The sequence below is a fragment of the Choloepus didactylus genome, chromosome 6, assembly GCF_015220235.1.
Source record: "Choloepus didactylus isolate mChoDid1 chromosome 6, mChoDid1.pri, whole genome shotgun sequence".
Lineage (NCBI taxonomy): Eukaryota > Metazoa > Chordata > Mammalia > Pilosa > Megalonychidae > Choloepus > Choloepus didactylus.
Genome location: NC_051312.1, coordinates 36,809,190 through 36,881,278, shown reverse-complemented (window position 1 = coordinate 36,881,278; position 72,089 = coordinate 36,809,190).

The window sequence follows — 72,089 nt, the reverse complement described above, 5'->3', positions numbered from 1 at the left end:
TGCAACCATTCATACTTAAGGGAGGCAGTATAGTACAGTAAAAAGAGCATTGACTTTAGAGGCTGTTAGAAACCTGAGTTCAAATCTAGCTTCACTATTTGAAGATGTTACTCCTCTGAGCCAGTTTCCCAGTATATAAACAAAGTATCCATTTTGCAGTGTTATGATGAAAATAAGAGAATGCAAAGCTCAAAGCAAAATAGTTGATACATAATAGACAATTAATGGTAGCTACAGTTATAATTATTGTATAAAGATATTGAAAACAATCAAATATTTATTTCACTCTTACCGTGTACTGAGTTCTATGCTGAACACTATGGTATATACAGAAAGCTAAGGCATTGTGCCAGACTGAATGTATTATGTCCTCCAAAACGCCATTATCTTTGATGTAATCTTGTGTGGGCAGACCTATCAGTGTTAATTAGAATTTAATTCTTTGAGTGTTTCCATGGAGATGTGCCCCACCCAACTGTGGGTGATGACTCTGACTGGATAATTTCCATGGAGGTGTTGGCCCACCCATTCAGGGTGGGTCTGAATTAAATTATCAGACAGAAGGAGCAAGCTGCAACAGCCAATAGGGACACTTTGAAGAACGCACTGAAACTGAGAGAGGAGCTTCAGTTTACCCAGACATTTTGGAGACGGCCTTGGAAAGCCGACTTTTGCTCCAGAGAAGCTAAGAGAGGACAAACGCCCCAAGAGCAGCTGAGAGTGACATTTTGGAGAGAAGCTGAAGCCTAGAGAGGAATGTCCTGGGAGAAAGCCATTTTGAAACCAGAACTCTGGAGCAGACGCCAGCCATGTGCCTTCCCAGCTAACAGTTGTTTTCCTGACGCTATTGGCCATCCTCCAGTGAAGGTACCCAATTGTTGATGCATTACTTTGGACACTTTATGGCCTTAAGACTGTAACTGTGTAACCAAATAAACCCCATTTATAAAAGCCAAAAAAAAAAAAAAAAAAAAAAAAAAACACTACACTAAGTCCTTTCTTTCAGAGCAAAGCTCTTGGCTTCTGGTTCTGTGGGCTGAAATGACCACACTAGGATTTGGGTCCTGCCAAGGCAAGGATTCTAGTGTGGAAGCTTCTGCGCTTCATCAGCACTCTGATACTGTTTCTTTCTGCCAAGAGCAACTGAACTCGGACCATCCTGAGGAGATGAAGGGATCTGATATTAACTCCTTCCAGAAAAAAACACATAGTCTGGGGTGCTACATTCCTGAACTGTTGATGCTACTGGCTCCTTACTCCTGTGGCATGGGAGGAGGAGCTGTTTAGCATGTGTGTGAAGGACCACACAATTATATGTGGCATAGTGGAGTAAGGCATTTTTAAGATTTAATATTTTTCAGGGGCAAAGTCCCAAAACAGAGTTCCCACACACCACCATCCCCTCATTGTTAACACCTTGCATTAGTGTGGTACATATGTTACAACTGATGAAAGAACATTATTATAATTGTACTACTAACTATTGTTCATGCTTTACATTAGGGTCTACTGTTTATGTTGTGCAGGCCTGTTTTTTTTTTTTTAAATCTAGTAGCACATACTAAGATTTAAATTTGAGTTAAAAATATTATAAAAGGTCTATAGGGGAAATCCTACAATCTGTTCAAATAAGCCATCTGAATTGATAATATCTTTAATTCTTTAAATTTTTAAAGTAAATTGGTAATTTATAAATACATTCTAGAAAAAAGGGATTAAAGCAATACATTTAACATCATCTGAAAATCTCAGTCTCCTCCCCCAAGATGTCTTGTTGTATATTTTTAGGATATTCTATCTATAATGTATTGTTCCCCAAAAAGATAATCATTCTTCCCAACACTGTTTATACTATTTATTAGTATAGTTATCTTTTGGCATTAGGGAATTCAAGCTTAACTATCTCCCTCTGTATTTGAACTACTTTCTTCTGCTTTGTTCCCAGCACATATTAAAATGATTATATTTTTCCTTACAACCCTTTGTAGTTACAGGCCAGAAACACGGAGAAATTGTAAATTATTTATAGTGCAGCTATCTAAAGGAGAATACATTCAAGCTACAGAATGTTAGATTTAGTGTGTCTTAGAGGCAATTTTGTGAAAATTCAGCTCCTGCAATTTGGGCTTTATTGAGGAAACCAGGCCCTGGTGGCAACAAGAATAGACCCCATTCTTTGATTTCCAGTCCCCTGTGCTTTCTTCCAAGCCGAGTGGTTGATGGTGTTAGCTAGTACTGTTATGGTTTCTGGCCACTTGTAGAAATTTGTGTATCTTAACTCCAGAGGAACAAGAAATAAAGTTGGGATGGATTCATGGAAAAACATGAAAAGATACAAATACCTTTTCTTAAATGATTGACACTTCTGTCAATCTCACTTCTGTGATTTTCAAAGGAACCCTGGAATCTAAATATTTTAATATCCCAAAATCCATTTGTCATGTATCTTTGAGTAGAATATAACACAGTGGTTTAGAGCATAGACTCTGGGTTTGAATCCTGACCCTTAGGGACTGTGTGGAATTGGATAATTTACATACTCTCTCTCTGCCTCTATCTTCTCTTATCTAAAATAGTGATACTTCCTCCTTAAGGTGAATATGAAGGTTGAATGAGTTAATCTCTGTGAAACCTTTAGAATACTTCCTGTATAAAACATACAAAGCTCTATAGATCAGTATCAGCTATTTACCTTTTCTATATACTATTTGGTATATAGTATGCAAAGAAAATTGCTTATGGACACACAGAATAGATGCGACAGAATTGAATCTAACTTAATATACTTGATAATAATAAAAAATTGGCAGAACAAACTTGATTTTACTGCAAATAAGTAAAATCATTCATTTCTATAGCCTTGTTATTCCTACAACAAAAGAATGAACTACAGAGAGGAAAGAAAAATCTTCTATATTTATTTTTATTGAAACAAAATTTACATCCAGTGAAATGTTAATATCTTAATTGTATATACAAAGTATCTTAAATGTGTATATAACAAATGTATATGTGAGTAACTCCCACTCCTATCAAGGAAAAGAATGTTTCCAACTCAGAAAATTCCTTGTATTCTCTTCCATTTAACCTCTACCTCCCATAGGCAAGCACCATTCTGATTTCTGTCACCATAATTTAGTTTTACCTGTTCTTGAACTTCATAAAAAGGAATAATATGTATGTACTCCTTTGCTTCTGATTTTCATTCAGTTATGTTTTTTAGATTAACTCTTATTGTAGGGTATATCAGTTTACTTTTTATTGCTGAGTAGTATTCTATTGTATAAGTATATGACAATTTGTTTACCAGTTCTCTTCTTGATGACTATTTGGGTTGTTACCAGTTTTTGCTATTATGAATAAAGCTGCTGTAAATATTCTTGGATAGGTATTTTTGTAATATACTTAGGAATGGAAATGCTGGGTATTGGTAGCTGCGCATTTATAAGAAACTGTCACTGTTTTCCAGTGTGTTTGTACAACTATATATTTCCACCAACAATGCATGCACATTCCAGTTATTCCACAGCCTGGTCAACATTCTGTGCTGTCAGTCTTACCAATTTTAGCTATTAAGTAGGTATGAAATGGTATCTCGTGGTTTTCATTTGCATATCCCCAGTGACTAATGATGTTAAACATCTTTGACGCATTATTAGTATTTGCATATTTTCATTAGTGAAGTTACTGTTCAGATCTTTTGCCTATATATTTTTTTAAATCAGGACATCTCTCTCGTTGAGTTGTAGGAGTCATATGTGTGTTTTGGTACAGGAGCTGTCTCCCCCTACTCTCCTGGTTGCCAGGCTAATAACTAGAGATAAATCCCAGCATAACCTGGATAGAGACATGCTGGGCTTGTAAGGGAGAGGTGACCACAAACTGAAAGAGCTAAAAGAATTAGCTAGCGTGTCCTGGCAGGTGCCAGGAGAGTGCCCTGGGATTAGATTTTGAGGGTGCTTAAGGAAAATGGAATATGAGACTGGTTAAAGAAGAATTTATTAAGTTGGGGAACACTCTCAGGACATTTACTTCAACACACAGGCAAGGACCTCAGTGAATGGGGCAAACTCAGTGCTAGGGTGGCATTTAGAAGCCTCAAAACAGTGATTGCTAATGCTTAGTGAAGTGAAGATGCTTAAGTCACCCCCAAAGAAGAGGAAGAAAGAAAGAGAATGAGGAAGTAGTCACGCTGGAATGGATGTATAATATGAGGCCAGAAGACCTAGCAGAGGATTGTGATCCATGGGAAGGCCTTGAGAACCCACCATTCACAAGATCATCAGGAATATGCTTGTGGGGCACCAGCATCACTAGTTCAGTGGTGGCTCACCCATGCGGGCCAGGACTGACGTAGGAGAGGCAGTCAGAGCTGAGCTCACTATTTATCCATGAAGATGACTGCGGGGGAGGGGGGGTGCTGGACCCACAGGGAATTGTAGATATTGTTAGCAGAGCATGATTCCCTAGGGGCAAAAAAGATGGCCAGCCAACAATAGTGCTGCTTAATATCTACAACTAAAAAAAGTAAGACTGGAGGAACAGAAAGCCAAGCGGTCATAGCAATAAAAAGTCACAATCCTTTGCTCAGTCTAAGATCCAAGGGGATTTTCATATATGGAACCCTTGGTTGATGAAGTGGCCCAGTCCTTATGAGGAAGGATCTGGAATACCATGGCAAGTATATACTATGATGATTCCTACAGTTCTTCTCAAAAGAGACCTATGGCCATTACTTAAGTGATTACAACTTGGGAAAGGGGAATATCCTCAGATTTCAAAGGGCTGGGCCCAGGTATAAGTTGGCAGTGATACCTGAAGATTGAAAGCTTATCATAGCATTCTTAGTTGTAGAGGCAGCTTACAGGGAGCAGGTAATAGATGGAGTCCTGCTAAAGTCTGGTTTACTATGGGTCCTCTGTGTCCATGAACAAACCTTATGATCATTTTATCAGTAACCAAGTATATACTGGAATTGATATATTTGGCATTTGGAGCAACCCCCATATAGACCTATTGGATAAGAGCTATCAGAGTAGGGGAGGTCAAGTGGAAACCTCTGAAACTTCCCCCCAGCCAAGGTCATTAATAAAACAAAACAATATTGTGTCCTGGGAGGTTGGTAAAGATTTGTGCCACCTTTAAAGACTCAAAGGCTTCAGCTGTGGTGCTCCCTATGCTTTCCATTTAATTCACCAGTCTGGCTTCTGCAGAAAGCAAATAAATCCTGGAGGATGACTGTTCTGTAGATAAGGATATTCACGCCAGGCATGATATCATTGTTAGAGAAGATTAATAAAGCCTCAGGTACATGGTATATAGCCATTGATTTGGTGAATTCATTCTTTTGCACTCACATTAGAAGAGATGATTAGAAACAGTTCACATTTATGTGAGATAGCCAAAAATATTAACAATTTTAACTCAGATTTACGTTAACTTTCCTGCCTTCTATCATAATACAGTCTGAAGAGAGCTGGACTGCCTGGTTGTCCCCCAGAACATCATGCTGATCCATTGCTTATCAAAGAGGATGAGCAAAAGATGGCTAGTATGCTGGATGCCCATGTGCTACAGATGGTGGGTGATGAATACTATGAAGATTCAGGACCTGCCATTTCAATGAAGTTTTTAGGGTTTCAGTAGTAAGGGACATGCTGGAATATGTCCTTCAATGTGAAAGAAAAATTGCTGCATCTTGCATTCCGTACCATAAAGGAGCACTTGTTAAGTTTCTTTGAGTTCTGAGTGCAATACATTCCATACCCAGGAATGCCTTACACTGGGTGATGTGGAAGATTGCAAGTTTTGAAGGGGGCCCAGAGCAGGAAAGAATTCTGTAGATTTAGGATGCTGTGCAAGTGGCTCTGCCACCTGCAGTTATATGATCCAGCAAACCCCATTGTGATGGTTAGGTTCATGTGTCAACTTGGCCAGGTGATAGGGTCAAGGTGTCCAATCAAGCAAGCACTAGCCCAACCATTACTGCAAGGACATTTGTGTCTGGTTAATAAACCAGAAGGCTGGTTTATTAAATCATCAATCGACTGCATCTGTGGCTGATCACACCAGCGAAGGGTGTGTCTTCTACAATAAGAGAATTCAATCAGTTGAAGACTTTAAAGGGAGAAGAGAGAACCTTCACTTCTTCAGCTAGCTAGCATCTCCTGCGGAGTTCATCAAACGCTTTCATCGGAGTTGCCAGTTCACAGCCTACCCTACAGAATTTGGACTCATACATCCTGCCCTATGAAATTGGGACTCGTGCATCCCTGCAGTTGTGTGAGACACTTTTATAAAATGTCATATTTACAGATATCTCCTGTTGGTTCTGTTTCCCTAGAGAACCCTGACTAATACACCCATGCATTTGGAGGTGAAGTACACAGAAGTCCTACTAATCTGCTGAAGAGTAGTCATTAGATTACATTTTGTAATATTCCCTACCAAAAAATAATCACCACCTCTCCCATAAGGGGATTTAAAAATAAGGCCTGATAAATCAGTTAGTCTTATGAGAGCCTCTTTTCTACACTCAGAAAACAGAAAACTCTGCTGTAATTCTTGAACATGTGAACCTCACTGTGTGCATTTGCTATGTTCCTGGAAAGTAATACTCCTACCCATCAGCTGTTCAGCACTTGTTAACCAACCAAAAAAAAAAAAAAAAGGGAAAACAAAATGTAGCCCTTAGGGCCAAGAAGCATCACATGAAAAACAATTTCAGCACAAAAACATTTGGGGAAAAATACTGCCACATTGTTGATTTCTCTCTGTAACTCCCTAAGATGACCATGAAAATAGAAGCTCTCCCTGGCTGTTGCTCTCTCTTACACTTGCTTGCTCACTCTCTGTGTTTCTTCCCATACTTTAAAAATCATTTCCAATGATGTATCTCTGCTTTAGTATGTTTCTACAGAAGCCCTGGTCACATTTACCACTTTGGGGGCCCATTAAAGAGTGCACACCATCACCCATATAGATTATTTTATAAATGTGTGTATGCTTAAGCAACAGTTGAAGAAGAAAGCATTTACTGAGCGATACTGAACTACAACATGATGTAGATTTTTCCAGTAGAGAACACAGGACACGTGACTGGATCAGTGGGCTTGGTGGAGTCCATTCTGAGTTAAGGTTTTATATTTTCATTTGGGAAAATGGTTATAAATTGTTCTAGGGTCATACTACGGAAAATATTACAACAGTTGCTTGACAAGTTGAAGATGATTGCATGTAAATTAAACTCTGTTAATTAAGCAATATTTTAAATATGCTATGGACATTATTTTAAAGGAATTTCTTGGAAATATGCATATGAATAAGTCCCCCCCCCCCAAATTTATTCTAGGGTATTCTTTGGTGTTGCATGTAATTTCTATTTCAATGGCCATGTTCACTGGTGTTCCTGAGTACAGTGAGGGAAAGATAGAGGAGAAAGGGGACATCTTGAGAAACAGGTCTGTGTGTCTGGGGGTTAGATTTAAGAGGGTTCATGAGTTGCCTCCATTAATGGCATTTACTAATGGTGTTTAGAAGTCACTTTGTTAGGAACATTTTATTACTAGTACTTAGTGCTATTTTTTGCAGAAACAGAGACCAGCTCCCCTCTTTCTTGGTGCCCTCAAAGAAAAGGACACTGACTCTTTTGTTTGTAATGAGTTTACCGGTAAATATACAGGCATACTTCGGAGATATTGTGGGTTCAGAGATAAAGCAAGCCACATGAATTTTTTGGTTTCTCAGTACATATAAAAGTTATGTTTACACTACATTGTAGACTAAATGTGTAATAGCATTATTTCTAAAAAAACAGTGTACATTCCTTAATTAAAATGTGACACAGAGACATGAAGTTAGCACATGCTTTTGGAAAACTATCACGAATAGACTTGCTCAATATAAGGTGGCCGCAAACTTTCACATTCAATTTGTAAAAATCACAGTATCTGTGAAGTGCAATAAAGCAAAATGCAATAAAATAAGGTATGTCTGTACATTTAATTTGAGTCAACACAAATTTATGTTTCCCCTACTACAGACCAGCTATTCCATAGTGGAATTAGGATTCTGCCGTGCATAAGAGAGACATAATAGGTATCACCACAGGAAAGGAAGAGGAAACATAAAGAACACCTAGGATAATTTACGAAGATCTATTTAAAATACATGAAGGTCTGAGTCACTAGAGAAACAAAGATGAATAAGACATGGCACATGTTCTCAAAGGGTTCACAGTCCAGGAAAGGAGGCAGATATATAGACAGAGGATTCCTGAACAACACACTGTGTTGTTTTATGTGCTTAAATGCCTCATTGAAGTCCACAGCTTCAATTAACTAAGTTACCCAGCCAAGGACTCTTACTGTTGTAGAATGGAAATGACAATTTACGATCTGAAATTTCCTTGGTGTCATTTTCCAGCAGTTCTTGCCCGGCCTAAAATGCATTTTCTCTTCCTGAAATGACCTGCCTCATGTCACAGTGGGCAGAAAAGCTTTTGTTGAGAGGAGCCAGGTAGCTGATCAGACTTTTTTTTTTTTTTTGATAGTGTCATTATTATGCCAACCCAAAGATAGGAAATAATAGATTCATTTCTTCTAATGGGGAGACAGTGTACAGCTTAAAGGTGGTTTATTAGCTTCCAGCTTATGATACACAAGAGCTATTTGGATAAACATATAACTCACCTCACCAGTCCACAGCCAGCCACATAAACCTCAGCAGCAGTTTTCCCCACCTTTTTGACTAAATAGGAAGTTATTGTACAGTTAAAGCCCTGTTATATGTGATGTTAATAAATGTGCCACACTGACTGTCCGCTCTTTTAAGTAACTCGGCTAACCTGGACACATTATGTGAGATTTATATTACAGCATATAAAGTCTGAAGGGAATGCAGGGAAATGGCTTCATAGGTTGAATTAGGCTGGCTATGTCTCTCCATTTCAGACATGGCAGGAGGGGAGCTGCTCAGAGGCACTTATAAAGGACTTGATAGGGCAAAAATAACAAAAAAAGAAAGATTTTGAGAAAAATCTCAGCACTTTTGCCAATGTGGCTGATTCTGAATTCAGCTTTAGTTATAAAAATCCCTTCTTGTCTTGATGAAGACAGAAAAATTATATTTTGAAACTTAACATAGTATGCCTTTTGCAAAATCCCTATAACCTATTTTGAAATTCTATTTAGTGAGCTGGAACACTTAAGAGTTATTTAATAAATATCTATTAAATGAATAACAACTAAATTGTAAAGTCCCCGAGGTCAGGGGCCTTGTGTGTGCTTCCTTCTCTATCTCTTGTGTCCAGAAGGATACTTAACACATAGAAACTATGTAATAATTATTTATTTCAGGATTGGATGATACAAATAACGGACTTATTATTCACCATACACCAGTACTATATGGATTCCAATTGAGCCCTATATCTAATCCTGAAAAGTAACAAATTCAATATTTTAATACCATTTCACAAGGTAAAAATAAGCGAGTTGATCTGGGTGAATCTAGCTGATAAATCATTAAAACAGGAAGAAACAGAAACACTTGAGATTCGGCAATGTGATAAACAAGATGGCGGCAGGCATATTTGAGAGTGAGATGGCTATGTGGATTTGCCTGAATTCAGCTTTAGTAGAAAAGCCAAGGACTCCAACTTCCAGCCTGGAGCCACATCACGAAAACAGTAGTTAGTGGTGTTGGCCCATGACTACATTTCTTAACCGCTCTCCCTGGAGCTTCTGTTCTTTAAAATTCTGCTTCTCTCTACCATAAGCAGCAATGACTTCCTATTTTCCAAAAGCATGCCCTAAGTCCCAGTCTGTACCTCTGATGCTTCTACTTTCACCATATGCTGATCTCTCAACATCAGCCACAGTCCCTATATATGCCTAGTTTGTTATTTAAAGTTAAAAAAAATATATATATATAATGTTAGGGAAAAAGGATCCATATGTACAGGATATTTAAAATTTAAGAAAATCCAGTTAAATATGGTTATTCAAGTTATCACTGCCTTTCACAGCTTGAAATACACAACCAATGCTAACTCAGATTTAAAATTATTCCTGACTTGAACAGATTTGTTCTATTAGTTTCCATACAATTAATCCTTATAGTTTGTGAATACTTGGAACAAAGTCTATTTCTCTGGCTTGCTACAACCTCAGTACATACCTCTATACACTTCTCATGTCTTTGATACTCTTCTCTTCCACTTCACATGTCCCTTTATTCCTACTCTTCTACAATATTTCTTTCCCTGAAATAGACTAACAAGGAAAAGACTAAGCTAAGTGTCTCCTTCATTTTTGATACACACTAGCATCTTGTATGAGTTAGTAACAAACTACCCCAAAACTTGCTGGCATAAAACTATAATCACTTCATTTTAAGCTTCTCATTCTGTGCATTGGCAATTTAGGCTGGGCTCGTCTGGGACAACTTATCTCTGCTTCATGTATCAACTGGGCTTGATCAAAGCTCTGAGGTCCTCCACTGGTAAATATGCCTGGAATAGCTGGAGCCTTTCTCTACAAAGTGTCTTATTATCTCTCGGGATAGCTCAAGCTTGTTCACATAATGACAGGAGGATATTCTTCATGAGAGACAGTGATTGCACAACTTCCCTCTACCACACTTTTTGGTTAAAGGAAGTCACCAGGACAGCCCAGATTCAAGGAATGGAAAAAACAGATTCCACCTCTTGATGTGAGGAGCTGCAAAGAATTAATAGCCAATTTTTTGCAAATTATTATACATTTTATTTTTCAAAAACATTCCACCACTTTAAGCACAAGTAAAAATAGTAAAAATTGTACCAAATAATTCCTACAATTTATTAAGTGCTGGTACCAGGCACTAAACAATTTACATAATACATCATATTTAATTCTTACCCAATGAAGTAAATAAAGGGATGGCAAATTATGGCCTGTGAACCAAATCTAGTCTGCTACGTAATTTTCTACAGCCTACAAGTTAAGAATGGCTTTTACATTTTTAAATGGTTTGGAAAACATCAAAATAAGAATAATATTTTATGACACATGAAAATTATATAAAATTCAAATTTCAGTATCCATAAATAAGTTTAATTGGAACAGAGCTACATTTGTTTATGTGTTATCTATGGCTGTTGAAATTACAAAAACAGAGTTGAGTAATCAAAACAGAAACAATATGGCCCCCAAAGCCTAAGATATTTATTATCTGACCCTTTACAGAAAAAGTTTGTTGACCCCCCTGAAATAGATACTATTGTTTTCACCCTGATATTAATTAGGAAATCAAGGCTTTAAAAACCTATGTAACTTGTTTAAGGGTACCCAGTTAGACACTAGAGCCAGATTTTGAACTTAGATTTGTATGAACCCCAAATTCACACCTTCCTCCTAGCAAATGATAATAACTGCCCCTTTTGAGGACATACCTGTGTCCTAATGCCTAATCATTATAATAACCCAGCAAAGGGGTGTTATTATCCCCATTTTACAGATAAAGAAACAAAAAAGCAGAGTTATGGAATTTGACAAATTCTATGACTAGTGGTGGCAGAGCTAAGATGCAAAATTAAGTATCCCTGACTTCAAAGCCTGAGCTCCTAGAAGAAATTATGTTTGCAATGGAGAGATCTGGTAGACACCACCTGGACCAAGGTATCAAACTCAATATCACCTGATGTTAAACACAGAGGAGATAATGTCCCATGGGGTAAAATGAAATACTCCAGTAAAAACTGTTTAACCATACACAGTTCATAAGGAAACAGTTAGATGCATACAAATTGAAAGACATTCTCTTAAGTAACCAGCTTGACTTGTCAAACAATGTCATAATCATGAAAGATAATAAAATCTAAGGAATTGTCCCTGGTTGAATGAAACTAAAGAGGTATGACAAACAAATGCCATGTGTGACCCTTGACTGGATCCTGGATCAGTGGAAAAACAGCTATGAAAGACAATATTTGGACAATTGGAGATGTTTGAATATGGATTACATATTAGGTTATAGTATTACATCACTGCTAAATTTCCTGAACATGATCATTATATTGTGGATAGGTAGGTGACTGTCCTTGTTTGAATATAGACGCTGAAGCACATAGGGACAAAGTGTCATGATTCTGTAACTTACTCTTAAATGGCGCAAGATAAAAAAATACATAAAAATATATTCATGTGATGTGGGTGGGTGGTAAGAGGGAAGGAAGAAGGAAAGAAAGGAGGGAGAAAGGAAGGAATAAATGAAGAAAGGAAGGAGGAGGGATGGAGGGAGGGAAGAAGAAAGGGAGGAGGGAGGGAGGGTAAGAGGGAGGAGGAAAAGGATAACAATTGGTGACTCTAGATTAAGAGCATATGGGTACTGTTCTCATAAGTTCTTACAAATTTTCTGGGTCCACAGCTATGTTCTTACTGCTATACCATTTGTGCTTTGAAACAGAAAACTCTAGTCCACTCTTCTTGCCCTTTACGCAGGCCCACCTCTGCTCCCAATTCAAACACAGGCTTCATGTACTTCTAAAACGGAGGACATGTACCTCTGGACATATGATAACCAGACAACTGTAAAAGGACTTCAGTTCCTGCCTTACAGGAAACTTTGAGGAGGTTAAAATTTCCTTCCAACTTGTCCGACTGTGATATTTTAGAGCCCTTAAGTACACCCACCCCTCTTTCTACGAGCAATTTCCCAAAGGCATCTGTGTTTGGAACACACACAGATGGGCTGCTATAACTGCCCATTAGTCTTCAAACCTGAAATGCCCCCCAAAATGAGTTACAGTGAAAAACACATACTTCCTCAAATGAAAAATAGCAAAATACATCAGGAGTTCAAAAGGCAGGAGTTGAACAAGATGATCCCATTTCATGCTACATTAATACGTCACTCTAATTTTATATAGGAATGAGCCTTCATGCTTCCATCCAGAATTCTGAAATGTGAAGTATCCAAGCAAGTAAATCTATTTCATAAAGGTGGGGGAAAGTTTAGGGGATCATGACTGCAGTTAGGAACTTACAAGAGTTTTTAGGCCAATAAATGGCAAATGAGAGGAAAACAGAAAGAGAGCCAGCAAGCCTACAGTTCTAGTCTAAGCAGATTTACGTCCACAAATGGCTTTTGTTCTCTTAGAGACAACACACGAGTGTGAATTAGACCACTGATGCTTCTATCTTGACTCTGCTACTTAGCAACGATGGGGCCTTAGCCAGGTGACTTAACCTGTCTGTACTCGAGTTCCCCCACCATAAAATGGTAATAACAACAGTACTTAACTCCTGGAGTTATCCTGAGAATTAGATTGAGGTAATATATGGAAAGTGCTTAGAACAGCACCTAGTACTTAGAAATAAACTTTGAGCTGTCGTTCTTCGAAAAATCTCAGCTCACATGTGAGGAGACTGCAAGTCACTCCAGGTGATAATGTTGAAATTAGCCTACCGCCATCAAGTTGGCTCACCAACAGTTCTTAAAACAGAATAGCTTCCTGGCTTTTATTTCTACCCTCCTTCAAGAGGTTAATCCATCTCTGATCAACTTCTTTCACACTAAACCCCACAAAAAGAAATACAGTTATCCCTTCCACATTGTGGGGTTAGGGACGTGGTGCCCCCGTGATCTGGAAAATCCGTGTAAAAGTTTTTGGCACTCCCTTCTTACCGGAGAAAAAGTCTTCAGTCAGTTTCTTCAGGGTTTCAGGAAACTCCCCAGCTGGCTCTTGTTGGGCAGATGCTGCCTCTCCCATTACTTTTACATTGCGTAGGCTAAACCTTTAAAAAAAAAAAAATGGTCAAACCAGTCTTTGCTGGCCTGAAAATCCATTGGGATAGACCCTTCCCCTGCATTTTTCCTTAGGAATCATATAAGCACTTAGCCCATTCTCGTATGATGACAGAGTCTACTGGAATGCCTTTTTTATAACAATCCTGCACCCAAAAGAACGTTGCACTTTCTACAGGAGAAAGATGTGAATCTCCTGGTTTATGCAAATGTTTTTCAATTGTTGGATGAAGCACTGGCATCAGGGATTGCCTTCTTTTTCCTTGATATGTGTTACAGTCAACTCATTGACGCCGTGATGGCAGCTGACCGCAGCAGCTGTTGTCCGGCTTCTGCAAAACTCCCAAAAAATTCCCATTTAATTTCTTATGGTGACCCGCAATATATCGAAACTGTGATGGGGAAAGTCATGATGTGGAAGGGGTAACTGTATCTTGTAATCCAAATTCCATGCAATTTATCAGTCTTAACATCAAACACAAGCCACACTTTCTTTTGATGACCATCTTTTTGCAATGCCAGCTTCTTTGGTCTGATTGTTGAAAATTAATTTCCCCTTAGAGTGTCACCTTCCTTTTTTTTTGGAGACCTTCAAAGGTATGAGACATGAGCCCACACCCCAGGTTGTGAGGTTCACCCATACCAGCATATCTTTCTTCTCTGCCTCCCTCTAACCCATGCTGCTGCCTAAGGAGCCATTTGGGAAGCCTTGGTTCCCTGGAGCCCAAATCCATCATGTGAATTCTCATGTATGTGCTAAGGGTGGTGCCCCTATATGCTTTCAAAGACAGTTTCTTTGGTGATGATCTGTTTCTCTTGTTTGTTTCCTTGCTTTTTGCCTCTTATAATGGCATCCCATTGTCCTCTGCGGGAACAAGGTATAGTGAAATAAAATAACATAGGGGCTTTTTCACACCATCATGATGTCGCAGCACCTTAGATCCCTCAGGGAACACTCCTGACACCTACATATACCAGGAAACAGCTTCTCCCTCTCCTCCCTGCATCCCCCTAAAGTCAAAATACAAACTCCCTAATCTCCACTCTTGCTTGCCCAGCTGCTGCAGACCACCCCTATAACACTATAAAGGCATAGTCCCCAGGTCCACTGTGTACCTGTTGCTGCCCACACACTAACATTGTGTGCCACACCAAAATCTAAAAGGGGCTTTTTCACAACCTTGGACCCCAAAAACCCATGTTCCCCATAAAGTCTCAGGACCTTAGACATGGGTTCACCCACTGTTAGGTTTTCAGAAACATGGCTCTCTCTGCCAAAGAATGAATAAAGAATTCAACTTAAGTATCACAGCTGGAAAGATTTGGTTAACCATGATGCAGTCTCATGTTTAAATGTGTATCAGTGTTTAAATCACCTAGTCTCACAAAGGTATTATTTCTACTGTTATGCCCTAGAAAACTTGGGATATAACTTTAAATTATCATTATCATCATTGGCAACACCACCATGGGCCAACAGTCCTGATATTCTTCCATTTGATAAATTTAATGAAACAGTGAAGCATATTGATGTTTCTTTCCCATAATCAATTTTTCTAGCTATTGAATTTCACCCTTTTCCTATCTTCCCATTTCTTCCAATTGTCAAGGTCATTTTCAATTTCAATCCTGTTTCCAAGTCATTAGCCAACAGATCCTACTTGCTGTCAGAGGGATATTTAATAAGCACACACATTTCACTCTCCAAGCCATTAATGAAATTTCTCAGGACCACAGTAGAACCTCTCAGTGTCCTCTCTCCCTTCCTTCAAGTAACAATGACCCATTGACAAATACTCTCAATTTGAGCCAGCTGTGTACTTAACAGTAAAATGAGCTAAACCTTATTTTCTCAGTTTCTTGATGAATATGACATATGGGACTGAATTTTAAAAGCTTCTGGAGGCATAATGAAGAGTTGAAACATATCAATTTGCCCTTATCTGCCAAAATAAAGAAGTAATGCATGTAATCTTTTAAGTCTTTCCTATTATTTCTAAGGTCCTTGAATCTCTAAGAACTTAATGAGTCACAAATCTTAACATAATGGAGGCCATATGAGTTTGAGATCATACACACCTGGAGCTAAATCCTACCTCTGCCTCACTGTGGGACTTTGACAAAAAAACAAAAAAAAAAAAACTCAATTTTTTTTTCTGAAACTCTATGTCCTCATCCATAAAATGGAGAGAATTCTACTTAGCTTTTAGCGTTGTTTCAAGGACTAGCACCATGCCTTTATATAAATCCAATAAAGAGCTCCACTTCTTCCTTTTTTTGTCTCATTTGAAAGGTTGTGTCTACATTATAGAATCTCACTGCAGTCAAGTGGTAACTTCAGGTACCTGCATAATAAGTTTGGGTGAGAAAAAAACTATCTATACCAATGGATTTCAAACATTTAGGCCCTACTTGATTTCTTACACCTATGGGGTAGGAGGTGGGAGCAGTGCAGCACAATGATTCAAGCATGGCCTTGTCAATCAGTCAAATCAAAGCTGGTTGCCTGCACCATTTACTAATTATGGGCGTGGGAAAATGTTCTCAAAATTGCAAAGCCTGTTTTCCCTTCTGAAAGGATAGATGCAACAGTACCTGGTTCATATTGTTATTTTAAGAATTACATAAGATTTGGAGCACTTAGCAGAATCCTCAGCTCACAGGAGCACTCAACGAATGAATTCTGCGTCATGATCATGTACTCTTATGTATCTTCCAGAATTCTTTCACTCCCCAGTTTCTCTTCACAGTACGCTCCATGTGAATATGGACCAGGCATGTTCTACTCAATTTTGTAGGTCCTGCTCCTAAAACAGTGCCTGCTGTATAGTAAATACACAATTAAAATTCATTAAATTTTGGATGGATGCATGCTTGGATGAACACATCTTTAAGTTCACACCAATAAAGTTTGAATAAGATTTAGGTCAGTTTTCATTGCTCCCACCTTCTTCATTGACATGGCCACCAGTTCTGCCTCCTCAATTAAGGCTTTCCCATTTTCTAAAGTCCAAGAACCTCCTTTGTGGATACCTCTCTTCAACAGTGTGATATGTTTTCTGAGAAAGTGTGAATTATTACACCAAAAAAGGTTTATTATTCAAAATAAATATAAACAATTTTAAAACAATTTCATGATGCTCTGATAGAGCCATGTTTTTCAAGCTTTCATTCAATTTCTTCAAATGGGAGAAAAGAATGATTGAGTACCCCTGGGAGATCCTGGAGCAAATGACTTTAAAGTATCATTGTTATATTTTATCCCAAGAAAGTAATCATATGCATAAAGACCACAAGGATACTCATCAAGTTATTTTTCTTAATAGTTAAAAATGGAAATTATCTAAATGGGTGCAAAAAATAGTAGCTAAATAAATTAGAGTTTATCTCCATTAACAAAGTCTTTATAGCCATTAAAAACTATCTAAAAATAGTAAATGACATGAAATTATTTTTTAAATATACTGTTAAATGGAAAAAGCTGGATACAAATTCAAGTTAATTACCACTACAATGACAGTAAATTGAGGTTTAGAATAATACCCATAGAGGCAAAGAGAATAGGAGAGACTATAAAATTGTGGAAGATGGAAAGCAAATGAATATATAATAACTCTCTTGGAACCCAAATAAAACTAAAATTGAAGCTGGCCCTGGGGAAGCCCCAGGAGTAGATGGTGCATACTGCAAAACCCCCAGAAGTGCCCAAGAATTAGACACATCATCTAACTCTGAAAAAGGAGGCGTATATATTTCAGGAAATAAGATTGAATAGCTTACAAAAATACATTTAAAGCAAGATCCCTCTCACAGTCCACTGAAAAGGTAATATTCAAGCTAGGGATTTTCTCTCTACAGAGGCTGGTTCAAAAACATTTTGGACTGGAGGACATCCGACAAAAATGAGGTTAGAGTACCATAGTGAAAACAAATGAATTAAATGAAATTCGAAATACAGATTCATTAGATTCCTACCCGCTTGGCCCACTTAGCTCCAAGGGGGAGGGGTTTTTACATCCCAACTAGGAGACTAGAGAATCCCTCTCTTGGAAATTGGACCAGGACAAGAGAATGAACTGCAGATACTAACAAGTAGAGACTGCCAAAGAAACAGAGCAGTCAGACCACTCTGCAGTGACAGTGAGCCATAAGTCAGCCTTGCCTAAGCACACAGATTTTTCCACAGATGTTCTCAAATAGCCCACCAAGGATCACTGGGCATTTAAAAAGAGGATCTAACATGAAAGGCAAAGGGATTAAAAAATAATAGAAAAAAATGTAGATTTGGAAGAAAGATGGTATAAGAAGAAGAAAATGCAATACTGATTTTAAAGATCCCTTATTAATATTTTAAGCATTGAAACAAGGCAAAGATAGCTCAAGAAAAGAAAACTATAGAACAATAGGTCTTATGAATATGAACTCAAAAGTCCTCAACAAAATACTAGCAAACTGAATCCAGTAACAAAAAAGAATTGTACACCATGACCAAGTGTCCCATACAAAGGTTTGAGAGTCAGATTGACACAAAACTTTTCAACAGAAACTCTGGAAGCTAGAAGATAATTGAGCAAAATCTTCAAAATTTTGAGTGAACTGGATTCTCAACCCATCTAGTAAGTGTGAGAATAAAATAAAGACATATTTAGAAAAGGAAAGATATCAAAAATGTGTTCCCTATTCAGCCTTTCTCAAGAGGTTACCGGAGTATATGCTTCATCAAAGTGAGGTATAAAAAGCAAGAAAGAGAATACATGGTATCTAGGAAGCAGATGATCCAATATATGTAGGAAGGAATCCTCCAGATGGTTATAAAGGAAGATTACAGGGCCACAATTATGTAATAGTTCCAGGGAACAATGAGTCAAATTTGGAGGAGAAAAATAGAAGTCTCCGGGGGGCAATCTATAGAAAACAGGATTGTCTGATAAATTGTCTTGTGTATTTGAAAATATTGAGAGATTTACCCTTTTAATGGTGAATTTGAGCAGGAATTAAATATAGATATCCTCAAACTAAACATATTAACAGCAATATAATAACTAACTCCTGGAAAAACAAATGTTTGTACCAAAAAAGAAAGAAATGTAGTCATGTGTAATACATGGCTTAGCAATAATAACATTTACATAGTTGTAACAAGGTAAGCACTGAATTTTTTTCTAACCATAAATTATATAACAGAGATGGAAGAAGGGAGGGTACATGGAGGATAGAGAAAGAGGACTCCTCATCTTTAATAGTAGGAAGTCAACAGATAATATCTGAAAAAGAAAAAAACCACAAATATAAATAGTGATATTTTACAATATGGAAACAAAACAGCCATATGAATTGGAAATGGTTGTCTTTGCTGAGTGCATAGCAGAGAAGGTGAGAGATGAGACTTATACTATCTCTTGATTTTTTAATCTATGGGTAACTTTGAAAACAGAAAAATTAAACAGAAGTATACCAAATAGCTTTGACTCCTAGTCATGTATTTTTAAAAGATATGAAAGCATATGCACAGAAACAAAAACAATAACTAGAATATACAAGAAAATGCTAAGACTAGTTATCTCTACGTAGTAGAATTTATTTTTTGATCTTTTTCAATTTTATTTTCTTTTAGAATGAAAAATATATATTCATCTTCCTGAACTATGAGATTATGAATGAAATAAGAGTCAGTGAACAGTTATCCTAATCAAAATAAAAATAAGCCATCAAAAATTCAAAACTTGATAAATTTTTATTTCTGATTATTTGGTCTGGGCTGGTTAGAATCCCCTTATGGTTTCTTCAAAATAATTTTGCTCACCAAATTTTGAATTTAAACAATATCTCAGAGAGAATGTTAAACCACCTGAAGTAAATGTGTTTTAATCATTTAATAGCCCTCTTTACAAACAACTTTTATGATCTTAGTAAAAGTTTGAGCATTGTTAGGTTTATCTGGCAGCACTTTATATCAGATTTTTTTAAAACTACATATTTAAGCTGCTGTTTTAGTTTTCTAGACTGTTTAAAGCAAATACCATGAAATGATTTGGCTAAACAATGGAAATGTATTCATTCATGGTTTTGAGGCCAAGAAAAGGTCTAAATCAAGGCATCATCAAGGAGATGCTTTCTTCCTGAAGACCAGCAGCCAGTGCTCCTTAGCACCTGTATCATATGGCAAGGCACATGGCGGCAAATGTTAGTCTCTCCCTTCTCTTCCAGGTTTTGTTGATTTCAGCTTCTTGCTTCTGTGGTTTTCTCTTTCATATCTGAATTCATTCTGTTTATAAAGGACTCTAATAGTAGGATTAGGACCCATCCTGAATGAGGTGGGTCACACCTTAACTGAAATAACCTCATCAAAAGGTCCTACTTCCAATGGGTTCACACCCACAGGAATGGATTAAATTTAAGACCACATTTTTCTGGGGCACATACAGCATCAAACCACCACAGCAGTAAATCTCATTTCTTAAAGATGCTCTATAAAATTCACACTTTTCCCTAAACCTCATTTGTTTTCTAGCACTTGGTTTGCATTAAAATAATTATATTAGGCCAGTCTAATTTAGTGATTCTCAATCTGGGGGTGGTAAGGGAGGTAGCACCCTACTTCCACTCCAACCCTCTCCCCAACACCCAACCAAGGAATTAAACAGGAACCCAAAGAGATATTTTTAATAAATCATAGACAGCTCTGTCCCACAAAACTCTGATGGCCATTCAACCACTTCCTAATAGAGAATCACTGCACATCCTTATGAGAATGTATTGGACATGTGAGGGGTAAATCAGAAAATAGAGTAAGGACTACATCTCCACACACATCTAACCAAACTGAGCAACTCTATCAAATATGTGTTTTGGAAAGCTCTGGGGAGACTCAACCCCCAAAGCCTTTTTCCATTTAATAATTTCTTTAATTCTTTATGGGAAACAGTGCCTGTACCCATCTACAGGAATGGACACATGGCCCAGATGGGGCCAATTATATTACTCCATTCCTCTGGTCCAGGGGGCAGGGATGAGACTTAACCAATCAGAATGCTTCCCTGGGAGTTTCAACGTGAAGCTACTATTAAATTGCTTTTTCTACTTTGGTCATGAAACTATAAGTATATGAGAGAAAGCTTCCAGAGGCCATCAACTCCACTGTAAGGATAAGCCAGGATAAGAAAATAAAGCTGGAACACAGAGAGAACTGGAGAGAAAGGAAGAAAAGAGAGAGACAGAAAATCCTGAAGGAATTTAAGTGCCTGAATCCCAGGCACTCCTGTGAATTCCCATTTTGCCTGAAACTAATTTTGAGTTGACTTGAGTTGGATGTCTGCTACTTCCAAACAAGAGAGTCTTATTCCACCTTAAACTGTAAACTCCAAGAGGGTAAAAAGATAGGCTTGATAGACATTAGATATAGAATATACACCTGAATGGCAGTTATGATGGTAGCAATGATAAGGTTGGTGACAATCATTGCAAACCTCTGCTGGACACAACATCCCAGGCACTGCATTAGTACCATCATAGTACCCATGACTTATTATAATACATATAATATATGTTATATATTGTAATAAACATATTATATATATTCTATAATACATTCTATTATTTTTGTTCTGGTTTGCTAATGCTGCTGGAATGCAAAATACCAGAGATGGATTGGCTTCTATAAAGGGGGTTTATTTGGCTACACAGTTACAGTCTTAAGGCCATAAAGTGTCCAAAGTAAAGCATCAACAATAGGTACCTTCACTGAAGGATGGCCATTGGTGTCCAGAAAACCTCTGTCAGCTGGGAAGGCACATGGCTGGCATCTGCTTGCTCCCAGGTTGTATTTCAAAATGGCGTTCTCCAAAATATCTGCATCAGCTTCCAATGGCCATCTTCAAAATGTCTGTCTCAGCTCCAGCCATTCTCTCAGCTCCTGTGCATTCTTCAAAGTGTCCCTCTTAGCTGTAGCAAGCTCACTCCTTCTGTCTGAGCTTATATAGTGCTCTAGTGAACTAATCAAGGCCCATGCTGAATGGGCATGGCCACACCTCCATGGAAATACTAAACCAATAGGTTCTGACCTAATCCACACAAATACAAGATTGCATCAAGGAATATGGCTTTTTCTGGGGACATAACATATACAAACCAGCACACTTTTATAATTGAGGAAACTGAGGCACCTAGATGTGAGGTAATTTATCCCAGATTGCATAGCTAAAAAGTTGCACAGCCAGGATTTGAACCCACCAGTCTGACTCCAGAGCCCATGCTTTAAACCACCACAGCTTTCTTCATGATGATGAGCCAGTTAACTGAGCTATTAATCACATACCTTCTAAACTAATGCACAGAGACTAAAATTACTCTCAACTGGGAGTACATTGAGAACGTTTAACCTTCTGAACATTCCAACTGCTTTGACATTTAGATCCTACTTCACTGCCAGGATTTATATATGAATTTCTTGTAAAATACCCCAGAGAAACAGTTCCATCTGTAAGTAAGTGGAACATGATAAATGATGAGTCTAATGGGAAGTGCCTCATACAGAGGCTGAAGATCCTGAACTATTTCTTCTTGGCTTGTAGTTTGACCTAGGGCCAATCAATTCCACCCTTGACCTCTCTGAGCTTTGTTTATTTCTCATTTGATAAAGGGTAATTTTCAATGTCCCCTCACAATAGGAAGAGGGCATTTTTAAAGCAAATGAGGCAATGCATAAAATTCTCCATGTTTCTTATAAGCTATTAACTAGACGAATTTAAAGGAGGCATTTCATCTCACGGCAATAAAATTAACTAAAATCTATTGAGTGCTTACCATGTGCTAGCTTTGCAAAGTGTATGCATCAGCTCATTTAAGCCTCACAACAACCTTATATGGCAGGTACCACTATTACTCCTATTTAACAGATGAGAAAGCTAGGCTTGAGCAGTTAAATAACCTGTGGATGTTCACATAGTAATTACAAATATTTGGATTTCAACCAAGTCAATCTGATTCCAGAGCCCATCCCTAGCTTTCTTCAACTTGTCAAATCTTCTTTAACCAATCCCATTCTTTAATGGCCATAACTGCAGTGTCTCTGAAACTTTGTGGTACCGTTGGTCTGAAAAACAAAACCAACCTGAGGGGCATTATGTTATTTTGATTCTGCAAATAAGCTTTTTTTTTCCTCATAAAATTAATTCATGGTCCTTATAAAATATCTAGAAAAATAAAATGTAAACAAGAAAAATTTTTACTCATGGTCTCAGGAATCAAAGACAACTATCATCAATATTTCAATGAATCCTGCCTACCTTTTTTTTAAGCATTGTTGAAGCTGTGATTTTATATTACATTATAGATTCTAACATATTCAATCATATGATGTTTTAGAGCAGAGGTTGGCAAACTACTGCCTGCTGACAAATCTGGACCACTGCCTATTTTGTAGATAAAATTTTCTTAAACCATATCTTCACCCATTCTTTCCCCTATTGTCTATGGTTCTGTTCACACTGCAATGGCAGAGTTGAGTAGTTGACACAGAGACTGTATAATAAGCAAAGACTAAAATATTTACTATCTATTCCTTTACAGAAAATGTTTTTCAACCCTGCCCTAGACAAATGGTCACTGAACATATTGACTGTGAGGTGGGGAATCTGTGGGGATTCTACCTCCATCCAATTCTCTGGATGTCTAAATCTTAACAATCTTTCAAGGCCCAATACAATGACCACTGTATCAGGGAAGCTTCTCCTTACATTCCCAATCAGGAGTCAGCTCTTCCTCTTCTAAACCTCAAAATCTTGATCCACTTCTTTATTACCTTCTTCAATTTCTACTATTTTTAACATAATTGTATTTATATAAAGGGTGTTTTCTCACCTGTGGGCTGCCTTTATTCACCCACTTCATTGAGCTCAGTGTATAACACTTGAACATAAAATGTAGTATATATTTGTTGAAAAAAGTACAAAGATGTGGTCCTCACCCTCCAAGAATATGCAGCCTAGTCAGGAGAAACAGCACCAACCACATTAAACAATTAGGGAAGTTTTCAAGAGAATTGTTAAGAGAAGGATGTTGTGGGTTGGATTTCCAGAAGTCTTCTTGGAAGAATGGGAAATGAATTGGGCCTTACAAGGTAATTTTGCCCTGGGTAGAGAAAGAATAAGTTGAAGGCAGCAATAAAGACAGGAGAATGGATAGCTCACAGCTTGAACTTGACCAAGGAGAGTGAGCTCAGGCAGGATGGGAAACACAGTCCAGGGAGCCTATGTTGAGAATAATGTAGGACCTTGAAAGTCAGCACTACAGTTACTAAAAAGGAACCTGAATAGAGCCCCCAAAACACAATTGACCAACCAGCATATGCCTTCGTTGACAGCCTGTTTAGAATTCTGCTGTGGAACATCATCAGTTTGCTTTTGCAATATGTTGTGTCTTAATGAGAATCACTTGTAAAATACTTGAATGCAGCTGGCCCCAGCTCAGGAAGGTGAATGCAAACACACTCACCCTGTGGTCTCCCATAGGACTTTGTACATAATTTTCTTCATAGTACAATTCATACACTGTTATAATTTTCTCTGTTCACACTTTGATATTCCCCACTAGGCATGAACTTCTCTAGGGTATTTTAATCATGGATTGTGTAGTTTGTAAGGAAAAAGAGCCCACTCAAGTTAGCTCAAGGAAAGAGAAACTTATTTTAAGGTTGCAGTAGCACCCAACAGACCACAACAGGGGAAAATACAACCAGCCTCACCAGAAGTGGGAAGTCTTCAGTCTCTCCTCCTGCAGCCTTCTGCCTATTCATAGCTGCTAAGTTCTCCATCTTTGCTCCTTCCTCTCCACCTCCTGAAGCTCAGCTTCCTCTCCAAGAGAAACCATATTTTGTGGATTCCAGAATGCACATTTTCCTAAATTAAACATCTCTAGGCATCTGAAATTGCTTAACTTCTAGTGACATGCAATTCATTTAGACTTGAGAATGGCACAGACTTGAGAATGGGTGTTAACATATTAGAGGAAAATCTTGGAGACTAGAGTGGAGAGTTTTTTTAAAGAAATGCTCTATCACCAAAGCTCTTAATAGCACAGATGATGAAGAATTTAGCTCTGAACATGACATTTTAAGAATACCTTAACCAGTTTATTTTGCCTGTATTTTCCTCTATGAAAAGTAGTAAAATCAAAAGATTAATAAATGAGAAAAATGATATATGAAAAATATGATTAAATTAGTCTAAAAGAAACATAAAATAAAATTTCTAAATGATAAGAAACCATTATGCTATAGTATAAGTGGCAGATTTTATCTTTCTGAGTAATAAAGTTACAATTGATGATGACTTTTATTTAATGAAGTACCTTACTTGCTACTACCCTATGACTCCAGGTTCAGAAGGCTTTGGGTTGCCAGGGCTTCAAGCTACAACTCTAAGGGACATTGAAGTGTAGGCCCAATTCTGTCGGATCAGGTCAATCTCTGTGTCTTGCTTTCGAGTTCCCTTGGGAGAGCATGCTTGTCCCAGCTTTGCTTGTCCCAGATGTCTACCCCAACGGAATCAGCTGTAGGGAGGGGGAGTGGGCAAGCAACATGTTATGTGGGGTGACTACTATACATAATTAAGACCATGGCTCTTTTTGGTGTCCATTTCCACAGAGCAATTTAATGTAGAACTCAGTCAGTACTTGTTGAATGAATTTTACTGAAATAAATAACTGTAGCTTGATGAGGAGCACATGGGCATTTAAAAGTAAAAGAGTAAATGCAACAAGTAAATGGTGGCTTTTGAGGAGTAGAGAAGGCTGCTTCTAGCTTAAGATACATTATTTTCACAACTAAAGGCAGAGAGGTTTGTGGAATCATATATACCTCAGCCAGAAAAGAATTTCAACATTTGGAGAAAAAACATCACTTCAGAATTTCCTGATATATGCACTTATACAGTAACTATCTGGGGTTTTCACTACTGGGAATGAATTAAAATCTCCCGTAGGGCTTGTTAAAACTTGATGCAGACAACCAATTCCCCTACTGAATTAATCCCTAGAGATGGGACCAGAAAAACTGTATTTTTAAAACTCCCTAGATATTTCTGATATGCACTTCTGGCTAATAGCCAATGAGCTAAAATGTAAACGTATGAATATAATTTATGCTGGTAAGGCAGGAAACAAACTTTGAGCCATTGAACAAAGAGACTGAGGCCTCAGGGCAAGTGGCTCATTTGTTCTGATGCTAGAAGTTGACCAGACCAACAAAACCCATCATAGATTAGAAGAGGAAAATTTAAGGAAGAGGACAAGGTCAAACTGTAGACGGGATATCCAAAGAAGAGGAAAGAAGAGATCTGAACCAGAATCAAATGGGCTATACCACTTTGCCCTAAGTGATGGAAAGGTAACCCGAAATCCAGACTTTTCTTTACATGGTAAATTGCTAGATATCTTTTTTTTGCAAATTATCTTTTAACATACAACCTATAGCTTTTTTTTTATAGGCCATTTTTGTTCTCAACTAATTCTTTGGTTTTATTTTATGGAGTTCTTCATTTAAATATCCCCTATGCCAGATATTACTTATTGATGCTCCATACCATCCCCACACCTCTAGCCTCTTCCCCTGTACCATAGGGGCTGAAAGTTAGAAATTTCATTACCCAGAATCCCTTGCCAGCAGAGTTCCAGTAAGAGAGCCTCATGTCAAATTCCAAGGGAGAAGAAAAGGTGGAGAAAGTACTCTCTGACAGTAGACGTAAGCAGTCATGTGGAGGTCTGTCCATGGGATTTTGCCAGAGACTTCCAGGAGCCTTCCTAAGGATCACCGGCTCAGGTGCTACAGGCGGCTCTGATAACTGACAGCAGCTTACCTGCAATTTTTGCACTTTAAGATTCCTGAAAGTCTGGAGTGGCCACACTGACCTTTGCTCCCCCATCCCTTTCAATGGTAATGTAAACCACTAATCCTCTTTATTCCTATTCAAAATACTTAAGGTGGCTTCTGTTTTCCTGAGTGAACCCAGACTGACACACCCTTTTTGTTTTTTTTAAATGCAGTTTCACTGAGATATATTCACATATCATACAGTCATACATGGGGTACAATCAACTGTTCACAGTACCATCATATAGTTATGCATTCATCACCCCAATCTACTTTTGAACATTTTCCTTACACCAGAAAGAAGAATAAAAAATAAAAGCAAAAAGAACACCCAAATCATACCCTCCTTCCCACCGTATTTTTCATTTAGTTTTTGTCCCCATTTTTCTACTCATCCTTCCATACACTAGATAAAGGGAATGCAATCCACAAGGTTTTCACAATCACACCGTCACCCATTGTAAGCTACATTGTTATACAATCATCTTCAATAGTCAAGGCTACGGGTTGGGTTTTGATAGTTTCAGGTATTTACTTCTAGCTATTCCAGTACATTAAACCCTGAAAAAAGTTATCTATATAGTGCGTAACAGTGCCCACCAGAGTGACCTGGGCTCCATTTGAAATCTCTCAGCCAGTGAAACTTTATTTCGTTTCATTTTGCATTTTCCTTTCAGTAAAGAAGACGTTCTCAATCCCACAACGCCAGGTCCACATTCATCCCCGGGAGTCATATCCTGTGTTGCCAGGGGATTTACACCTCTGGGAGTCAGGTCCCATGTAGGGGGGAGGGCAGTGAGTTCACCTGCCGAGTTGGCTTAGTTAGAGAGAGAGGGCCACATCTGAGCAACAAAGAGGTCCTCAGGGGGAGACTCTTAGGCACAATTATAAGCAGGTTTAGCCTCTCCTTGCAGTAACAGGCTTCATAGGGGCAAGCCCCAAGACAGAGGGCTCGGCATATCAAGCCGTCAGTCCCTGATGTTTGTGAGAACATCAGCATCAGTCCAGGTGAGGAAGTCCAACACTTCCCTGTTTTCCCCCAGCTCCTCAGGGGGACCCTGCAAATATATTTTTATTCTCTGCCCAAATTACTTTGGAATGTGACACACCCTTTTAAATAGTGGTTCTCAAACTTTAGAGTGCATAAAAATAACTTGAAGAGCTGGCTAAAAATTAAGATTTCGTTTTTCTGGAGTCAGCCCAGAAAGCTGCATTTTTATCAATTATTTCAGGTGATTTTTGATGCAGGTGGCTTGGGTCCACACTGAGAAATGCCTCTTTAACATATAAGTGAGACCACCTGAGCCCTTTGAACCCGTCCATTCTTGGTGGAGAAGATTCTGATGCCCAGATCAATCGCCCCAGGGGAGTAGTGACTTTTATGACCCAGGGGCCAAAATAAAGTTTATTCCTATTCGAAAGTGTCCTTGTCATTTTTTTCAAATTGCTCACTCACAGAAAACATGTTATCTCTGAATAATTGCTTATCTGTAAGGTGCACTAGAGTTTAAAGAGGAGAGTGCAGGGTTGGACCTGGGATTAAATCCTGGCTCTGCCATTTACTGGTGTATGATATTAAATAGATCACTTTACCCTTGCATATGTGTCAATACTACTTCATAGAATTGATCATTGTGCACCAACAAGGTTAATGTCTGCCTTCTCTTAAATCCTGTATCAGTCACGGTTCTCCAGAGAAACAGGACAAATAGGAGATTTAGATTAAAAGATTTCTTTCAAGAAATTGGCTCCTGTGATTGTGGGGGCTGGCAAGTCCAAAACACTACAGGGTAGGCTGGCAGACTGGAGACTCAGGCAGGAGTTGATGCTATAGTCTTAAGGAAGAATTTCTTCTTCCTTGGGAAACTCGTGTTTGCTTTTAAGGTCTTCATCCCACCCACATTATGGAGTATAATTTCCTTTACTAAAAGCCCACTGATTCTAGATACTAACCAGATCTACAAAATACCTTCACAGCAGCTCCTAGTGTAAATAAATAACTGAGTACCATAGCCAGGCCAAGTTGATACATAAAACTAACCATCACACATCCTAAAGTCCATAAAGATGGGAACCATGTCTGATACATTTATTGTTTTGTCTGCATTCAATCTTTGTTCAACAAATAATGATCAAGCACTTAATATGTGTCAGGCTGTAAACCAGGTCTCTGTGAAGATACAAGGGCTTAACCCTACGTTTAAAATAGTCAAAGTTCAAATCATTTTGGTTATCACCATCATCACCAGATAAAATAGTGGCTTGCTTCTGAGAGCCCGGTAGAACTGGTAGGTGCATTGGGCAGTCATAAAGGGCATTTTAGTAGGTTAGAACAACACTTCATATACTAAGAGCAGCAACTGATTATAGCAAAGGAATAGAAGCACGACAGGAATGAAGCAGTTAAATCTTATTTTGGAGCCTACCTCAGTCTGGGACTGCTGGATAAAACCTGGAGAGGGAGCAAAACTGGCAGAAAATGATCTCATCACCCCTGGGAAAATCTTCATTCAAGAGTAGGGAGCTTTACATTTTTTTTTTAATTTTCATTGGGATTGTTCAGATACCATACAATTATCCAAAGATCCAAAGTCAGTTGCCCCTGGTACCCTCATACAGCTGTGCATCCATCACCACACTTAATTTTTGTTCAATTTTTAGAACCTTTTCATTACTCCAGACAAGAAATAAAGTGAAAGATGGAAAAAAGAAAAAAGAAAGAAAGAAAGAAAAGGAAACTCGAATCCTCCCATATCCCTAACCAACTCCCCTCAATTGTTGACTCGTAATGTTGGTATAGCACATTTGTTACTGTTTATGAAAGAATGTTGAAATACTACTAACTGTAGTATATAGTTTGCGATAGGTATATATTTCTTTCCTATAAGGCCCTCTATTATTAACTTCTAGTTGTATTGTCATACATTTGTTTTGGTTCATGGAAGAGTTTTCTAATATTTGTACAGTTAATCATGGACATTGCCCACCATAGGATTCAGTTTTATACAGTCCCATCTTTTGACCTCCAACTTTCCTTCTGGTGACATATATGACTCTGAGCTTCCCCTTTCCACCTCATTCACACACCATTCAGCGCTGTTAGTTATTCTCACATCTTGCTACCAACACCCCTGTTTATTTCCAAACATTTAAGTTCATCCTAGTTGAACATTCTACTCATACTAAGCAACCACTCCCCATTCTTAAGCCTCATCCTATATCTTAGTACCTTATATTTCATGTCTATGAGTTTACATATTATAATTAGTTCTTATCAGTGAGACCCTGCAATATTTGTCCTTATGTTTCTGGCTTATTTCACTCAGTATATTGCCCTCGAGGTTTTATCATCAACCAATTTTTTTTTTTAAGATGGTTTTGTTCACACACCATTCATTCCATCCTAAGTAAACAATCGATGGTTCTCTGTATGGTCATATATTTATGTGTTCACCACCTTCACCACTATCTATATAAGGGCATCTACATTTCTTCCACAAGGCAGGAGGGAGAGTCAAAGAAGGTAAAGAGGCAAAAGAAAGAGGGAAAAAAAAATGACAGCTAGGAAGTAACAAAAGGAAAAGTAACCTTAAATCAAAGTAGAGTAAAGAGTCAGACAACACCACCAATGTCAAATGTCTAACATGCCTCCCCTATCCCCGCCTCTTATTTGCATTTACCTTGGTATATCACCTTTGTTACATGAAAGGAAGCATAATATAATGATTCTGTTAGTTACAGTCTCCAGTTTATGCTGATTGCATCCCTCCCCCAATGCCTCCCCATTTTTAACACCTTGCAAGGTTGACATTTGCTTGTTCTCCCTCGTAAAAGAACATATTTGTACATTTTATCACAATTGTTGAACACTCTCGATTTCACCAAGTTACATAGTCCCATACTTTATCTTTTCTCCTTTCTTCTAGTGTCCCACATGCTCCCAACCTTCCTCTCTCAACCGTATTCATAGTTATCTTTGTTCAGTGTACTTACATTGCTGTGCTACCATCTCCCAAAATTGTGTCCCAAACCACGCACTCCTGTCTTCTCCTATCACTCTGTAGTGCTCCCTTTAGTATTTCCTGTAGGGTGGGTGTCTTGTTCACAAAGTCTCTCATTGTTCTTTTGTTGGAAAATATTTTGAGCTCTCCCTCATATTTGAAGGACAGCTTTGCTGGATATAGGATTCTTGGTTGGCGGTTTTTCTCTTTCGGTATCTTAAATATATCACACCACTTCCTTCTTGCCTCCGTGGTTTCTGCTGAGAGATCTGAACATAGTCTTATTAAGCTTCCTTTGTATGTAATGGATTGTTTTTCTCTTGCTGCTTTCAGGATTCTCTTTTGGTCTTTGACATTTGATAATCTGATTATTAAGTGTCTTGGCATAGGCCTATTCAGATCTATTCTGTTTGGAGTATGCTGCGCTTCTTGGATCTATAATTTTATGTCTTTTATAAGAGATGGGAAATTTTCATTAATTATTTCCTCTATTATTGCCTCTGCCCCCTTTCCCTTCTCTTCTCCTTCTGGGACACCAATGATACATACATTTTTGTACTTTGTTTCATATTAAGTTCCCAGAGACATTGCTCATGTTTTTTCATTCTTTTCTCCATCTGCTCCTTTGCATGTAGGCTTTCAGGTGTTTTATTCTCTAGTTCTTGAGTGTTTTCTTCTGCCTCTTGAGATCTGCTGTTGTATGTTTCCATTGTGTCTTTCGTCTCTTGTGTTGTGCCTTTCATTTCCATAGATTCTACTAGTTGTTTTTTTGAACTTTCAATTTCTGCCTTATGCATGCCCAGTGTTTTCTTTACAGCCTCTATCTCTTTTGCGAAATAGTCTCTAAACTTTTTTAATTGATTTAACATTAGTTGTTTATATTCCTATATCTCAGTTTAAGCATACGTTTGTTCCTTTGACTGGGCCATAGGTTCATTTTTCTTAGTGTAGGTTGTAATTTTCTGTTGTCTAGGCATCTGACCTCCTAGGCCACCCCAATCGGGTTTTCCCAGACAAGAACAGGCTCAGGTCACAGAAGGAGGAAATTTTCAGTATCTGGTTTCCCTGATGGTTTTTCTTAGAGGAGTGATACACCTGTGCTTTTCTGCCTGGCAGGTGCACCTGTCAGCCTGTCACCACCTGTGTAAGAGGGTGTGGCCTGTGGCTCTCGTCCCCCAGGCTTTGGGGTCTGGTTCCGGACAGGTGGGCAGTAGAGCTGGGCCTCTCTCTTTCCTCTTGGGAAGCTATGCCCCCTCCAGAGAGTTCATCTGCATATCAATAAGTTCTTTGTTTCTCTGACTCTGCTGATTAAAGTGTTTTGATTTTAAAATGGCTGAGGCTGTCCTTACTGCAAAGCGCTGAGGGCTGAAAACAGCTGAGGTTTTTCTCCACAGAGAGAGAAAGGGACAAAAAAGCTCCCAGGTTCACCAGTCAGCCAGAGTTAGCACCTGATCCTCTGGGCTCCCCGTCCTGAAACAGGTATGTCCCCAACTCTCCCAAGGTCAGTTGTCACCAAAAGCCTCTGTCTACTTGTTGAGGATTTGCTGTCTGTATTGAGCAGTTAACATTAAAACCCCAGTTGGAGCTGGGCTGAGAGAGTGCTGCTTTCTAGCACCGTGAGGCTTCCATGAGGGAGGGGCTCTTGGCTCTCGGCTCTCAGCATGGGTCCGCAGTTTTACTTACAGATTTTATGCTGTGATCTCTGGCATTCCTGCCAATTCAGCTTGGCAGATGATGAGTGGACAGTCACGTTTGTCTCTCTGCAGTTATTCCAGGTTATTTACTAGTTTTTTGGTCATTTATGAATTGTTCTGGGGGGGACTAACAGTCTTCCACTCCTCTCTATGCTGCCATTTTAGCTTGGGAACTTTTCTAATTTGGAGTTTTCATCTCTCATTTCCTGTCTTGTGAAATGCTTCCCAGGCCAGATTTCCTGCACCTGTGGGGGAAACCTTGTACACGCATTACCTTCCCGGCATGAACCACAGCAGCAGATCATACCCTTTCCGGTTCCCTGAGTGAACAGTTGTTGGACTTGGTAATGGGCTGTCTTTCCTGAGCATCTGATCTGACCTCTGTCCAGTTGATTCAGCAGGATGGGAAAGCACCTGATGTTGATTGGAAAAAAAACCCTTATACCCCTTATGCCCTTGCATGGTTCCCTGCATGTGTGAGAAGACACCAAGGCAGACAGCATAAGCTCCTATTTGCATCTTCATACACTTACCATGTGGAGGCTCGACCCTGGGAACTATTGGGGCATAATTCATTCCAACAATCTAGACCTCGCTTCAGCCATTCCTTAATAATCAACTGCAATACACTTTCCCAACACACAGGCAAACACAAGAGTTATTTTATACCTTTCATGGTCACTTACATATCAACTTTCTGATTTTTACAAATAGCTAATATATATCAAGTGTTTACTAAATACCAGGCATTATTAGGCCCCTTTCAGGCATTATCTTATTAAATCCTCACAAAAACAAATGGGTAGAGCACATATTTTTCCTGCTTTACAGAGGAAAAAATGAAGGCTTAAAATCACAGAGGAAGAACATTGCAGAGCTAAAATTCAGAGTTTGCTCTGTCTGCCTTCAGAATTCATGTGTTTCTACTTTGCCATACTGCCTCCTAATAGTTATCTATGGATAGGAAAGTGTTACATTGAGTTAGAGCGGGAGTCTACAAATCTTTCCTGTAAAGCTCCAGATAGGTATTTTACACTTTGTAGGCCATGAAGTTTCTGCCATGGCTACTCAGCTGTGCCCTCTTATCAAGAAAGCAACTACAGGCAATAAGTAAGCAAATGGGGGGGGGGGGAGGTGCCACATTCCAATAAAACTTTATTTACAAAAATAAACAATGGGCTGGATTTGGCCCCATGTCTTGGTTGGCGTATTGGTTTGCTAAAGCTGCTAAAATGCAGTATACCAGAAATGGACTGGCTTTTAACAATGGGGGTTTATTGGCTTGCAAATTCACAGTTCTAACTCCATGAAAATGTCCCAATTAAGACATCAACAGAATGATACTGTGCCAGTTTGGATGTATTATGTCCCCCAAAACACCATTATCTTTGATGCAATCTGTTGGCGGCAGATGTATTGGTGTTGATTAGGTTGAAACCTTGTGATTGAGTGTGTCCATGGAGAAGTGACCCACCCAACTGTGAGTGACACCTTTGACTAGTGTGTGACCTCTTGATTGAATGTTTCCATGGACATGTGGCTCCACCCATTCAGTGTGGATCATTATTGGATCACTTCAGCACTTTAAAAAGAGCCACACAGGCTCAGATACTGCTGCAGCCTAGAGAGGAATGTCCTGGGAGAAAGCCATTGTGAAACCAGAACTCCAGAGCAGATGCCAGCCACATGCCTTTCCAGCTAACAGAGATTTACTGGAAACCATTGGCCATCCTCCAGTGAAGGTACCCTACTGTTGATGTGTTACCTTGGACACTTCATGGCCTTAAGACTATAACTGTGCAACCAAATAAACCCCCTTTTATAAAAGCCAATCCATTTCTGGTGTTTTGCATTCTAGCACACAGCACCCCATGTGCTGCCATTCATTGCCAGCCTTCCAGAATAACTTCCATGCAGTTTACCATATGAACCTAAATCAGATTCTCTTTCCCATCCCTGTACCCTTTACCCTCACATGGATGAAGATTTGGTGACACCAGAAATGTATTATACAAGATAGAAAGAACAACTGGAAAACTGAAAACACAGTCAGCTGATAAGAGTAATAATAGTTAGTAGATGTGCATATTATCCTATTTACCATTTATGCATAATGACCATGTAACACAATAACAATTATGAATATTGATTGGGGGACAAGAACTTTGCTGTAAGTTGAATTTGATTGCAACAATAAGCTGTGTTCGTGCTCTCAGCTTTCACAGTTTGTTGCACATGAAGCATTAGTGTGTCTCCTCACAATTAAATATCATGATACAGAGCATCGTCCCCATTCCTAGTTTTCTCTTGCATTTTTCCCATGATACAAATAATATTCACATTAATAAAATAGCAAATCTTCTTGCTTTAAGGCAGCACATTGTAGTGTGTGTGGAATACTGAACGTAGAATATTAATTGCAAACCATTTATCAATGCGTCAGGCACAGCACTAAACATATTGCATAAATTATCTCATATTAACCTCAGCGACTTCAGGATGTAAGCACTATTATTAGCACCATATTATGAGTGAAGAAACTGAGACTTGCCCTCAGAATAGGTTTTATTCTAATGCCTTCATCACAATGTAGGGTTTTGCTGCCACTGCTTCACAAGACAAATCAATGTACCTGCAGGCATTGAGAAACATTTTTTTTTTAATTTCCATGCCTACTGTTAGGAGTTCAGGCCCCTAGATAAACCTCATAGCAGTTCCTTGGGACCATCACATCACCACTACACTCTGAAGTCAACCTGGCACGAGCAAGCTGAATGATCAGAGTGAGTCCACATGGCAGATGATGACATTCCTTTTTAAGGCTTTAAGAACAAGAAAGAAAGCAGTTAGAAGCCAAGGATTAGATGTACACATGGCAACATGGGTGGATCTTAAAAAAAACACCCTGTTGATTGAAAGAAAGTAAAAAGGAGATTGAAATATTTGACATAATACCACACATTAAACATGTAGGTAAAACAGCAATGCAAGACATACACACAACAAATATGAATTAAATAATTAGACTGGTTGCCATAGTGAAGAAAGGGAAATGGGTGAAGGGATTAGGAGCAAAGGTGAATAAATAAATAAAATAGATGGAGTCTTGAAAGGAGTAATGAGGATCATGCACCGTGACCTAAGGAGTGTTATTACTCAATGCACTGAACCTGAGGTCCAAAAAGAAAATAGAAATTAAAAAAGGAGCAAATACCCTCCATCCAAAGGATGGCCAAACAATGAAAATGATCACAATAAAAAGACCTGTGGGGGGACAGGGAGAGTTGATGCAGTCTGAATCAGTTGCATCCCCAAAACTATACAGTCTGGACTTGTAGAAAATAAAGAATGTCTGCATTGCAGCCTTGACAAAACAAAGGCACAGACATCGGCAATGCAAAATTACTCTTATTGAGCAATGGTCTTGGCCCAGCAATATTTTTTCAGGGATAAACCGACAGCTCAGTAATAGATTGAAGAGACATAGCCATTAATATATCCACTGTACTAATCCATTTCTTAAATTAACATTGTATAAAATTAAATGTCACACAAACAAGATATACTTGTTCATTAAATATAGTAGAAGAGAGGGAAAGGGTAGTGATCTCTGAAGCTAATGGGTGTCCTTAATCAGGCCAGACATATTGAGAATCTTTGTGGCATTGGCTGATGCAAATGGGGGGAAAATTGTATCATGTCCCAGTCAGATATGGAAAGAAAAGGGTTAGATCATGGCATAACAGGAGCCCTTGCTTCCTTCCAATTCTACAAACATCACGTTTGATCATCTCTAGATGAGTCACTAGGTGTTTTAAGAGCCAAAGACTACTGAATAAAAAAAGAATGAGAGAGAGAGAGAGAAATAGAGAGACCAAACCAGAGAAAGACAGAGGTTGATCTCTCATGCAGCTTAGTAGACTTCTAAGTTTTGAGAGAATTTTTCCATTTTCATATGGATGCCTGACAGCCTACCCTCAAAGCAGAGTGTGCTACAATTACTGTCACCATCTACAACCTGACTACCAAGAACATCAATTTTACAATGACAATTTCAAAGGAATAGCTCAAACTCACAAGAGGTGTACCAACATGTGATAGACCACAAGCATAAGAATTCTAAATGGGTGTTAACAATGACAATTTCAACAATGACTTCAGATTTCAAGGGACTGAGATCCCAACAGCTATAATGTCGATCAGCTCAGTAACTGGGGCAAGGTTCAATCTCTGTCCATCTTCATCTGTCCATGAGTCCAAGGTAAAGAGTAGTGTGTCAGTGTGTTGCTGAGGTAAAGAACACCAGTTCTAGGGAAAGATGTGTTTGAAGCTGAAATTTGACTTTACCATTTTATCAATTGTGTGATGTTGGGCAAGTTACTTGTCTTCTCTAAGCCTTAATTTCCTCATGGGTAAAATGGGAGAAATAATTGTGCCCCATATCAGAATTAAATGAGATAATCTATAATAACATTTAACACAGATTGTTGAACATAATTAGTGTAACTTAATTGGTTTTGGTTATTACTAAAATTAGTCTGCCAGTAGAGCCTAAAGGACTTAGTCAAGAATATCTATTGAACATTCAACACACACCAAGCACAGTGCTAGACCCTGAAGATACAGAGCTAAGCAAGTCACAGTTCCTACTTTCAAGTTGCTCAGCTGTTTGAATTAGTATTACTAAGACTGGCCATCAACTCTGTTAAACCCCAAATTCTCATTGGTAATAATAAATTAATGTACACAAAAGGAAGGACTTTGTTTCCCATACCAGATTCTACAATATCAATTTCCTAGAGAGTCAGGCACGAGCATGATAATTAGAGAAGCAGAGAACAATTTAAAATAAGGGAATGGGGGTACATAATTGTTTCTAAAAAGCAGGAATTTATAACTCTAAAAAAACTCATTTGTTGTGTACTTACTAGATGCCAGGTATCAGGCTGAGCACCTTACACTACATCTTCCCTTCAAACCTATGACATGGGCACTTCAAGGATCCCCACTTCTGAGAATGGAGGGACAACTGAGACTTAGAGAGTTGGGGAGTATGCTCAAAGACATATGGGGGATAAATGGTAAAACCGGAATTTAAGCCTCTGATTCCAGACGTTAGGCCGGACTACTACTCAATGTATCCTCCTTACGCTGTAAGACTCAGGGCTCTTGCTTTAGGCAGTTTTGGGTTCTAGTCTACATCAAGACTACCCCAAAGGGAAGAACATTAAATGGACCTGTGCAGGCCACACAATTAGAACAGATATTCAACCCAAGTTTCCATCTGCAGTAGCATGGCCATACCAAAAGCACAGGCTTTGCATAGAATTCAACTGGCACATTTCAGCCCCAAATGAAGCTAATGAAAGCAAATACAAAGCTAAAATGCCTGCTCTGAATGGAATGTCAGGTTTACATCTATACTCCTACAGGACTCATGTCTCCATTTTCTATTTCTATATGTAATACCCTTCCAAAGCACAGTTTGAGCCACAGATGAATTATGATATCCCTGAAACTCTGTACTGCTCCCTGCCAGTCACTAAGATGACAGAAGACAACACAGTCACAAACACAAATGCCTTTATGAGACAGGTAGGTGACACAGATGAGTGACTGGGTGCAAGACAAGAAGGTGTGATGAAATTGTGCCAAATTGGGGAAGACTGCTACTTAACTCTTGTCCACTGTTCCCACAGGGGAACACAAGTCCATGTTACCACATTGTCTTGGTTTCTCAGGCTGTTAAGACAAATACCATGTAATGGATTGGATTTTACAACAGAAAATTATTGGTTCTTCTGAGGCTAGAAGTCTTGCTTCTTCCCAAGATAGGTCCCATTCTAGCTGGCCAGCAATCCTGGGGTTTCCCTTCACATGGCAATCTCTTCTCTTCTCTCTTCTGGGTTCTTTTGACTTCCTACTCCTGGCTCCTCCCCTTGGCTTTCTCTTTACAAGGCACCATTAAGAGGATTAAGATCTATCCTGGTTCAGTTGGCCACACCTTAACTAAAAAACAGCATCTTCAAAAGGTCCTATTTACAATGGGTTCACACTCAAAGGAAAGGGATTAAGAACACATTTTTTTCTGGTGTACATAACTCAATCTACCATACACATTTTCATATGTTTAAGGCAACAATGTAAATATGTATTTTTATGTAAAATTTTTCAAATTCTCAAACATATTTTCAGACTAAATACAGTTTGTATGTTGCCAGTTTCTTAACACTGGTTTATATACTCTGAGCTCACCTGCCAAAAGTCAGAATTTCTTTGTCCTCCCAGACAACATATTTCTCCTACAGATTTATTTTGTATATTTGTTTCTAAATGTTTCCCTATTGGAATATAAACTCCTTGAAAACAGAATCCTTTCTTGCTCTCAAGTGCCTAGTACATAATAGATGATCAGTATTTCTTCCCTGAAAGACAAAGTTATTTGTGCTCATTAAATCAGTCAACAAATATTCTTTGAATACTTTTCAACATGGCCAGGAACTGTGTTAGCTGCTAGGACTACAGCAGTAAAATGTTATGATGTGTTCTGAAATTCCCCAGTTCTATTAGAACTGAGAGAAGTTTCCTAGCCTAAATAGCCCTTATGTATCCTCTACTATTTAGAAGTCCATAGCATCCACAGCTTTGGAAAAAATGCTGGTTTACACCTGCATTTATTGAAGGTGGATATATTAATCAAGACTCTTTCAGTTCTTAATAGCAGAAATCTTACTCGAATTACTTGAAAATTAAATTCCAGGATAGAATTTGTGACTTCAGGCACTACAGGATATACAAACTCAAGCATTGTCATCAGGGGTCATCTCTCAGGCTCTGTCCATGTATATAAACATTATAATTGCTGGTAGTACAAGACACAATCCTAGAATTTAGCAACATCAGGGTAAATGAGAACATCTTCTCCAATTGCACTGGTGGAAAAGTCCCAGGGCGGACTCTCATTAGTCTAGATTGGTCACATATTATCCATGAACCAATGACTAAGGACATAGAGATGAATACGGAATTGTTTCCCCATTAAAAAAGAGACATTTGATTGACATGGGGTAAAGAAAGAGGCAAAAAGAGTAGTTGCTGCATATTTTAGGAATAAAGCAATAGGCATCAAAGAAGCATGAAGCAGCCATTGGAAATGGGTCTAGGCTAGGAGCCATTTTGTTTAAGTCAAAATCCTCACTATGATAAGTCAACAGAAAGGAAATACAGATGTTTGTCATTTGTTCTCTCAGTGTTTAATTGTTATGTTTAATTCCAACACAGTATCAAATTCTACATTTAATTTCTACATAGAATTCCTCAAAGAGTGTTTCAAAAAATGTTCTTACTTTATAGGATACTAAAAAAAAATGATAGAATTTTGTGTCTGTGTATGGGGATGGGGGTTTCAATAGTCAAATAAGTTTTATAGAAATAGCTTAGATTTTTACTTGTGTCTCTAAATCTCAGTTTCTTTATCTATATAAAATTAGATTCATTGACTTATAAGATAGTGTATGTCAAAGAGTCTAGGACGATACCCAGCTCAAAGAATACACCAGTTAATGATAGTCTCATTTCATTTTGAATTGACCTAAGCCTGATATAAACTTTTACCTAATTTAGCAAAAAATAGTGATCCAGCAAATAAGTACTGTGCTCCTGTTTCCCTGTATTAATGGAAGGCTTATCCAGAAGAGTCTAGTAGTATAGATACAGATGAAAGTTAGTAGAGCTAAAAAGAAGATAAACTAATAATAAAGAGCATCTGAAACCTGTATAGCATATTAAGTCCAATTCCAGGAGCTGGACTCACATAGAGCCAGTTTTGGATGATCTGGATGACTTTGTGCATATTACTTAAATGCTCTAAGCCCCAGTTCCCTAATGTGTAAAAAGGGGATAATAATACTATTTTGGGTGATTGTTGTGAAGATAATGAACATAAAGCACTTACTCACTGACCCTGATATACAATAAATTCTCAATATTAATATCAGCCAGGGCTAGCTATATCCTACTGCCATAATAATCAGCCTCCAAATCCCAGTGGCTCAAACCAGTGTGATTTATGTGCTTCTCATAGTACATGTCCATAGAAGGAGAGCAGGGGAGTTTTGTTCACCATTGTCACTTAGGGAACTTAGGCTGGTAGAGGAAACACCAAATTTCCAGCCATCAGGCCAAAGAGGAAAGAGCTGTCTGGAAGTTCTCACATCAGCAATTAGATACCTGACCTGGAGGTGACACATAACACTTTCAGCTCACCACTCAATGACCAGGATTAACCATGCCTCACTCAACCACAAGGGAGTCAGGATGTGCAATCCTCCAATATTTCTAGAAAATAAAGAGAGGGAAGTGAATGCTGAGAAGCACAACTGCTCACCACAAACATGTCAGCTGCTGTGATCAATCTAGAACTTGCATGCAGTAGGCATATCATGAGTATTTGATGATTGGTTTGAAATGGTCAGCAAAGCAGGAGGACCATACTTGCACTTTCATAGTCAGCAGAATCACCAGAATATCTACAAAGAAACCCATATAAAGAGAAAACTATAAAAGCATCAGCATCAGCAATGAGCCCAAACAAAATAAATGAGCTTACCCAGTTTTCAGCATGACAGTTAAAACACGGCAAAAGCTAGTTATCTGCACAAACTTCTACCAATATTGTCTTCTCTGATATTGCAGATGCTGTTTCTTGATAAAAGGATATTTAAGTGATTTCAAAAGAATAAAAAAGAATAATATCTGTAACTCACAGTAAATCTTCAACTAAATTATTCATGTTATTTGTTTATAAACAGCACAATCAGTCAACCTTGAATTTTAAATTGGAAATCAATTTCCCTGCAAAATATTTTAGGTTATATGGACTTGTCTGGGGGAATCTGATGGCTGCAATGATGAATTGTTGTTATGACATCACTTACATAAAGAGAGTGTTACAAAGGGACTTTAACATAGAAGCATTTCTGAATTATAAGGCAGTCAGGAAAACATGAAGAAACTGGTTTCCTCCTTTGGGAAAGGTTTCCAAATTTTTTCACTCCTCCACAGGTCATCACCCTAAGAACTAATCTGCAAGGCAAGTGCTGTTGAAATGTGATCAAAGATATAAATTAAAATTAATTCAAGTTTCAGATTCTTACTGACATAACAGTTTTGGTAATTTTAGAAATGTATCTGTCAAAAATTCATCTTCAAGGAAGTCATAACCAGAATATCAGCTGAAAAAGAATGCACCAAATTTTAGTGTTTCAAAATTACTATTATTTTAGCAGACTACTGGTTGTTTGTGCAATTTCTATCCCCCTCTCTCTCCCTTCTCCTAAAAGAATGCAAAATTGTATTCTGGTCTCTGCCACCTCCTTGTGGACATAAGCTTGAAGGGTGACTGACCCTATTTTTAGCTGGGCCTGGTGGATCTTCTTGGACCAAAGTAAAACCTACTTAATGATAATTGGTATAGGAATGAGCATGTGATACAATTCTGGCCAAGACACAATAAGTCTATTTCTGGAAAAGGTTACTCATTCTTGAAAGAAGAAAGAAGTGTTAGCCCCTCTTCTTCCTAAGATGTTGCCGTGTGTGCTTGAGCACCTGGAACTGCCATAACCATCTTGCTTCCAGCATGAGAATGAAGACATCACAAGGGATGGCAAGAGAGAGAGATGAAGAGTCTCATTCCTTGAAGACATTCTTGAACCACAGAATCAACCAGACCTGAAAACTGTCCTACCTCTTGTTTTAGTTTGCTAATGCTACCGTTACACAAAATACCAGAAATGGATAGGCTTTTGTAAAGGGTGTTTATTTGGTTACAAATTTATAGTCCTGAGGCCATAAAAGTGTCCAAAGTAAGGCATCAACAGAGGATACCTTCACTGAAGAATGATCAATCGTGTCCAGAACACCTCTGTCAGCTGGGAAGGCACTGGCTGGCATCTGCTGGTCCCAGGTTGTGTTTCAGCTCCTCTCTCAGCTCCTGTGTGTCCTTAACTCAGCATCTCCAAACATCCTTCTGCCCACAACTCCAAGCATCTCTGAGCATCTCTGTCAGCTCCTAAGCATCTCTCCAAAAGTCTATCTCAGCTACTCTTGGGGCATTTTGTTCTCGCTTCACTTCTCCAGAGCAAACTCTGGGCTGGCATCTCAAAGCATCAGTGTCAGCAAGCATCTGGGTCCTCTCCTTTTAAAGGACTCCAGTGAACTAATCAGGACCCACCCTGAATGGGCAGGGCCACACCTCCATGAAAATAATCTAATCAAAGTATCACCTACAGTGGGTGTGTCACATTTCCATGGAAACAACCTAATCCAAATACCCCACAAGATTTTATTAAAACGTGGCTTTTGGGAGGACATAATATATCCAAACTGGGACACCTCTGAACATCCTGATTGAGATAAATATATTTCCTAATTCTTTATTCTGATTCGAGTTGAGTTTCCTGATTATTGCAGGGCAAAGCATCCTGATTCAACTTTAGGCCTTAAAGAGAATGACAAAACTACTGGAGACTACCCAATGTCTATTGTCCCTTTCTACCTTACTAACATTACCCTCTGTGCCAGTTTGAATGTATTATGTCCCCCAAACGCCATTATCTTTGATGTAATCTTGTGTGGGCAGACATTATCAGTGTTGATTATATTGTAATTCTTTCAGTGTTTCTGTGGAGATGCACCCCACCCAGCTTTGGGTGATGACTCTAATTGGATAACTTCCATGGAGGTGTTGCTTCATCCATTTGGGGTGGGTCTAAGTTGAGTCACTGGAGCCATATAAATGAGCAGATGGACAGGGGGATCTCAGTGCAGCTGAGAGTGACATTTTCAAGAGGAGCTACAGCCAAGAGGGACACTTTGAAGAAAGCACAGGAGCTGCAGATAAGAGACAGGTTGAAGATGGCCGTTGAAAGCAGACTCTAGCTCTGGAGAAGCTGAGAGAGGACAAATATCCCAAGTGTAACTAAGTGACATTTTTGAGGAACTGCAGCCTAGAGAGGAAAGTCCTGGGAGAAAGCCATTTTGAAACCAGAACTTAGGAGCAGACACCAGCCACGTGCCTTCCCAGCTAACAGAGGTTTTCCGGACGCTATTTGCCATCCTCCAGTGAAGGTACCCGATTATTGATGTGTTACCTTGGACACTTTATGGCCTTAAGACTCTAACTGTATAGCCAAATAAACCCCCTTTTTATAAAAGCCAATCCATCTCTGGTGTTTTGCATTCCGCAGCATTAGCAAACTAGAACACTGTGTGACCAAATAAAACCCCTTTTGTAAAAGCCAATCCATCTCTGGTGTTTTGCATTCCGGCAGCATTAGCAAACTAGAACACCCTCCATTTGGTTAAGGTAGCCCAATTACAAATACTCACTTTCACTGCCATTTCTAGACAATGAAATGTATATAGATGTCTACTTTGGGGCCAAGAGAAAGCTATTATTTGTCTTAATTAAAAGAAAAGAAGGAAAGATGGTTGTGAGTTCCCTTTGCCTTTTACTTTTTCTCCTTTTTTCTGCCTGATATGTGGATTAACTGCCCAAAGGTAAAGAAACCATCATGCTATGAGTGGCAGAACATAAAACTATAAAGAGCCTGGATTCTTGATGCCTTCCTTGACCAGCTGTGCCCCCTCCAGATTCTGGACAACTGAGGAAAAGAGATCTCTATTTGGATAAGCCCCTGTAGTTGAATTTCACTTATGCAGTCAATGCAACCCTAATAAAAATTAATAAGCCAATTATTTATTAGCAAATTATAAAACAAAATAAAGATTGGGAAGAGTATGAAGAGTAAATGAAAGTGTGGACTCTGGAAGTAGATGCCTGGGTTTGAAGACTGTCTTTGTCTCTTGCAAGCAGCAGGGTTTTAGACAAGCTACTTAATTTCTGTAAGCCTCAGTTTCCTAATTGGTAAAATTGGGATAGTGATAATAAATCTATTCTGAAGAGTTATTATGAGATTTCAATGAGACAATCCATGTTTAAAAAAATAATGAACAAGGAACTCAACACATTACTTCAACCAAGAAATATTGAGCAGACTTAGGCCCTCTTCTAGATACCAAGACTATAACAATGAAAAAAAAAAAAAACAACAGACAAAAAGCTCCACTCTTATGGTGGGTATATTCTATGAGAGACAATAGATAATAACAACATAAGAAAGAAAAATATACAGTGCATTAGATAGAGATAAGTGCTATTAAAAGTAAATAAATCAGGAGAGGGAAATAGTGATTGTGCAAAGAGTTCTATCATTTTAAATGGAGTAGGTGATGAAGCCTCACTGAGGAGGTGATACCTTTGTAAAGACCTGAAGGAGATAAGGGGGTGATCCATGTGGACCCCCAGGGAGAGGGGGAGCATTTTAGGCAAAGGGGAAAAAAGCTAATGCAAAGATCTCAAGCAAGACCATTCTTCATGGGTTCTAGAAACATGAGGGAAACCAATATGGCTGGAGCAGAGCAAGCACTCTCAGAAGCTAAAATAGAGGCTCCAGATTCTAAATCAACTCTGTATGCCATCAGAATATGACAATTACTTATATAAAAATTCCTCCATCTTCCATTTCTTTCCACAGACTCTATAGAGTATCTACACAATGCCAAATGATTGGCTTTCCTGAATTTTGACTTGTTTGGTTTGCCAATCAATCCAACTGAACAAAAATAAGTAGCTGTTTAGAGGTACATAGATCCAGCCACAGATTCTGGCCTGAAGTTTATTGCCAAATAGGTGCCCTAACACCATGAGTTCCACCAGAGGTTAGAGAGATTTTTCTGGGGAAAATCTGGAATGCTAAAGGGAGGGGAGTGCTGATAGCCAGCGTTCTAGAATGAGCCTACTCTTGTGGCTGTGGAAGAAGAGGCCATCCCGACCCAACAACATGACGTCTTAGATAACCCTTGTGGGAGAAGAGCTCATTGTCAGCTTCAAGGAAAAAAGCTGTCTTAAATTCTTCCTCAAGCTACGTAATAGGAGCTCTGATTGGTAAGACATTGCAGCTAAGGGAATTATTCATGCTGATAAACCACAATTTTAATACAACTTCCACTGACCAGATATTTTGAGAAAGAGTATGGCATAGGAGTTAATGACATGGAAACAAGCTGCCTGACTTGGAATCCCAGATCCATCACTAAATAGTCAGCAGGTCATCTCACTTCTCTGGGTCTTTGTTTCCAGTTAGTAATAGTAGCAATCTGTGTCATGGAGCTGTTGTGAGGATTAAATAGTGTCAAATAGTGTTAATAATAGTGTAAATAAAGTATTCAGAACAGGGCCCGGTACCTGGTTCAGTTAATGTTAACAGATCACAATAATGTCCTAGGAAAGACCAATTATTTTTTTAAGTATAGAATCATCTGTATGTGTTGGTCTGCTGCTATAGGGCCAAATGTGTTGGGAGAGGAGGGTTTACTTCTATTATACCATTTGTTAGGCAGATTAATGACCACCAATGACGTCCATGCCCTAATCCTCAGAACATGTGACTGACTATGCTACCCTAAGTAGTAAAACAGATTCTGCAATTGGGAGAGTATCCTGGATTAATTCAAGTGGGTCCAATCTAATCACATGAATCCGTAAAAGTAGAGAACCCTTTTTGACTATGGACAGAGACAGATGTGACAATGGAAGAAGGGTCAGATAAAAGTTACATGAGAAGGACTCAATTCACTATTGCAGGCTTAGAAGGTGGAGGAAGGGAGTCACAAGCCAAGGAATACAGACAGTCTCTAGAAGCTGGAAAAAGCAAGGAAATAAATTCTCCCCTAGTGCCTCCCGAAGTGAACACAGCCCTGCCAACACCTTGATTTTAGTAATGCTGTACTTCTGACTTGCATTAAGACAGTATATTTGTGTTGTTTTAAGCCACTGTTTGTGGTAATTTATTACATCAGCAGTAGAAAACTAATACACATGATGAATTAATTTACTTTAATACAGTCTTAAGACATAGATAATGGAGAAAGAATAATGCTATCAAACCACAATCCACTGTCAAATACAGGTAAGTGAAAATGGTTGGGAACTAAAACTGGGTAAAATAATAAGCATCTGCTACAAATTCTTACAACTACGAAACATGTCTCAGAACCATTAATTCTGAACCAGCTAGTTTAAACTAACAGAGAATTTGTTGCCTCATATAACCTAGTGCTCAAAGAAAGGATGAGCTTCAGAATTGCTGATTCAGTAGTTAATCAGCATCATCAGTTTGTTCTGTTTTTTTTTCCATTCCAAGGCAGGCTTCCCTCATGGTGGCCAAATGGCCTTGGTAGCTGAAGACTTCATATCCTCACATCATAACACCTAGAAGAAACTCCTGGCTTCTGGGAGAGCCCTCAAACATGTCCTCCCATCTTATTGGCTGCTTCCGAGCTTTTGGCCCATTCCAGAACCAGTCCTTTCCAGCACAGGAACACAATGTGCCAATTAGCTTAGAATGGGTAACCTGAGGAAGTCTCTGTGGAAATGGGTATGGGATTACCCTGATTGGATTAAAACAAGCAAGTCTCACTTTGGAAACCAGAGGTAGGAGCAGTCTCTCCCAAACTATGCTGATGTTACACAATGAGGGCAGATGGAAGGGGTGATGCTCAAAAGTCACTAGCACGACTTACAAGGCATGGGATTAATGTGGTAGAAAAGGAGAAAAATAGAGTCAGAGACAAAGATAGTTCCATGAAAGTAAACAGAGAATAAGAGAAGGAGGCACATGGTGGGTAATTGCAAGGAAAATAATAAATATCTGGGTAACCTGAGCAACACTTTGTTAGTGTTTCTGAAACCTAAGTAATGAACACACCACATTTACAAGAGAAAAGCAAACTTAGATAATTGAAGGGCCATATAGAATAGTGACTGGACGCAAAAGCTCTAGAGACTGAAAGCCTGGGTTTAAATCCTGGCTCTACTTCCTACTGGTCATGTGTTCTTGGGCAAGTGAATTATTCCCTCTATGCCCCAGTTTCCTCATCTGAGGGTAATGATAATACTAATTTCATGGGGTAAATTATGAGATCTCAATGAGTTAAAATATGTAAAACCATTGGAACAGTATCTGGCTCAGTGTAAAGACTACCTAAATGTTAGTTAAATAAAACCATGTTGTTTGATTATATACAAACATAAAACTAGGTAAAATATCTTTGTGCCTATCTCTCTTATGAATCTTTAAAATCAAAATAAATTTACATTTACACTTAACTACAAAACCAACAAATTCAAATTATTGACATCAATTTAATGTGGTGGATGTTTTATAAGAAATGGAATGAACTCTCACAATAGCAGCTCTAAATGCTCCAGAGCTGGTTCTTTTGAATCTGGCAGCTTTTTTGTTGTTGTTTTATTTTTAACATGAAATGCCATGCAATGGTTTATTCTTCCCAGGGTTGTTCTGTATTAAAATCACTGCAGAGACTGCCATAACATCATTTGGCTTTTCTTTGCAGCAAAGGAATCGCATGTGTAATGTCCACTTCTGTTCTTTCACATTATAACTTTGACAATTAAAAAAATACCACTTCATGCCACCACAAATGCAAATAGAGATCCAAAACAAGTTATATAGAGGAGAGGGGCAAGATGGCGGCATAGAGAGGAGTGGAAGCTAAGTAGTCCCCCTGAAACAACTACAAAAAACCAGAAACAACTAGTAAATAATCCAGAATAACTGCGGGGGGACAAACAAGACCATCCACTCATCATACACCAACCTGAATTGGGAGGAATGCCCAAGAACACAGCATAAAATCTGTAAGTAAAACCTGCGGATCCAAGTCATGAGACCCCCTCCCCCATAGCCCGAGCTGCAAAGCCTCGTGGTGCCAGAGAGAAGCTCTCTCCCAGCAAGCGAATACAGCTCAGCTGAGCTCCAACTGGGGTTTTAAGTAGCGAGTGTGAACTGCTCACTACAGGTATGCAGCCCCAAAAAACAGACAGAGGCTTTGGGTGACGACTGATCTGGGAGAGCCGCAGGGTTGCCTTGGACTGGGTCTGAAGGGGACTATCTGTTTCTTTTTCGGCTCAGTGGAGAACGCCCCAGTCATTTTCAGTTTCCAGGGCTGTGACTCAGGGAAGGGTGGAGACAGCACAAGCAGAGAGCAAGACCATTGAAATGCTAATGACCTCCACCTGGGGGCTCTGTCTTCTCTAGGAGGAAAGCGGTGGGGCCCTTTCCATTCAGAACCAGACCCCAGAGCCTGGGGGAACACGGTCATACCTCCTCACACCAGTCAAGAATTATAGGCTAACAGGCGTCACCTGCTGGGCACAAAAGCACAGTGACCCGAGGCATCAAAGGGTGGAGCAATTTTCTAAGACACACCCACAGGGAAACCAGATACTGAATATTTCTTCCCTCTGGGACCTGAGCCTGTTCTGGTCTGGGAAAACCTGATTTGGATAACCAAGGAAACCATGCCTAGACAACACAAAATTACAACCTACACTAAGAAAAATGAAGTTATGGCCCAGTCAAAGGAACAAACGTATACTTCAACTGAGATACAGGAATTTAAACAACTAATGCTAAATCAAATCAAAAAGTTTAGAGAAGATATTGCAAAAGAGATAGAGGCTGTAAAGGAAGCACTGGACATGTATACGGCAGAAATCAAAAGTTCAAAAAACCTACTAGTAGAATCTATGGAAATGAAAGGCACAACACAAGAGATGAAAGACACAATGGAAACACACAACAGCAGATCTCAAGAGGCAGAAGAAAACACTCAGGAACTGGAGAACAAAACACCTGAAAGCCTACACGCAAAGGAGCAGATGAAGAAAAGAATGAAAAAATATGAGCAACGTCTCTGGGAACTCAAGGATGAAACAAAGTACAATTATGTACGTATCATTGGTGTCCCAGAAGGAGAAGAGAAGGGAAAGGGGGCAGAAGCAATAATAGAGGAAATAATTAATGAAAATTTCCCATCTCTTATGAAAGACATAAAATTACAGATCCAAGAAGCGCAGCGTACTCCAAACAGAAGAGATATGAATAGGCCTACGCCAAGACACTTAATAATCAGATTATGAAATGTCAAAGACAAAGAGAGAATCCTGAAAGCAGCAAGAGAAAAGCAATCCATTACATACAAAGGAAGCTTAATAAGACTATGTGTGGATCTCTCAGCAGAAACCATGGAGGCAAGAAGGAAGTGGTGTGATATATTTAAGATACTGAAAGAGAAAAACCGCCAACCAAGAATCCTGTATCCAGCAAAGCTGTCCTTCAAATATGAGGGAGAGCTTAAAATATTTTCTGACAAACAGACAATGAGAGACTTTGTGAACAAGACATCTGCCCTACAGGAAATACTAAAGGGAGCACTACAGGGTGACAGAAGACAGGAGTGTGTGGTTTGGAACACAATTTTGGGAGATGGTAGCACAACAATGTAAGTACACTGAACAAAGGTAACTATGAATACGGTTGAGAGAGGAAGATGGGGAGCATGTGAGACACCACAAGAAAGGAGGAAAGATAATGACTGGGACTGTGTAACTTGGTGAAATCTAGAGTATTCAACAATTGTGATAAAATGTACAAATATGTTCTTTTACGAGGGAGAACAAGCAAATGTCAACCTTGCAAGGTGTTAAAAATGGGGAGGCATTGGGGGAGGGATGCAATCAGCATAAACGAGAGACTGTAACTAATAGAATCATTGTATTATGCTTCCTTTAATGTAACAAAGGTGATATACCAAGGTGAATGCAGATAAGAGGAGGGGATAGGAGAGTCATGTTAGACACTTGACATTGGTGGTATTGTCTGATTCTTTATTCTACTTTGATTTAAGGTTATTTTTCCTTTTGCTGCTTCCTAGCTGTCATTTTTTTTTTTCCTCTTTCTTTTGCCTATCTTCTTTGACTCTCCCTCCTGCCGTGTGGAAGTAATGTAGATGCTCTTATATAGATAGTGGTGAAGGTGGTGAACACATAAATGTATGACCATGCAGAAAACCATCAATTATTTACTTGGGATGGAATGTATGGTGAGTGAACAAAACCATGTTAAAAAAAATGGGTTGATGACAAAACCTTGAGGGCAATATACTGAGTGAAATAAGCCAGACACATTAGGACAATTATTGCAGGGTCTCACTGATAAGAACTAATTACAATATGTGAACTCATAGACATGAAATATAAGGTACCAGGATATAGGACGAGGCTTAAGAATGGGGAGTGGTTGCTTAGTATGAGCAGAATGTTCAATTAGGATGAACTTAAATGTTTGGAAATGAACAGGGGTGTTGGTAGCAAGACGTGAGAATAACTAACAGTGCCGAATGGTGTGTGAATGAGGTGGAAAGGGGAAGCTCAGAGTCATATATGTCACCAGAAGGAAAGTTGGAGGTCAAAAGATGGAAATGTATAAAACTGAATCCTATGGTGGGCAATGTCCATGATCAATTGTACAAATACTAGAAATCACTTCATGAACCAGAACAAATGTATGACAATACAATTAGAAGTTAATAATAGAGGGGCATATAGGAAAGAACTATATACCTATTACAAACTATATACTACAGTTAGTAGTATTTCAACATTTTTTCATAAACAGTAACAAACGTACTGTATCAATACTAGGAGTCAACAATTGAGGGGGGTTGGTTAGGGATAGGGGAGGATTAGAGTTTCCTTTTCTTTTTTTCTTTTTTCATCTTTCACTTTATTTCTTGTCTGGAGTAATGAAAAGTTTCTAAAAATTGAACAAAAATTAAGTGTAGTGATGGATGCACAGCTGTATGAGGGTACCCAGGGGCAAGTGATTGTACACTTTGGATCTTTGGATAATTGTATGGTATCTGAACAATCTTAATAAAAATGAAAAAAACAAACAAACAAGTTATATAGATGATCTAGAATATGCTTATTTACTCTTTTTGGATTATCAAATAAAAGAAGGCATAAAATTCAATAACTTGCAAAAGTTACTGAGCTTAGTTGGAAAAATACTACTTTGAGGCCAGAGTCTACTTATTAAATCCCTTTCTTGCTCTGTAGACAACTTCTTTCTTGCCCTGCACAGTCTTGCTCACTTCTTCTCTGCCTAAGACCTCCCCTACTTACTTTTCCCCAAGAAGGGTTGATGATGAGAACTGTCAAGGCTAAGGACATTAATTAGACCCCTGAACTAGTGCCAAAATATCTCCATGTTTCAGTTTTGTGCTGTGTGTGTGTGTGTGATGATCTTCTTTTCATTCACAATATTTAAGAAGTCATTGGGGTCAAAAACTGCCCCCTACTCTTCCCTAGCTCATCACTACCCTGTAAGAAGACCTCGGGTGGATGGTACATCCTACTTCTGCTCTGGACACAGAAGACAATTCTTCCTTCACTGATTGGTCTTCTTCTAATGAACTGTCTCCAGGATTGACTTCCCTTCTATTGAAGGGGTACTGAGTAAGTGCCCTGGAAAAGCCTTCCTCTAGTAGAGACAAAGGAGACCTCCTTAGGATCCAATATCAGGAGACCACAGTGAGGATGGAGCAAAAGCTTCAAAGATCACCATAAAAATATTCATTCACCCGACTTTGTACTCTATTGGGGACCTCCCCAAGGCAAGGCTAAGGCAGAACAAGATTCAGGTATTCAGGACCTTTAACCCCCTGGTAAACTACCATATACATTCTTTCAGAAACTCCAGAAACAGAGGACTATAGCTTTAATTAAACCACCCTTGGGCTTTAGTGCCCTATTGTGCATCAGACACAAACAATCCTGGACTCTACTGTGTTGTCTGGGCCACACAGCAACAACCTGAAGAGAAGACAATTGCTGGGGTCACTTAGTGACCCTACAGCTGGGGCAGCTCAAATACAAAATCAGGCCATGCTGCCAGAGTGGAGCCTCTGAGGCACCCAAGGGAAGCCAAGACAGAGACTAGATGAGCAGGTACAGAGGGGTCACCCATATCACCCTTCCCTCCTATGTGCTTGCACCCTCTCTTAGCTAATAATAATTGTTAACATGAATTAGCCACTTAATCTTTGCCAGGCATTGTTCTCAATCTTTACCTATAACTTCCACTGAAAATCTACAAGACATATGCTTTTATTATCCTCAATTTTTCCATGGGGTGAGATGGAGTTGTCACAGAGAGGTTAAGTAACAGACCCAAGAGCACACAGGTTGCAAGCGGAGAAGCCAAGTTGAGAACCCAGATGTGGTAGTTTGAAATTGAAATGTGCCCCAGAAAAGGCCATGTTCTTTTAGTCCATTCCTGTGGTGGCAGACTTACTGTAGGTGGGACCTTTCAATTAGGTTGTTTCAAATAAGACGTGACCCAGCCCATATCAAGGTGGGTCTTAATCCCTTTACTGGAGTCCTTTATGAGGATAAAACACATACAGAAACTACGAGATGGAATTCAGAGAAGCACTCAGAGAAGCTGAGAGACAGAGCAGGCAGAAGCTGATAGCAACGAAACCTGGACAGAAGGACCAGCAGACACCACCATGTGTCTTCCCATGTGACAGAGGAGTCGAGATTGCCGGCAGCCTTTCTTCTGGAAGAAGGTGTCATCCTGTTGCCTGTTGATGCCTTAATTTGGATATTTTCATGGCTTTAGAATTGTAACTTGTAGGCTAAAAAATCCTCATTGTTAAAAGCCAGTCCCTTTCTGGTATATTGCATTTAGTCAGCTTTACCAAACCAAAACACCAGGTCTTTCGGTTCCCACTACTCTATGCTGCTACTGCTTGAGGAGAGAATTATTCCAGAGATGCTACTCCTTGCACTTCACAAATTGGAAGGCAAAAAAGTCTGTCAGGGTGAGACTAGGAACAGGGAGGTAAACTCACAGTGACGGGAAAAAGAAAAAAGAAAAGAAAAACAGTAGCAAAAGAACAAAATGGAGAGAGAGGAAGAGAGGGAGGAAGAGGAGTGTGTGCTTCTGGTCATCTTTCTGAAGCAAAGCTGTGTTTTCAGAGAAAAGAAAAGATCCCTCTGTCCTAAATTTGAATTCCTGTCATGCTAATAAATGGGCCAGTGAAGCAGCTGGCTGCACTCTTATCACTGCCGCGGGAGTTATTTACGCTAATCCTTTCGCTTGTAGCCTGGCTGGACAAGGATGAAAATCCCCAGCATCAGGTATTAAAAGAGACAGAGGAAGCACACAAACCAATTTACGGGGTTTCACTTGACCAGTTTTCCTCATCTGAGTCCTATTAGCTCTGATAATATATCCTCACTATTAATTATCCGGGATGACCCAGGTAACATCCGCGCGTGAATGCAGGCGCGCACTTGAGCCTTTAGTGCCGCTGAACAAGCAACCGAGAAAAGGCAGGAGAACATCTGAGTGATCCTTCCAGCTCTCGTGAAGCATATGAGACACCAAGTCAGTAGCTATTCCAAGGGAAATACCAAGGAAATGCAATGTGATTGAGGATCTCTACAGCTCTGCCTCTTTCTTGTTGAACTTTGCCCAGGGTATTCAGTTTCCTCAACTGTAAAATATGTGAAATTATGCATGCTGCTGAGGATTTTTGTGAGGATCAATGGCGTATGGGTATAACATTCTTAGTACAGTGCTCAACACAGAGAAAGCACTTAAATATGATAATAAAAGTTTGCTGACTCTAAATCAAGGCTATTCTATTAGTTATTTCAGGATATCAAGAGGAAAAATCAGAAAAGTAAGAAAGATTCAAAGAGATCATATACAAGCAGGGATGGTGGAAAACCAGAGAGGACAGACAGGCTTCACCAAAAAAAATATTGTTAACAAATGTGCCAAGCCCATTAACTTCATAAAACATGATGAGGGGAGTGGGGTACATAAATGTGCACAGTGGATTAAGAGCTTTGGCTTGAGCCATGCTGACCAAGGATAGGATTCCAGCAGCAGCCCTGTCTGGCTGTGTACATGGGACAAGATGTTGAGTTATTCTAAGCTTCAGATTCTTTATTTATAAAATGGGGATAATAATAATTATTTCACAGAGTTCTCATGAGGATCAAAGTTTATTTGTGTAATGTGCTTAGCATAGTTGGAGTTTAATTGGAGATACTCTTTGGCCAAAACTCTGGGCTTGCAGCACCCATGGATTCTAAGATGCCCCAACTTCCTTTTCTGCATTTTTTAGAAATCCAAATCTTCAGTGTTTATTTAATAACTAAAATATCCAAAAGCTGTGCTGGTAAAAAGTAACAAAGGTTTAAGTTTATCCAGATTAGCCCCAAAGAAAACCAGCATGAAGAGTAGATGGTACAGGAAGATATATTTTAATTTTGGAGAAGCCTGAGGAATCCAGAGGAGTCCTCCAACATAGAATGTTTCCAAATACTGGCTAAAGAACCTTTTATTCAAGTGGAAATGTTCAGTGGATAGCTGGACTTATCCAGACCTAAAAGAAAGGCCTTAGTTTGTAGTTGGGCATAGCATTTTGGAGTCATCTACCAGTATCTATCCAAGGATAGGTCACCCAAAAAAAAAAAAAAAAAAAAAAAAAGTACATGAGTGACCTAAGATGGCGGCATAGAGAGGAGTGGAAGACTGTTAGTCCCCCCCAGAACAATTCATAAATGACCAAAAAACTAGTAAATAACCTGGAATAACTGTGGGGAGACAAATGTGACTGTCCACTCATCATCCACCAACCTGAATTGGGAGGAATGCCCGAGATCGCAGCATAAAATCTGTAAGTAAAACTGCAGACCCTCACTGAGAGCCGAGAGCCCCTCCCTCACGGAAGCCACGTGGTGCACTCTCTCAGCCCAGCTCCAAGTGGGGTTTTAATGTTAACTGCTAAATACAGACAGTGAATCCTCAACAAGCAGACAGAGGCTTTTGGTGAAAACAGACCTTGGGAGAGTCAGGGGACATATCTGTCTCAGGTCAGGGAGCCTAGAGGAACGGATGCTATCTCTGACTGATGGGACCTGGGAGTTTTTCTGTCCCTTTCTCTCTCTGTGGAGAAAACCTCAAAAACCTCAGCTGTTTTCAGCCCACAGAGCTTTGCAGTAAAGACAGCCTCAGCCATTTTAAAATCAGAAAACTGTGAACAGCAGAGTCAGAGAAACAAAGAACTTATTGATATGCAGATGAACTCTCTGGAGGGGGCATAGCTTCCCAAGAGGAAAGGAAGGGGCCCAGCTCTACTGCCTGCCTTTCTGGAACCAGACCCCAAAGCCTGGGGGAGGAGAGCCATAGGCCACACCCTCTTACACAGGCAGTGACAAGCTGACAGCTGCACCTGCCAGGCAGAAAAGCACAGGTGTATCAATCCTCTCAGAAAAACCATCAGGGAAACCAGATACTGAATATTACCTCCTCCTGTGACCTGAGCCTGTTCTCATCTGGGAAAACCTGATTGGAGTGGCCTAGGAGGTCAGATGCCTAGACAACAGAAAACTACAACTTACACTAAGAAAAATGAAGTTATGGCCCAGTCAAAGGAACAAATGTACACTTCAACTGAGATACAGAAATTTAAACAACTAATGCTAAATCAATTCAAAAAGTTTAGAGAATATTTCACAAAAGAGATAGAGGCTGTAAGGAAAACACTGGGCATACATAAGGCAGAAATCGAAAGTTCAAAAAAACAACTAGTAGAATCTATGGAAATGTAAGGCACAATACAAGAGATGAAAGACACAATGGAAACATACAACAGCAGATCTCAAGAGGCAGAAGAAAACACTCAAGAACTAGAGAACAAAACACCTGAAAGCCTACACACAAAGGAGCAGATGGAGAAAAGAATAAAAAAATATGAGCAACGTCTCTGGGAACCTAAAGATGAAACAAAGTACAAGAATGTAGTATCATCAGTGTCCCAGAAGGAGAAGAGAAGGGAAAAGGGGCAGAGGCAATAATAGAGGAAATAATCAATGAAAATTTCCCATCTCTTATGAAAGAAATAAAATTACAGATCCAAAAAGCACAGCGTACTCCAAACAGAATAGATCTGAATAGGCCTACGCCAAGACACTTAATAATCAGATTATCAAATGTCAAAGACAAAGAGAGAATCCTGAAAGCAGCAAGAAAAAAACAATCCATCACATACAGAGGAAGCTTAATAAGACTATGTGTGGATCTCTCAGCAGAAACCATGGAGGCAAGAAGGAAGTGGTGTGATATATTTAGGATACTGAAAGAGAAAAACCACCAACTAAGACAGCAAAGCTGTCCTTCAAATATGAGGGAGAGCTCAAAATATTTTCGGACAAACAGACAATGAGAGACTTCGTGAACAAGATGCCCTCCCTACAGGAAATACTAAAGAGAGCACTACAGAGTGATAGGAGAAGACAGGAGTGTGTGGTTTAGAACACAATTTGGGGAGATGGTAGCACAGCAATGTAAGTAAACTGAAGAAATATAACTATGAATACGGTTGAGAGAGGAAGGTTGGGAGCATGTGAGATACCAGAAGAAAGGAGGAAAGATAAAGTATGGGACTGTGTAACTTGGTGAATTCGAGAGTGTTGAACAATTGTGATAAAATGTACAAATATGTTCTTTTATGAGGGAGAACAAGCAAATGTCAACCTTGCAAGGTGTTAAAAATGGGGAAGCATTGGGGGAGGGATGCAATCAGCATAAACTGGAGACTGTAACTAACAGAATCATTGTATTAAGCTTCCTTTAATGTAACAAAGGCAATATACCAAGGTAAATGCAGATAAGAGGCGGGGATAGGGGAGGCATGTTAGACACTTGACATTGGTGGTATTGTCTGACTCTTTACTCTACTTTGATTTAAGGTTACTTTTCCTTTTGTTACTTCCTAGCTGTCATTTTTTTTCCTCTTACTTTTGCCTCTCTACCTTCTTTGATGCTCCCTCCTGCCTTGTGGAAGAAATGTAGATGCCCTTATATAGATAGTGGTGAAAGTGGTGAACACATAAATATGTGACCATACAGAGAACCATCAATTGTTTACTTAGGATGGAATGTATGGTGTGTGAACAAAACCATCTTAAAAAAAAAAAGATGGGTTTATGACAAAACCTCAACAGCAGTATACTGAGTGAAATAAGCCAGACACATAAGGACAGGTATTGCAGGGTCTCACTGATAAGAACTAGTTATAATATGTAAATTCATAGACATGAAATACAAGGTACTAAGATATAGGACGAGGCTTAAGAATGGGGAGTGGTTGCTTAGTATGAGCAGAATGTTCAACTAGAATGAACTTAAATGTTTGGAAATGAACAGAGGTGTCGGTAGCAAGATGTGAGAAAAGCTAACAGTGCCGAATGGCGTGTGAATGAGGTGGAAAGGGGAAGCTCAGAGTCATATATGTCACCAGAAGGAAAGTTGGAGGTCAAAAGATGGGACTGTATAAAACTGAATCCTATGGTGGGCAATGTCCATGATTAACTGTACAAATATTAGAAAACTCTTCCATGAACCAGAACAAATGTATGACAATACAACTAGAAGTTAATAATAGAGGGGCATATAGGGAAGAAATATATACCTATTGCAAACTATATACTACAGTTAGTAGTATTTCAATGTTCTTTCATAAACAGTAACAAATGTACTATACCAACACTACGAGTCAACAATTGAGGGGAGTTGGTTAGAGATATGAGAGGATTCAAGTTTCCTTTTCTTTTCTTTTTTTTTTTTTTTTTTTTTTTTTTCTTTTTACAGCTTTCACTTTATTCCTTGTCTGGAGTAATGAAAATGTTCTAAAAATTGAACAAAAATTAAGTGCGGTGATGGATGCACAGCTGTATGAGTGTACCAGGGGCAATTGATTGTACACTTTGGATCTTTGGATAATTGTATGGTATGTGAACAATCCCAGTAAAAATTAAAACAAAAAACAAAGCAAACAAACAAAAAAAGTACATGAGTAAGACAAGAAGGCAGAGAATCAAACACTGTAAATGCCAACATTTAAGGGCTGGAGGGGGTGGAGTGGGAAAATGAATGAGATAGATAAGAAGAAGCTTAGGAAATAGGAGGAAAGTCAAGGGAAGAAGACATTCAATGAGGATTAGGGGACTACTCAGTATTCATTAGATATGATGATTAGATAATTCACTCATTCTTTCAGCCAATATATTCTATTGTACTGACTCTGAGCTAGGCATCATGCTTGGGCAGGATAGGGGCCAGTACTGTGGTGAATAAGACAACCCATACTCTACTTGCATGGAGCTTACTGTCTAGGAAAGAACTTAGATATAAATAAGTAACTAAACTACTCTGTTAGTAGACCTTTCAAAGAAACAGTGGGGACAGACTAAATTTAAAGGGATAAGAAAAAATAAAGACCACAGAAGCAAACTCTTTCAACAAACTTAGCCATGATTTAAGGAGGACAGCAGAAGATGGAGGAGGCACAAACTCAATGTTCTGGAGTGATTCTGATCATCAAATGGAGGTGAGGGAACTTGCAGATTTGAGACTGTATTATTCTCTCATCAATTCCGAGACATCTCCAAATCCAAAGGATAGCATGAGCCTTGCTTACTCCCACTGTAGCTGAAGCAGCTGCCTGAGCAGATTGACTGTCTTTTGTGTCTTCAGAGCTTGTCCGCCCAGGCTCTGTCCCCATGGTCCCTGCACAGCATATGTTCCCTACTGCAGTGTGTGGATATCTGCGTAAGCCTAAGTATATATAGCATTAATTAATGCTCAATATGCTTCACACATTAGCAAATATCACTATGTACCCTATGGGACTCTAAGGCATCTGGTAGACTTGTTTCCCCTTCAAGATCCTGCTCATTTCTCTTACAGTCAAAAGGCCCAAGTCTTAACTTCGCCAACAACTGTGGTAAACTCTGTCTCCAGACACCCTTTTGGCCCTCAACCTCTAGTTTTGTTGACTAATTTTCTCTCTAAGGAGTTAAACCATTGAATTCAGTAGTTCTAAGCTTATTTTGTTCATGACTTTCAAATACTAGAATTTTAATCTCATAGAGAATAAAATGTAAATGCCAGTTTTAAAAGAATATATTCAAAAATGAAAGAAAAATGTATTGTCACTTTTCCATTTAGTTGGTTGCCCTTAGGTTTTGCATTATGATTTGAATTAAATGGTTTACATACACTCCTATGGCAAGATCCTCACATATTCTAGTACACAATTGTTCAGCTTTGGCCTGACATCAAGCTATACTTCTTATATCCTACTTATCAAAATTTACGCTACTCTGCATTCCTTCATCTCAATATTCCATTTCCCAGAAATCTTCATAGCATTTTATTTCCTCGTTTGGGCAACCCTCCTATGGAAGTTCATTAGAACTCCAGCATGTCATGATACACTGGTTAAACATGCTGATTTGAGTTCTGTTGCAAGCAAAGAATACTTGAGAGTTCAAAACTGGGGAAGCATTTTCCAAAACATAGACAATGGCTTATTGTATGTATTTTGGTTGTAAGCCAGAGACAAATGACTGAAGAAAACTTCCTATCTTCCCTCAGAACATAAGATGACACTGGCACTCAGTGATGAGCCAAGAGTCCTTAAAACAGAAAAGTTTGCTGGCTTTGAATCAGGACTATTTTATTAGTCATTTCAGGATCTCAAGAGGAAGAATCAAAATAGCAAGAGAGATTCGGAGAGATGATACCAAGCAAGTATGGTGGAGTCAGAGAGGAGCAAAGAGACTTCACCAAAGAAAAATATTGCTAACAAATGTGCCAAGTCCATTGACTTCATAAAACATGGGCAGGGATGGGGAGGGGAGACACAGCTGTACAACCCCCAAAGCATCTATACGGATCCCCTCAATTAGTCAAACATAGGGTGACCATACATCTAGTTTTCTCAATACAGTGCCAGCATGTGCCTGTTGTCCCCCTATCTCAGCACCCCAGTGATAACATCCCCCTTTCATTCTCAAAGGTGTCCTAATTTGGACAACAAATTACTACGTCATTTCAAAGTGCCTCGCAAATCTTCCAAGCAGCTAAATGCCTGAAATTTTTCCCAACGTGTTAGCCAGCTTTAAGTTATTATAGATATCATTGCAAAATAACTGTCCTCCAAAACACTGGTTAATAGAAGCCAGCACCCCTGAAAAAGAAACACAAAAACTTCAAGTACAATAGTGCTTCCAGGAACAAACAAGTGTAAAGGAGCCAACTACCTTGTGACACTGAGACTGGGAAGCACTTTAAGTAAGAGATGAGAGAAGGGTTCAGCGCTTTAGGTCCACATTGCCAAAGTAAATCAAGGCTGCAAAGATTTTATGAGACTCTAAAGAACACATTAAGGTCTAGTGAAGAAACATCTAGCATTGTTTTAATTATTATTATTGATTTTAATTTTTTAGAAGGAGTCTTCAGATTACCAGAGTCACTGGATCAAATACTGTAAGTGAGTTGAAATAAATTTGTTTCTGGCTGTAACCACTCTGGTACTGATCTTACTGAACCAGACCCTAACATTTACACTCCTTATCAAGCAGCTATTTGATTAAACTGTGTGCAGACCAGAGAAGGAAGTGCTAAAGCCCAGTGTGTGGTAAAATCTTGGAGCTAATTTGAATTGTCATTTGGTGCACTTGAATTTATGGCTATGTCTTTTATGTCTTATTAGCATCTTTTCTCTTTCATCTTAGTCTTTGCTCATGTTTACTGCTATGAACTTTTAAAGAACAGTTCTCCCATATTTACAAGCTCTTTACTTCCTCCTTCCAAACATTCACAAAACTGTTAACAGGACTTACTCCACCCTCACTCAGACCCTACCCAGTGGTTTCTGGATACTGCCTTTATCCAGAAGCCTGCTATTTCTCATTATCCTTTGTTAATAACTTTTCAAGTGATTTCTTGAGACAACAGGATTCTGTTTTTAGCCAAGCCAATTTCATTCAAATTTGCAAGTAAAATTTCATGAAACCCCACATCAAATGTTTTATGAAGGTCCAAATATATAAAACCTTCATTCTAGAAGCACCATTAATTTCATACCCTTCTTTATTTACTAATGGATTTATTTTTTCAAGCCTTTTCCTTTAATATACATGTAAAAATGTTTCTTCTCTTTCAACCTCCCTGCTATTTCTTCTGCTGGTAATAGATCAGGCCACTTGGTCTGACCACAGAGCTGTGCTCTGCTTTTCTGTTTTAAAAGAGTCAAATGAAGGTGACCAGAATGGCTTGGAGACAATCTTGAAGGTGACTGAAGGAAATGGATATACTGACCTGCCCAAAAGATGCTTAAGTCAAAACATAATATCTGCCTGCATGTATCTGAAGGGTCATCGAACTGCAGCACTGAGGAGCAGAACCAGAACCAAGACATAAGATTTATTGTGCAGTAGGTAATGCAACAAAATTCCTTCATTATTTCAGCAAATAGTTATTGAAGTCCTTTTAGTTCTAAAGCACTACTTTGGACCTGTGGAGGAGGCAAAGAAAAACTAGTGAAGGTCCCTGTCCTCAAGTCCCTTGCAATCTATTATGGTCACGTAATGAACAAGAATAAAAAGAGCTAGAATGGACTGAACCATGAAGCAATGAACAGTTGGTCAGTAGGGAGATGCAGGTAGAAGCTGAATGACCCGCTGTCAAGGATTTTGTAAGAGAGATTCCAGTCTTGAGTGGTTAATTAACTAATTAATTATTCATTCCTTGCTTTGATTCAGAAATGAGTCCCAGTATGGATTTTTCTTCCCCCTGAACCATATATTCCACAAGTAGCGGAAATATTAATTTTGGACCTTCCTTTAGGGGTAAGCCAGAATTTCTTCTAGAATCCCTCTGCCTTTAAGGTCCTAGGCAAAGAAGCAGAAGTAGAATGTGTTATATAACATAGGCTGAGTCCTTACCAGCCAGAAAGAGGAAGGGGAAAGATGATCCGTGCTGGCTCTGGGGAATAGGGGAAGAGAGATAAGAGGGAATGTGAAGATGTCAGATGCACAGGTGGAAGTATTCTGGGAGGGAGTTGTGGGGGGGAGTCCCCAGTACTGAAGGGATGATGGCAGGCCTTACCAGTCTAGCTTGGGGGAGTCTCCAGGAGATTTCCCAATCATATCCTACATGCTTCAAGATGTAGTGCAGCAGAGGCTGACATATTTTGCTGGGTCTATGAATTTGAAGCAGTACCCTTGGATTTCCCAGCCTGTGAATTGCATGCAGGTGATCCAGAAATTTCCAAGTGTCCTAACAAGGAAACACAGAGGTGCTACAGAGGTGCTGAACAGGCAAGTAAAATATTGAAGGGCTGACGCTAGAACAAAAAGGCCATAGAGAGCAGAGTCACTATAAATAGAGGCAAATGGTCACAACTGTGAACTCCATGGGCAGGGATGAGCACAGTGCCTCAAAAGGCCAGGCAATACCAGTAAAAAACAAGAACACACACTACACAGCCAAAATCAGTAATAATTCACAGGACACCTAATAGATCTCAGACCACTTTTTTCTTTAATACCACGGAGTAATGTAAACCTCCCTTCAGTTACTGGATAACAACCTGGAGAGAAGCAGGGCAAGCTGGAGGAAGTCTGAAGGAGTGACCATGTAGCCAACATAACAAGAAACCCAAAAGGGGCTGTTTAAAATGGGAGAGACTGAGATACCATCGCTAATGGATAAATTTCAGATTCTTCCCCCTCCAGCTACCTTGTAAGTATAAACCCTCCCACCACCTACACACATAAACACATGCACAAGGGTACCCAGTGAGATGGGACTCATAAGAAAGATCAAACTCAGTTTAGAAAATAAGGAAAATTAAATACTCACATCTGAGTAAGCAGTAGTTTGTGTAGATTCTCTATCCCAATACAAATTCATGAGCATATATGCACATATGTGAAGCTAATAGTTAATAATTCATCTACAAAACTCCCGAGGAGAAAAAGAAAGCCAGGCTCTATTTTAACAAGAACACTGAGAGGCTCCCACCTAAGTTCACATTGTTTATTTCTGCTCTCTACGATGATTGTTTTTTCAAACAGGATTATTAGCCTGTTTTAATGCTGTATTTTAATCTCCTTTCATGTTCTTGAGTTTTAATAAGTTTTTTCGATACTCAGGATTGTTATTAATTTGCATTCTTGAAGTTGATTACCCTTACATTGCTGTACTCATTGAACCCAAGAACCCGTTTTAAATGAAATGTGGATTGTGGCTGCTCAGTCACTAAAGAAAACTTGTCTCCTCTTTCCACACAACATCTTCTTCTCTGCCCTGCTGTTTGTGCCTCTTTCCTAACCTCAAATGCAGTCTTCTCTTTAAGATATTCTTCTGGCTTTCTGCAAAATCAGAAATTGTAGACCCCTGTTTTTTGTATATGAGATTGGTATTACCAAAATACCATGTGGAATTATCACAAACAAAGGAATGTAGCTTAACATATTGTCCAATCATGAATATTACCATAAAAAAATCAAATCTCAACATCTATAATAGATAAAGGCATATGAAGGATTGTTACCAAAGTCTGTCATAGGTAGCTAATATTTAGTTTCCCAAAGAGAAAGAGGAAAAAATTAGCAAGCCTCTCTCAATTTATCAACTGGTTTTATGGGTAGGTACAACAACAACAACAACAACAACAAATATATATATATATATAGGCAGAGCTGTTAGAAAGCAAGGCTGTCATATCCATGAGGGCAGGAGGGAAAGGAAAAGTATCAAGGTGTCTAAATGAAGTTTAAGCAAGAACTCTGGAGCTCACGGAGGGGTAAAATTAAAGCACTGAAATGATAGCTCCTTCTGAATTTGCCTCACTCTGATTTCCAATTGTGGATTCTCTTGGCTTTCTTCAAATGTCAAAGTTCACAGAGAAAACTGACAGTGGTCACAATGAGTGAAAGAAAGAAAGAGAGAGAGAGAGAGAGAAAGAAAGAAAGAAAGAAAGAAAGAAAGAAAGGCCCCCTTTGTCTTCAGCAAGGTGTGGAACTGGTTATATATGTTAGTTTAGTTTGATTTCCAACAGAGGAGATGGTATTTTTACTACAAAGGGTTAAAGCTCTAAGGCAGGAGGATTTGCCCTGCCTTTGAGTCCAGCCAGCACACACACAGTCAAGGCTGGCCATGTTCCCTTTCTTACACCGGTTACTGAAAGGCTATTAAGTCCCTGAAAAGCTGTATCAAACACCAAACAAAACCCTGAAAGATGGCAAGATTGAAAGGGGACTCTGAAAGCAGTCTGTCAATGCCGGGGAGCCCAGAGTCTTTGTCTGCGCAGTTGCTTCTTTTCATCATCTCTCTGATCATAAGTTGTTTAAGGGCTGTGAAAGGTGTCAGAAAGCCTACTTCTAAAGTTAGGCAGTCTGGGATGTGAACACATGAGAATTCTATCAGATTGCTTACTCTCACCCAAAATCCTTCAAGGGGGGGTTAAAAAACACATTTGAAGACCTAATACACAATCATCCACAAAGATCTAAAGTAACGTCTAAAATCTCTAAACGATGTCTTCTCTCTGGGTGAAAAAAGAAAAATGCAATTTCAGGAAAAACTTTCTCATTTTTTATTCCTGTCTTTTCTCCAATCTGTCATGGAAGGCCTGCACTGGAGGCCTTATTTGTGACAGTTGAACCTTTCCTTGAGGAAGACTATAAACATAATACTTACTTTTCCGTTGTCAGAGAAGAGAGAGGAGGTAGGGATAATTGTATTGCCAAAAGTGCTATAGTCATTATTGTGTGACTTGGGAAATGCATAATTTTATCGAGATTACAGCAAACCAGGACTTATTTCCTGATATGATGGCTGTGGTATCTAGGTTCATGAAAAATAAAATTACAAATGAATCTATTTGTCAGAATATTAAGAGATTTTATTGATTCCATGGGATCCTCCATGTCATTGGAGTTTAAGCAATATGCTGGGCCAAGAATGATTTAGACAGAAAAAGACTTTCAAAAAAATTTTATGAATGACAAAGTTTTCAAAGTCCCTCACCACTAATTTTTACCCTCCTCCCAACCTAAGAGCGTTACTACACCTACATCCATCATGGGAGTTTGGGGCGGGGTGGGCGGGGCGGGGAAAAGTACCGTAGCTTGAGAAAACCCATTGGGAAAGATAGAAATCTTTACTCTTTGTCTTGGAAAGTTTTATATTATCATCTAAGTTTCCCAATAGGTCATAACAAGATCCTTTGGGGTCCCAAGAATATTTAATTTGCATACCAAATAGAAATAAAAATGAATTTTGCTTAACAGAATTATTTTATTCCAATTAGATGGTATAAAAAAAACGAAAAACCTTTATGCCATTCACATCAATAGGAGTTGAGGAAGAGATTGAGAGGAAGGTGGCAGATATGAAAGTTTCTATCTGACTTCTTAGGTCTCTTAATTAACATCAACCTTTCATATATCATAGTTGAACATAAGTTTTTACTACAGAGAATTTACATGTGCTCAACAAAAACTAATTGAAAGAGAATTCTGATTCCAGACATGATGGAGTAACAGAGAACAGAGTTATCTTCTTGCCTTAAACAACTAATCAAAATACCAGACAAAATATATGAAACAGTTTTCAGATAGTGGACAATAAGCAGATCAGGCCAATGAGCCCTGAAAAAAAGAAAAAGAAAGAAACAAATAAGGTGAGCCCTACAATTGCCCCAACTTACTGGATGGCAGTATTAAGCTTGGCAGACTTCCTGAGTTGAGAAGGCTGAGTTCAGAATTCAAAAGCAATAAAGTGGCTAGAATTTGGAGGGCAGAGTATCAGGAAAAAGAGAGCTGCAAAGAGAGAGCTCCAGAGATCTGCAGAAGGTTCCTCTTGAATCTTTGTCTAAGTAATGATTAGCTCCTGCATGCAAGGAAATTACCCAAAGAATGGGAGAGACCTACCAGAAAGGATCAGGTGGAATAATTTGTGAATAGTTTGTGTTCCCAACAGCCAGAATGAAAAGATTTCCTAACACATGGAGCATTGAATAGAGTCCTCAGAAGGGTAGTACTTTAATATTGGGCCAAATTAGGCCTAGATAAAAGACTGTCCTGTAATTGCCTAACAAAGCTTAAAAGCAAGCCTCAAAATAGTCACATTGTCTCCAAGTAACATAACTGTATCCCTAACAAAGTTCCCAGAAAACTTACAAAAATATAAATCTCCATCACACAGCAAGATATAATTCATAATGTCTTCCATCCAATCAAAAATTACCAGACAAGCAATGAAGCAGGAAAATATGAACCTATGATGAGAAGAAAGATCAATCAATAGAAAAAGATTTAGAAAGGACATATCTGATAGAATTAGCAGACAATGATGATAAAACAGCTATTACAAATATATTTCCTATTTTCAAGAAGGTAGAGCAAAACATGAGCATTAGGAAAGACACTATATATATATATACATGTATATATATATATGTATATATATATATATATATATATATATACATATATATATATATATATATATATATATATAAAATCAATCTTCCAGAGATGAAAAATTCAATCTTACATGAAAAATACACTGGATGGGATTAATAGGTTTATGTAATGCATAATAATAATTAGTGCACTTGAATACATGGCAACAGAAGCTATCTAAAATGAAACATTCTAAAATGAAATGAAAATAAATTAAGAGAGATAGTGAGCTGTTGGGAAAACATAAAACAGCCTAAAGTACATGTAACTGCAGGCCCAGAGAGAAATAATAATCAGGGAAAACCAGAAAAAAAATTTTTGAGGAAATAATAGCCAAAAGTTTTCCAAATTTAATGGAAACTATAAATCCACAAATCCAAGTGCTCAATGAACCCCAAGCACAAGAAACATGAGGAAAATTACACCAAGGCCTATCATAATCAGACTGTTCAAAGCGAGTGATAAAGAAAACAATCTTAAAAGCAGTGAGAGAAAAAGGACACATTAAGTACAGAGGAATGAAACTAAGAATGACAGAAGACTTCTCATCAGAAACAATGCAAGCCAGAAAACAGTGAAGCAACATCTTTAAAATACTGAAAGAAAAAGCTGTCAACCATCAACAATATCTTTCAATAATGAAGGCAAACTGAAGATTTTTTTAAGACATACAAAAGCTAAAATAATCATCACTAACAGATCATCCTTATAAGAAGTGTTCTTATAACAGAAAGAATATGATGCTAAATGGAAATCTGGATCTATACAAAGTAATGAAGAGCACTACAAATAGTAAAAGTATGGGTAAACATAAATGACTTTTTTTTCATATGTTATAAAACTAATTGGAAGTTTGGATGGGTAACCCTAATTTTATCAGTTAGCTAATGCTCAATAATAAACCACCCCACTTATTGGCTTAAAACTGCAACATTTTATTATTTCTATTGGTTATAATTTAGCTGGATAGTTCTGCTCACCTGAATCATGATTGGCTGATCTCGGTGGGCTCACTAATGTATTTGCAGACAGTTAGCATTTCAGTTTCAGGCTGGCTGACCTAGGACAGCCTCAGCTCAGATGGTTTAGCTTTGGTCTATGAGGTCTCTCTGCTTTTTCTTGGAATTCCTATATTAAATATCTGCATAAATGAATTTGACGTAGAAGAAAATGAGTGGAATTTCATGATGACCATGTTATTAACCTAAGATTGTAACATCTTAAACATAATTTAGTTTTGAAAAAAATATTTTAGGTTACCCATTTCAATTTGTATGAGATAAGATCACTAGAAAATTAAATATATTTTCTGTTAAACATAATAATGAATTTCATTGTCTGTGTCACTCAAGCATGACTACAGTAGAATTATATTTAATGTAATTAAGTATATTTCCTATTAAAGGTTCAACAACAGAATCCATTATTACATTACTTGGGCAGAGTACTAAAGCACTCTGTAGCTAAGTGAGTAATAGAAGGAACAAAACTACTTCATAGAAGCATTCCATCCCATTCCAATTGTAGATTGGAGAATTTTTCTTTTCTTTTCTTTTCATTGTGTTTTCATTCCTACTGAAATCTGGTGACCAATGGACAGGTCATACTCTATTTTGGGGACCATGGGTCAGTATAAAAGCTTAATTCTTCCTTAGATAGTACTACCTACCTCACAGACATCAATCTAGACTTCTCTCAGGCTTATCCACTTAGTAGCTGTGCCCATTGGTTTCAGGTTAGGAAAGGATAAAATAAACTTTGAGGATCACTATCAAGTTTTTCTTATTTATGATGTCTTTCATCTCTTTTCCAGCCCCTCCAGCAGGATAGCCTGGCTTATTCTTAGGATATGGCAGAGGTCTAAGACTGAGTTCCAGTTGTGTAAAAAGGCAAGAGAAATGCACATTCACTTTCAAGCCTCTGCTTGTGTCACATTTGCTAACAACTCATTGGCTAAAACAAGTCACATAGTCAAGCCCAGAGTCAGAATGGGAAGGAATTTCCAAATTAGAACAAATTCTAGACCAAAATTTGGATACAGGAAGGCTATCAAATAGGTACATTAATGCAATTAATCTACCACACATCTACTTTAGGTGATAGTGGATTAACCTACCTACCTAGATAATTCATACACATGCATGCACACACACACACACACACACACACACACACACACACACACACACTGGTAGACATACTAAATCTACATAAAGGTAATCAGAGAGTTCACTCTGACTAGGTTTTGAAAATTTCTTCATTGTCATGAGTGATAATGCTATGGGTGGTAGTGGGTTAAAGATACGGAGAAAGAGGTGAAGAATAGGTACACAGAAAAAGAGATAGGAACAAATGACAGGAAACCATATATGCAGCAGATTGGACCTGTGATAACTTAGGCTATTGTGAAATGCAACAAACCAGGCAGATAAGGAGGTAGTAACCAAAAGGGGAGAGAGGGGCTGGAAAAGAGATGAAAGACATCATGAATAAGAAAAACCTGATAGTAAACCCCAAAGTTTATTTTATCCTTTCCTAACCTGAAACCAATGGGCATAGCTACTAAGTGGATAGGCCTGAGAGAAGTCTAGATTGATGTCTGTGAGGTAGGTAGTACTATCTAAGGAAGAATTAAGCTTTTATACTGACCCATGGTCCCCAAAATAGAGTATGACCTGTCCATTGGTCACCAGATTTCAGTAGGAATGAAAACACAATGAAAAGAAAAGAAAAGAAAAATTCTCCAATCTACAGTTGGAATGGAATGGAATGGAATGTTTCTATGAAGTAGTTTTGTTCCTTCTATTACTCACTTAGCTACAGAGTGCCTTAGTACTCTGCTCAAGTAAAGTAACAATGGATTCTGTCATTGAACCTTTAATAGGAAATATACTTAATTGTATTAAATATAATTCTACTGTAGTTATGCTTGAGTGACACAGACAAGGAAATTCATTATTATGTTTAACAGAAAATATATTTAATTTTCTAGTGATCTTATCTCATACAAATTGAAACGGGTAATGTAAAATATTTTTTTCAAAACTAAATTATGTTTAGGATGTTACAATCTTAGGTTAATAACATGGTCTTCAAGAAATTCCTTTCATTCTCTTCTAAATCAGATTCATTTATGGAGATATTGAATACAGGAATTCCAGGAGAAAACAGAGAGACAGAAGAGGGAAAGAGAAAGGATAGAGGGAAGGAAGGGAGGGAGAAGGGAGGAGAGAAGGAAGGAGGGAAAGGTGCAAAACAGTATGAATAGTATGATCTCATTTTCTCTTGGGAGGGGTGAATAATTTCTTGAAGGATATTTAAAACTGTAAATGGCTAAAACTGGAGAATAGAACTTGAAGTTTTAAGGCAAAGACTGGATGACCAGCTGCCAGGGATTTGCACATCAGGAGGGAACTCTGACTAGACCAGGCCCTTTCTGTTCTAGTACCTTCAGTCCAAGTCAAAACCCAAAGAAGAAAGAAATAACCCATGGATGAACCTAGTGATATATAGACCATCTTTATCTACCATCAGTCACAAATTTATTTTCACACAAAACCACATCTACAGATAGAGAACACTTTTTTAAAAAATAATGGTTGTATTTAAATAATATGTCTTCACTTGGAAAACCACATTTTTAAAGAGAAGCAATATGGCTTACCAAAGGAGTTGGCAAACGTGGTGCCACAGGCCAAAACCGCCCTTGCCTTCTTGAAGTTTCATTGGAACACAGCTATGCCCATTTTTTCCAGTTTGCCAATGCTGCCATTATGCAAAATACCAGAAATGGATTAGCTTTTATAAAGGGGGTTTATCTGGCTACAAATTTACAGTTCTAAGGCCATCAAAGTGTCCAAACTAAGGCATCAACAAGAGGATACCTTCAGTAAAGAAAGGCTGATGGCATCTGGAACACCTGTCAGCTGGCAAGCCATGTGGCAGGTGTCTGCTGCTCCCAGGTTGTATTTCAGCTCCTGTCTCAGCATCTGTGGGTCCTCTCTTAGCTCAGCATCTCCAACCATCCTTCTGTCCGCAACTCCAAGCATCTCTAAAAATCTCTGTTAGTTCCTGTTCCTCTTAAAGGACTCCAGGAATCTAATTAAGACCCACCCTGAAAGGGCGGGACCACACCTCCATGGAAACATCTAATCCAAATGTCTCACCTACAGTTGGGTGAGTTACATCTCCATGGAAATAATCTAATCCCACAAGATTGGATTAAAAGAACATGGCTTTTGTGGGGGACATAATATATCCAAACTGGCACACCATTCATTTGTGTATAGTCTATGACTGATTTTGTGCTGCAATGGCAGAGTTGAATAATTGCAACAGAGACCGCATGACCCACATAGCCTAAAATATTTACTATTTGTGACTTTACAGAAAAATTTTTACAACTCCTGGTTTAGTAGAAAAAGTGTAGTTTTGAAATTAGGCAAATTTGGATTCTAATATTACTCTCACTAATTGTATTTCTGAGCTTCAGTTTACTCATCTTTTTAAAAATAGGGAAAGGTAGGAATAATATGTACCTCATGAGGTATAAAGGGAATGATGGAAAAAGTGCCTAGCACAAGAGAAAAGCAAGAAATTATATCTAACACATTTATAAATACAGAGGCAAAAAAACAAAAATGCTGAAAGAGAAAATAGTTGCCTCTGGGGAATCGGCATTAGAAGTTTATCAGAAAATTTATTCTGCATTATTTACTTTATAAAACTATTGGACTATTTCTTTGATAAGAAAGATAAAAAGAACAGTTCCATCGTAGATTTTTTAAAGTATGGTATTTGTGTAGAAACAAACCAATCAATTGAAACAACACGTGTATGGGGAGTTGATATATACACACTCTCATGTGTCTGATTTGTCACTGAAGCTTTGCTCATTTATATTCGGACTTTCTTCTTTCTGATTAAGTTTGTATAGTTAGTTTGCCCTGTTAACTAATTTGCTGATATTTTATTCTGTAGTATAAAATATGATGTTAAACTTATTCACTATTTTAAAATTTCAGATGTTGCCTTTTTTCATCTCCTGAAGTTACATTAGGATCTTTTTCATAGCGTTCATTTCTCTGTTGAGATTATTTTCCCTCATTATGCTTGTATTTTCCTTTAAATCCTTGAATATACACATAACTAATTAAGTACTTAGCTGATCATTCCATCAGATCTATAATTTAGAGGTCAGTTTGTATTAAATAAATTTTCTTCTGGTTATAGGACATATTTTTCTGCTTCTTCACATCTCTTGCATATGTCATTTGTATTATGGACATTTTGAATGCCACATTGTTATGGTCTGGATTTTGCTGTCTTCCTTAATAGAATATTGGGTTTTGTGCAAGCAGGCAGTACATTTACTTGTAGGCAACTTGATCTTTCTAAGTCTTGTTTTT